This window comes from Strongylocentrotus purpuratus, unplaced genomic scaffold (assembly GCF_000002235.5).
Source record: "Strongylocentrotus purpuratus isolate Spur 01 unplaced genomic scaffold, Spur_5.0 spur5_scaffold_16, whole genome shotgun sequence".
Lineage (NCBI taxonomy): Eukaryota > Metazoa > Echinodermata > Echinoidea > Camarodonta > Strongylocentrotidae > Strongylocentrotus > Strongylocentrotus purpuratus.
In genome coordinates this window covers 16,858,195-16,930,283 of record NW_022145601.1, presented here as the reverse complement: position 1 = coordinate 16,930,283, position 72,089 = coordinate 16,858,195, and the positions used below count along the sequence as shown (strand labels likewise).

The window sequence follows — 72,089 nt, the reverse complement described above, 5'->3', positions numbered from 1 at the left end:
TACCAAATCTTTCGGGAAAATTAGATTCCGGAGAAACAAAAAAGTTCCAACAAATAATGTAATGAGACAATTTTGATTTACGAATAATTAACCTTCGGAAATACAAATCTTTTGGAGAATGAACGTCTGGAGAAACGAAAGTTCGAAAAACTATCGGAATACGAAAATCGCCAATTCTGATCATACTACACAGCACCAAGGAAAATGTCACCGTAGGAACACAGCCCAGAGATGTCAAAATATTTGTCTTGAAGGTAATGCTTTACGAAGCTACAAGAGAAAGGTGTAAGAATCGGATATTTGCAGAGGGATGTATCATATTTATACAACCACTTGGCCTTGCCATTTGACAGATGGGTAAATATAGGAGCTTGTCAAACTATAGGTCCGTCGATTCTCTTCTTGGGATATCACGTCAATTCTATCTCCCAGTCAAGTAGAAATTGGCAACCTATCAACGTATCCTACCTCAGTCACATCAGTGAAACCGACACGAGACTAGCCTTTTGACAAGGCCTCGTGACTCTGGCTATTTTCCACCCCAATCAGCGGCTGAGATGAGTCTAGAGACCCGGGGTGAACGCGCGATCGAGTGGCTTTTTTGCACGAGGCCTTTTGGATTTTGACTTTTACTTGACCAATCAGAATGGCCATCTCCCAATTGATTTCGTTCGGGATTCGTTCATTATCAAAACATGTAAGAAAGGGTACAAGACGTAAACTAGTTTTTGCTTATGAGATGAACATAGAAATGATAAATACAAAACATCACATCCAAATCTATTTTACATGCAGAATTACAATAAAATAAGAAGCATTTGATAACTTGAGCTAACAATTGTAAGTGAGATGATTGGACTTTCCCTGTATATAAAATGAACCAGTCCAACTTGTTTCGTTCAATGTCATGGGTATTCGTACTACGTAGAGTTTACTGTTGACGTGATGGATAATATATGCCGACGTCACGCGATGATAAGTTCGGTGATTGGACGCTACCATTTCGGTAGAAAATTCCAGTCGGAAACAAGGGTTAACATGAGAAATCCAAACCTGGGCCACTCGCTCTAGCGTTCACTTGGGTTTTCGCGATTAGTCTCTTTTAGTCGCTCGGCGTCTTTCAGACATGAGGCCTTGTCTAAAGGCTGGGCCACTTGCTCTGGCGTACACTCGGGTTTTCGCGATTAGTCTCTTTTTAGTCACTCGGCGTATATCAGACATGAGGCCTTGTCTAAAGGCTGGACCACTTGCTCTGGCGTTTACTCGGGTTTTCGCGATTAGTCTCTTTTTAGTCACTCGGCGTATATCAGACATGAGGCCTTGTCTAAAGGCTGGACCACTCGCTCTGGCGTTCACTCGGGTTTTCGCGATTAGTCTCTTTTTAGTCACTTGGCGTCTATTAGACACGAGGCCTTGTCAAAGGCTAACACGAGACCGACTGTAGACCGTACAACAATTACCTTTCTTTGATTGGCCAAGTAATGGTCGGCTTGGAGTCGGTGAGAAGTCGATTTGGCGGTGTGACTGAGGAGTAAGAAACTAAGGTTTAAACATGGATATAATATTCATGGATTAAACATTGTGATGGATTCGCAAACATCAGTCGGCAAGAAAAATGTCATCTGGATGGCGCAAGGGGGTTAGGGGGGGGGGGGGGGAAGCGGGCACCGAATTTCATTTTCCATCAAACACCGAACATCAACCCACAAACAAAAACAAGGGCAAAACGAAACATACAAAAACAATTACAAATTGGACAGGTCTTCATTAAAAAAATAAGAAATAATAAAGACTGGTCATGGGAATAATCTGATTTATTGTTCAACCCATATGGATACGACGCCACTGCCCCCTTCTTTTCAGTCAATCCGCAGCTCGTGATAATTCGTGTCTATCTATTCATTTTTATTCATACAGAAAATGGTAAGCCTCATTAGCAAATGCGCTGCGGTCTTCAACCTGTCATCGGCGTAGTAAACCATCGTCAGACATGTGAACTTTAAACCAATAACTTTTATGACAAGTATCCGGCTTTCATATACTCAGATTTCCGCCTAAATTCCTTTTCCTTGTCCGCAAGCGAATTGTAATGGCAAGGTCAAACAGCTCAGCGGATACATGTATATTTCCTTTCATTTCCTTTGATATAAAGAGCATCAGAAATTTCAAATGTATTAATTCATAAGTTTCATTAAATTCATGAATAAGAAGTTCTAGTAGTCGTAGTAGTAGTAGTAGCATAAGCAGTAGTAGGAGTAGTATTTCATATAGTAGAAGTAGTGGTGGTGGTAGTAGTAGTAGTTGTAGTAATTGTAGTAGTTGTAGTAGAAGTAGAAGTAGTAGTAGTGATAGTATTAGTATTAGTAGTATTAGTAGTAGTAGTAGTAGTTGTAGTAGTAGTAGTAGTAGTAGTAGTAGTAGTAGTAGTAGTAGTTGTAGTAGTAGTAGTAGTATTAGTAGTAGTTGTAGTAGTAGTAGTAGTAGTAGTAGTAGTTGTTGTAGTAGTAGTAGTAGTAGTAGTAATAGTAGTAATAGTAGTAATAGTAGTAGTAGTAGTAGTATAAGTAGTAGTAGTGGTAGTAGTAGTAGTAGTAGTAGAAGTAGTAGTAGTAGTAGTAGTATTAGTTGTAGTAGTAGTAGTAATAGTAGTAATAGTAGTAATAATAGTAGTAGTAGTAGTAGTAGTAGTAGTAGTAGTAGTAGTAGTAATAGTAGTAATAGTAGTAGTAGTAGTAGTAGTAGTAGTAGTATAAACAGTAGTAGTAGTAGTAGTAGTAGTAGTAGTAGTAGTAGTAGTAGTAGTAGTAGTAGTAGTTTAAGCAGTAGTAGTAGTAGCAGTAGTAGTATCAGTAGTAGTAGTAGTAGTAGCAGAAACCAGCAGTAGTTGTAGTAGTAGTAGCAGCAAAAAAAACAGCCGTCTACCATGTCGGGGTAAATTCTTACTCTTCCCCCACAAATCACTGTTCTCTACAATAATATTTTAGTGTATACAGTAGGCTTGTAGTGTACTTTCTCGCTCCTCGTAGTTATATTAATCCCTAAGCTTGAGATTTAAAAAACTTAAAATTTAATAACAATATATTATATACAGACATAAAACCATGGAATATGATTGCTTATAGTGGACATTTCGGATGAGTCCATTGACTGGTTGTTATCGGACTGCCAAATATGGAAATGTAGAAAATAAAGTACCGGGCCTGGTTGCAATTTCTCTTCTTACCGGCAATACTCTAAAATCCGGTTCCTTGTAGAAAAGGGAAAATTCTCGAACTTATAGGAGGGTATAACCTAATTTGTAAGAGAGTGTAGGCACAAATCCGTAGTACAAAGAAAAGCGCGAACACTTTTCCGTTACGTGAGTGGTGGGCGGGGCGTTTTTTATTTTTTATTTGTCAAGTTCTTATAAATGAAGATGTGATATGAACTCGTTTCATTCACTCGAGGAAAGTTAAGCCACAACGTTTCAAGATTTAGAGCGTTCTAAACAGCTGTAATAAAAACCATTGCTTCACGACTAAAGTTACCTAAATCGACATAATTCAACAAAATGACTTGTAAGTATAATCATATCACTTTCAACTATAGCTTATTGAAATTGCCTATAGAGGTGAGTTTTCGAAAAATTTGCGACAGTGTTGAATAGATTTGCGTTCTTCTTTTTGAATTTCAATTATTGACACGATAATATTTTACGGTGTAAAAAGCATGGTAAATGTGATCCGTCATTGGATTAAAATACAAATTTTATATTGACTATATGACTATGTCACTATATTTTGTTGTTAACAAACGGGGTCTCATGGAAGATCACCATTATTGTTGAAAATGCGCTTCCTTGTATAAATGACAGAAAGAAAAAGAGAAAAGAAGAAAAGAAAATATCCAGAGGCTATATTTATCGAAGATATGTACCGCATATGTTTTCTTATTCACAATTATAGTAAAGTGTCGAACTAGATTAAGATTTTTGTAACTTCTCCTAACCATTGCAAATTTATTGAAAAAGTTAGATGGACAATATTGAAAAGATATACGACAGATTTATCAGCGTTTCATAACTATTTTTTTCCTAATCAATCAAATTATTGAAAAGGTTGCAAATTAATACCCAATTTATCATTCATGTTAAATGTATTATGTCCCATTTGCAGACCCAAAAATGAAAAGGTTAAATTTCAACGGCATTTGAAAGATAATACTAATTTAGAACTTCCCTAAAAAAGGGGGTTTGAAAATGTCTTTAAGTGGGAAAATAACGACTATTAGTTGTCAAATCGACTTAAGAGCTATAGAGCCAGTAAGTAAAAGTCTGATTTTCACACTATTTTACCGAATGGTGGTACGTTTTATGCTGGGCAAAGATTCAATCATTTTAATTTTGGCCATTACAAGAAGTGGTTATTGATGAAGACAGATGCTCATGCACCCTTTACAGCTCATTTTATGTATGTAATTACCAAAGAAGAAGAAAAGCCAGTCAGTCACTCAATAGGTCTGAGAGTAAAGTCTAACAAGTAACCATGTTTCCTTGCATAATTTGACATTGCTAACGTTTAAATTTAACAGATAGGACATACATGACATATTCATAATTCCTGCAAAGTTCTACAGAATTTGATGTTGGCTGCAAAAGGGACATAAATGTAGTATCTTTAATAGACGATAATAAATGTATTTTATCTGTTTAGCCACGGAGATTCCAATATCTGAAACAGAACAGCAGCACCTCGGCATGGACGATGTGAGAATGGGGTCAGAGCTAGCGATGTTTCCACCGCCAAAGGGCCACTCGGTACAGCCTAAATACCTGCCACAACATCATGGCGTACCATCTAAAGCCCCGCCCGCTTACTTGCAAGCAACCAATCACATCCAAGCTCAGCCACAACCACAAACTATAGTGGCTCGTGTAAGTAGAATAATCAAAATGAATGAGATCCTTTCAAAATATGAAAATATTATCGACTTGTTAAATGAATTTAAGAAGAATGAGAGGGAGATGGAACATAAACAAAGCCGTAGACGTCTGATGAAGAACGAAGACAACGTTATAAGAAAGGTAATGAAAAGAAAATCACAAATCAAAGGAAGACATCTAGAGATTATTCGAATAAGGGGTCGCTCAAAAGGAAGTGGCCTTCCCACATTTTAGCTGTACTGCTGTATGGTCATAATTGCTCTTTAAATATTTGTGACCTCAATGGTAGCAATAAGATCCATTTGACTCTTGATACTTTTTTTTGTTTATCAATATCAGACTGCTCCTCGATCCACGAATGCATTTTCGGGAGCGCCCAGACAGCAAGTACCGGACTATTCCCGCCTGGCTTGGATAGTCACTTTATGCTGTTGTATACCCTTTGGTCTTGTCGCTGTCTTCATGGCATCAAGGGTAAGCATTCAAATTCAAAGTTAAAGGGCCGATTTCACAAAGGAGTATTGTCGACAAACCTAGGTTTATGTGCGTCATCATGACGCGTTTCGACGCGTTTCAAAAAGCGTCATGGTTTGAAACGCGTCCCATGATGCACATAAACCTAGGTTTGTCGACAAACCTCCTTTTTGAATTCTGGCTATACAGTGTATTGAACTGAGACAGAACGAGAAAGAAATAAGTTATAAGTTAATAAAAATATTAAACCTCAACCAGACAAACGCAGAAATACAAATCACACCACTCTCGACGAGGAGTAACGTGATGATGTTGCTAACCAAAACAGGGCGATTACAATATATGTTTGTATGACATTTTCTTCATTCAATCCTAACTCAATCTTTTGACATTACAGAGTTAAAAGATAAAACAAAAAGACGTACGTGCTAATTTATATCCAGCAAAATTAAAAATCTTCATAAGACATCGAAATCGTAATAATACAAAATAAAATACTGTTTATGTGATAATTGGTGAAAATTAGCAGGTTTTAAATTATGACAGTTGAGAATTGCTCATGTTCATTTTTTGAAAGGTTTCGCAATCATGTTGATAATAACCCGATGAAGGAATACAATTCCAACATCAGAATCGGGGCCGAAATATGACATTCTGATTGTTGGAAATTTGGCGATGCAATTTTTTCTCTCCAAGAATGTCTCCAAAATAACGTCACGAATTTCTGCCAGACATCGACTTGTGTTACGGGACGAAATTAAACGAAGCAATTCGTCAGTTTTAATTCAGGATTACTTCATACCTTAGAAAGCTATGAAAGTACATTTTTTATGTTTTCCCCTCACATCGCCCACCCCCTCCCCTCTGTAATGGTACCAAATTATTTCTCCAATTTCGATTAATTCTTAATCCTCCCGGCAGTAATTTTTCAATTTAAAGTGATGTCTGTCAAATTTTTTCTATTTTTTCCCTATCTTCACAGGCCAAGGACAAACAAATGTATGGCGATGACGATGGCGCCCGTTCTACCTCCCAGTGTGCGTTGGGCTGGGCAGTAGCTGGAATAGTGTGCGGTATCGTCTTATCCATATTGTTGGGCATATATTATTTTTCAGGTCTAGGGGTATAACAGTAATTTATCATTGAAGCTGTGAGAAAGATGAACTTGTGATGGTTTGGACCAGGCATTCGAACCGTGGACCTGCATGTCGGACAATAATGGTGTTAAATGAATAGAATCTACGGACATGTTTGTCTTGTAGCGATAGAATGAGGCCATTGCCAGGGATGTAGCTATACGGGAGCACGGAGGCACGTGCCCATCCTGTCGATTTTAAAATGGCGAAAAAAGAAAAATAACTAGAGTCTAGGGGTATAACAGTAATTTGTCATTGAAGTTGTGAGAAAGATGAACTTGTGATGGTTTGGCCTGGGGATTCGAACCGTGAACCTGCATGTCGGACAATAATGGTGTTAAATGAATAGAATCTACGGACATGTTTGTCTTGGAGCGATAGAATGCGGTCATAACCTGGGATGTAGCTATACGGGAGCACGGAGGCACGTGCCCATCCTGTCGATTTTAAAATGGCGGGGAAAAAATAACTAGAGAGAGAACTGGAGAGAGGAAACATGACGTGACAAGAAGATGAGAGGAGTCAATTCAACACCTCCGCGTCTAATGGCGGTCGTCTTGTTGATTTGCATTGTTCCAGTAACCTCGTGAGTCCGAAGGCCCCCATCCATCATGCCAATGCCCCCCCCCCACACACACACATAATTATCTTTACCTGAGCTACCGTGCTACGCCTCTTTTAATAACGACAAAGGTGTAATGACAAAGGTGTAATGTTTGGTTTTAAACTACAATAAATGTATTGTATGCAATATGTTTCGAGAAAAAGAAACTAGCAGAATAATACTTTCAACTTATTTATATATTTACCTGAACAATGAAACTTGAGCTGGTCTAACAATGATAACAACAATTGTATATCGACATTAATATGTTTCAATCGTCAATACAGGGATACACATTTGAATATAGTAAACCAGATTTTCCAAAAAGAAAACATCAATCTTTGTATTTCGTATCCTTACTCTTTTACTGGAGGAGCAAAATGGAGTACCTCCATAAATTGTTCATTTCGATTCCGGCAAAGGTGCGTGAACACTCCGGTTACTTTCGCGTATATCATTCCTTACATAATACTGTTTATACCCTAGATATCACATATTTTATAATGCTGGAAAGTATTTAGATCAAACAAAATATTGAATTATCTCTTCGATTTGACAATGGTTGTAGTTTATTTATGATGTATGTTTATATCAATATGACAATTTTTGTACACTGTATATGTTTTTTTACAATAAAGAGAATTTTTAAAATCAGGTCACGGTGGATATGAAAGTGTCTTGTTTAAAATCATCGCAGTCAATGATTTAAGTTGAGTTCAATCAAATCAATTTCTTTGAAATTTGATACCTTATAAAGTGACTCGGTAATATTGTTGAAGGTTGATAAAAAAAAATGTGTAATTTTTGTTTGAAATGTTACTTATTATATTCCTCCTTCTGTACTTACCCTCTAATACGAAAACAATCCTGAGAAAAATTTCAAACCACAAAGATATTTATGGTTTTCTTTGAAGGCGTCACTGTGCAACACCCTCTCAACAGTGAGTGAAATCTCCCAACCTTTTTTTAATTTTCCCAACCGTTATTCCTTGAGAAAAGCAAGACATGAGACAGGCCTTAACAAATATTTCAACATTTAATTGTCTGGAATGGTATTAGAGCTAATTTTACGTTCACCTCAAATGTAATTAAATTGTAATAATATAGTTGGGAGAATCAAGAAATTTATCAAATCATTTTTTCCAATTTTTGTCGTTAATAATGGTCCGTTTTCGCTCAAACTTTCAGATTATCTTTCATTGTACATCTAGCATTGAAGTCATTACCTTAGCACCATTTCTCTCATCTGAACAATGTTACCAAGTCCCTTTAAACACGAAGCACCAACAGAGGATGTATATAGTTACGAACAATGTGTCAACTTTAGAAATTGTATTATAAGAACAGAATAGGAGAAATGGGAGACTAGGAAAAAGGAAAAAAGAAAATAAGAGATCTAGATAAGAATGCCCTGCAATTATTATTATCCCAGCAATTGCCTATTACCAATTAACAACCGGTGTGAGGGTGGCAAATGTGGATTAATGTCTTGCTAAAGGAAGTTATTGCTGGGCTGGGATCCGAACCCTCAACTCTTGGATTGAGAGTCAAGTGAATAAACCACTATACCACGCCCATGGGGTCTCAGTCATCATAGAAAAACTGTAAGCATGCGTGACCAAAGGTTTTCCACACACCCTCTAAACGAGGATTTCTTCTGATGCCAAAATGCACCCTAAATGAGGAATTGTTTTTTCCCGAATTTACACCCTTAACCTCGCGCGGCCGTCGTCCACAGAGAATTGAAGAAAAAAAACCGTTCTGGATTTCAGTACCTCAGCGATCATCCCGCTGTTACTATGGTAGCTTCTCGATTTTGCACACGAACCGCAGATTCTCCGTCCGCGATGAGCTTGCGAAACTCCCTTATGTTTGTCAAACCTGGCAACAACTAATGTATCTACTAATGAAATACTATTATTCTTATCAGGTGAATGAAATAGTTTGTATCGAGGCACTTCACAAAGACGTATGCATTGAATGTGGTAACATTACGAAAATTGCCTATTGGCATTGCATTGCAATACTTCCGTACTATACGTACGCGTTCACCGAAAAGCGAAACCGCGTATTGTGACAAGGACGGCCGTTACCCTGAGTGATCCTGCGTCGTAGAAGGTCTGTCCGTCGCTGAGCGAAAATTCGCTATAATAACCAAAGATGTTGAAGCGCCGCACGTCTATCATCTTTGCTACAACTAGCTAAATGACGGGCGCAGGCGGCGGCCGGTAGTCTCGCGAATGGGCAATTATTACCCCCATCCCCCTTCCCCTAGGTCTAGCCCTGAGGGCTAGAAAAATACCCCTAAACGCATACACCGGCGCTTACAGCAGGATTTTGAAAAAGTACCCTTTTTCTTGAAAATGGCCCAAAATGGACGTTTTTGAACCCCTTAATGCGGCACCGCACGGACCGCGTCCAATCTTTTTAAAAAGCACCCCTTTATACCCGTTTTCTTGGTCACGCATGCTTACAGTATTCATATTTGACTGAGACCCCTGGGATACTACGTCAACCACGACACCTCGATAACTTCGTTCACGATCTCAAAGATACAATAATAAACAACATATACATTAAATGCTCAGTTCTCCCAAAGAATATACCAGTTCGTAGATACAAACTGAGCATGCACGGATTGATCTGCGCATGCGCAGATAAAGGTCAATTGAACAAAAATTTAAAACCCACTGAGACTAATACTGGATACATGCTCACGACAGTTATGTAGTCATTATTCATGCAAGCACCTGTGATGCATCCTATTGAATACAGGTGGAAGTAATCTTTTCAAGAGGGCAAAGAAAGAATCCCCTCCATGACTTTAGCTGCGATAATTCCAAAAGGCATACAGTTGGATTTATTTATGTTTAAAAGATATGTGGAAATTTGGGGTCAATAATAATAATGTACTTTATATAGCAACTTTTCCATTTTCATGTTCAAATATGCTTTACAATTTATTGTTAACAGAAGAGGTAAGTTTTGATATAATTTTGAAGGTATTGACATACTGTTGGTTACGAGGAGTTATCGGTAGGTTATTCCACAGTTTGGGAGCAGCAGTTGTAAAATTACAGGCTCTGTCGCAAAGTGTAGGCAACATCTTGGGAGATGGATGGTTCAGCTTGATGCGTTGAGAGGAGCGAAGGGATTAGCGGAATGGTTGCCTGATAGTTATATTTTCAGATAGGTAATGAAGAGCCAGAACGTGGATGTATTTGAAGGTGACAAGGAGTATTTCGTATTGAATCTGGGTCCTGATCGGTAGCAAGTTCAATAATATTGACGAAGGATAGGTTACATGTGACAGACTTTGGGTGAGCCTGTGGCAAGTCTGGCGGTAGCATTTTGAATTCGCTGTAGTTTCTAAGTGTAGGTCGCAGGGGCACCATAGAGGAGACCGTTACAGTTATCCCAGCGGCTGGTGATGACGGAATGGATAAGAGTAAGTAATGACCTCTGGTCTAGATACTTGCGAAATTGACGGAAGTTTTGAAGAAGTGAGAAGTCTGCCTTGCATGTCATTAGGACATGTTGATTCATGGGTATGTACGAATTAAACTCGCAACCCACGTTCATGACATGAGATGCAGGGAAGATATCAATATTGCCGATCCTGATGTGGGGGTGTTAATCTTCTGAACCTGCTGACGTGTGCCAATGAGGAGGAACTCTGTCTTATCATCGTTAATCAGCAATCTATTGCTTATCATCCAAGATCGAATGTCACTGAGACAAATCTCCATCACTGCAACAGCTTCTTCCTCACTTGCACCATCAATATGCTTAACTGAGAATTATAAACTTGCGTGTCATCGGCGTAGCAGTGGGCGTGTGGTCGATGTTTCTCAGAAACATCGAACAGGTCAGATGTGTAGATAGAGAACATGAGGGGCCCCAGACAAGATCCTTGCGGAACTCCGCAGTTCAGATTTAACTTCTTAGACTGGGAGACACAGACTGTTACAAACACACATCAGGTAATATTATAATATAAGATCGGAACCTAGTATTTTGGTTTGCGAATCCTATCCGCGAATTTTGACCAGATTCATTTTAGTTTTCAGACAGATCATTTTCCAGAATGTTATATGGTAGGGGCGTCTGCGTAATGGCTATATATGACCCGCTAGGCCTAACGTCCTTGGGAGCCCAGCCATGCCAAGCAACCCACGGACTTGTCCAAACAAAATAGATGAATACTTTAAAAAATATCTCCTGGCTTCCGAGTTTGTGATCAAGTAAACTATAGGTTGCAATAATGTGTTGCTGATGGACATCATATCGAGAACAGCGTCGGTGTAGGGGTCTTTAGGAATGATAAGGTTGACGACAAAAGGTATCCACACCATGCTGAACGAGCCTGTCAAGAGTAAAATAGTCCAGAAACCTTTGAATGTGTGGAATCGCCTGCGTTTTCGGACCTGACGACGAACAAGATCGCGCCCGACTACCATTTGAGGATACGTTGATGGTTGACCACGACCCTTGAGGAAGTCGTCATCGATTTGATTGACGTCACGTGGAATCTCGACATTGCCTACCGCGTTGACCTTCTGGTGCGCGATGGCGAGAAGTCGAATGTAGATGGTTGTCGTGAAAGCCATAGTTGCACAAACAGGAACAACAAGGAACAACCTGTGAATGGTGGACGCCCATTTTAATTGTGCGCTGATATTTCGACCTAAGCAACGGTTGATTAAAAATTGAATAAATGGTGATTCCGGAATCGGAAGGTAGATCCCACAGACCAGCATGGTCGTCACAAGGGCTGATGTGAGAGTCATGAAAAATCGTCTACTGGTGACAATGGTGTAATAGCGTAGTGGTCTAGTGACGAGGAGATAGAGATTGAAACTGATTCCAGAGAGACAGATCATTATAGACCATATCGAGACCTGGTAGACGTACGGAAAGAGTAAACTAGTGATAGAACAATAACTGTTATCAGGTGAAAACCAGAAATAGTCCCACAAGCTCCAAGTTATACCCAAAATCAAGTCCGAAGTTGCCAGAACTTGGTAGAGGACTTTCATGTTGTCCTGGAGTTCCTTTTGTTGACGGATTACAAACAGTACAACGGCATTCAAAATCACGGCGAAAACACAAATTACGATATACACATTGATGTTAATACGATCCGAATCAAAATTTGGAGCTTTAGATGCTACTAAGTCCACGCTTTCTGTCGCCGCCATTTGTTAAAAATACAAGCCAATATTTACGGAAAAGTATAAACGTCTTTTCTATCAGCAATGACACAAAGCCGAAAACGAGTTATTATCCACACGAGTTCTGATGTCTCCTCGCAATTATCCTACCGTTTATTGGCTTCAACAAACTGACCTGTCACTCATGCAATGTCCTGTCGAAGGCTGTGTATTTTTTTAATTATGCCTGATTCGTCCAATAAAAATCGAATCTCGTTCGCTGTTATAAGGCAAAATGAGCTCTCACGCCGTACTTGATTTCAAATATTAAACATTTTTGTTTGTGCTTTTTTGTATCTGGATCTACGAATCCTGTTTCATTTTAGGAAATCATTCTACGAAATGTGTTATCCTGTTGCATGTTTGAAGTAACAAATCTTCGGATTGACTCATCAAATGTTCGGAATAAACTTTAATTCAATATCTAAAGCAATTATACCGTTGGTATTAGGAATATGTGACTTAAAAATTATTAACCTTCGTAATACGTAGTAGGTCCATGGTAATACTAAATCTTTTGGGAAAAATTAGATTCCGGAGAAACAAAAAATTCCAACAAATAATGTAATAAGACAATTTTGATTTACGAATTATTAACCTTCGGAAATACAAATCTTTTGGAGAATGAACGTCCGGAGAAACGAAAGTTCGAAAAACTATCGAAGTACGAAAATCGCAAATTCAGATCATACTACACAGCATCAAGGAAAATGTCACCGTAAGAACACAGCCTAGAGATGTCAGAATATTTGTCTTGAAGGCAATGCTTTACGAAGCTACAAGAGAAAGGTGTCAGAATCAGATATTTGCAGAGGGATGTATCATATTTAAACAGCCACTTTCATGAATGCACTCGGCCTTGTCATTAGACAGATGGGTAAATATGGAAGCTTGTTCAAACTAATTGCTAGCGACATATATTATGCATGCGGATATCAATAGGTCCGTCGATTCTCTTGAGATATCACGTCAATTATATCTCCCAGTCAAGTCAAAATTGGCAACCTATCAACTTATCCTACCTCAGTCACATCAGTGAGACCGAAAGTAGACTAGCCTTTTGACAAGGCCTCGTGACTCTGGCTATTTTCTACCCTAATCAGCGGCTGAGATGAGCCTAGAGATCCAGGTGAACGCGCGATCGAGTGGCTTTGCTTTTACTGCTCTGCATGAATTATTCATGAATTTTGATTTAATGACCAATCAGAATGGCCATTTCCCAGTTGATTTCGTTCGTGATTAGTTTATCAAAACATGTAAGAAAAAGTAAAAAAATAAAATAAACTAGTTTTGCTTATAAGATGAACATATAAATGATTAATACAAAATATCACATCCAAATCTATTTTACATGCAAAGTTACAATACAATAGGAAGCATTTGATGACTTGAGCTAACAATTGTAAGTGAGATAATTGGACTTAACCTGTATATAAAATGAACCAGTTCAACTCGTTTCGTTCAATGTTATAGGTATTCGTACTACGTAGAGTTTACTGTGAACGTGATGGATAATATATGCTAACGTCACGCGATGATACATTCGGTGATTGGACGCTACCATTTGGCCCGGGGTAGAGAATTCAAGTCGGAAACAAGGGTTAACATGATAAATCCAAACCAGATTACTAAAGGCCACTTGGCTGGGCCACTCCCTTTACATAAAAACCTAATGGTAAATGAATGGTGTTTGAATGGTAACGTCAATGGTAAATGGTATTTCAATGGTGTGCCAATGGTAGATTCTGTATGGTGAATGGTGCTTCAATGGTAGATTCTGTATGGTGAATGGTGCTTCAATGGTAGAGTCTGTATGGTGAATGGTGTTTCAATGGTGGAATTGTATGGTCAATGGTGTTCCAATGGGGCGACTGACGGTGAATGGTGTTTCAATGGTGGAGTTTGTATGATGAATGGTGTTTCAATGGTAGAGTCTGTATGGTGAATGGTGTTTCAATGGTGGAATTGTATGGTCAATGGTGTTCCAATGGGGCCACTGACGGTGAATGGTGTTTCAATGGTGGAGTTTGTATGATGAATGGTGTTTCAATGGTAGAGTCTGTATGGTGAATGGTGTTTCGATGGTGGAATTGTATGGTCAATGGTGTTCCAATGGGGCGACTGACGGTGAATGGTGTTTCAGTGGTGGAGTTTGTACGATGAATGGTGTTTTAATGGTATAGTCTGTATGGTGAATGGTGTTTCACTGGTAGTGACTTTGAGAAAACTAGGTGTCCCTTATACTTTGAACTACAATGCTCTGTGATTTCGCTTTATTTTTCGCTAATTTGCCTTCATGATCAACGTTTCAAAGCTGACAAACCGCAAGGAATAATACCCTAGTCCTCAGGAACAATGACGGATCTTTAGTTTTTTTCTTCAATTTGGAATCTGATATGTGTATTTTTAATAATAATAATAATAATAATAATCTTTTTAGTCCACTCAAAATTTTATTAAACCGAAAATGGAAATTCTTTTTGCCAAATTGATCGTGAGCCCGGCAGCCACTGAGCAGCGCCAGATCGACGTTGCTCTATCCCCTTATTGTTGAACGCCAAACAAGGTAGCAGCATCTCCCATCTTTTAACGTCTTTTGGTATGACGCGGACGGGGTTCGAACCCACGACCTCCCGGTTGTTAGGCGGACGCTCTACTGACTGAGCCAACACACCGTGAGTAACTGCAGCTTTTATGCCTGTGGTCCCACTCATATAACTCTGTGATGTACATCATTATACATTTGCTTACATGAAGAGTTGAACAGCCTGTTATTGTTAATTAAAACAGCTTTAATATAAATCATTCTATTTTATTACAAAAATTGAAATATTACGGTATTAGGGGCTCACCTTTATAACTCTTATCAAGTTATTTATCTGATCGTAAACAATTAACAATTATTAATGAAACTGAATCCCAAGTTAAAACAATAGGTTGTGGAATTCCTAAGGATCTATTCTCGGCCCTCTTTTGTTTTACGGTAGATTTATATTAATGATATGCCATGTTCAACCCATAATTTGCGTTATATTTTATTTGCAGACGATACCAGTGTATTTTGTAAAGGTTGTGATCCTACAATTTTATTTCATTTCGTAAATACTCAATTAATAAATTTAAGTAGGCCTACCGGTATGTAAATGAAATCCAATGAGTTAATATTAAATACTAATAAAATTAATTACATTATGTTTGGAACTAATACCAAAATTCCAATGGATTTAAATTTGTTCTATTCAAATAAAAAGATAACTCGGGTGTCAAGTACAACATTTTCACTTTCAACAAGCCAATTTAGTGCTTTTTATGACCCTTACACAAAATGTTCAATGGTATATCAATGTTATACCATTCGGAAGTACCATTTAAATACCATTCGGATACCATTGAGATTATGCTTGCAAAGTACCATTGGGCACCATTCATCTACCAGTGAAATATCATTCAACCTAATAATAATTTTTGGACGTTCATTTGCATAATCACCAATGGTAGATATTTACACCATTGAAATTTGAATATGAAATATGCACATTTTTACCATTAATCTGCCATTCACCATCGGCATACCATTCACCACCCACCATTGGCACACCACTCACCGAACACCATTGGCCTACCATTGGAGAATGGTGAATGGTATATATGCCAATGGTGAATGGTAGATTAATGGTACAAAATTTGCATATTTCATATTCAAATTTCTATGGTGTAAATGATTCCATTCATCTACCATTGATTGGTGATTATGCAAATGAGCGTCCAAAAAAATTATTATTAGGTTGAATGGTATTTCACTGGTAGATGAATGGTGCCAAATGGTACATTGCGAGCACAATCTCAATGGTATCTGAGTGGTATTTAAATGGTGTTTGTGAATGGTATCCGTATGGTATTTTCAGTGGTATTTCCGAATAGAACATTTTTTTGTAAGGGTCGCTCTGGCGTTCACTCGGATTTTCGCGATTAGTCTCTTTTTAGTCGCTCGGCGTCTATCAGACATGAGGCCTTGTATAAAGGCTAACACGAGACTGACTGCAGACCGTACAACAATAACCTTTCTTTGATTGGCCAAGTAATGGTCGTCTTGGAGTCGATGAGGAGTCGGTTAAGCGGTGTGACTGAGGAGTAAGAAACAAAGGTTTAAAAATGGATATAATATTCATGATTTAAACAATATGATGAGCCTGCAACTACGTCACTAGAAGGATCTAGACTTTGTTCGAAATCCTCGAAATCCGCTTCCTATAGCATGCTCACACTCGCGGTTTATTTTTTACCATACTGATTGTGATCTAGTGAGAGAGAGAGAGAGAGAGAGAGGGGGGGGGGGAGAGGGAGAGAGAGAGAGAGAGAGAGAGGGAGGAGAGAGAGAGAGAGAGAGAGAGGCGGGTGCTTGTGTTTGTGTGTGTGGGATATTTAAAAATACCCACGATGTATACATGTGATGCAATTAAGCCACAGAAATGCACAGAGAATGGCTTACATAATTATATGCCAATGTCACATGATTTCATTCAGTTCAGCAAAACTATAGTAACGGTCGTGTATTCATAGCGTCGATTCGGTTGCAAGGGATATAAATTCGCAAGCAAAAATGGCCAGTAAGTACATATTCAAAAATGTTTAGGTAGTTTAACACGATCGTTAAACTTTCAAAAATTAACCTTAAGAAGGCAATATAATCACGATAATTTACCTCGTATGTCATCTGGCATGCCTGTTGAAATGTGCAAACATCGCAATGTTATAAACCGTAATGAACATAATTAAAGATAAACTTGAGTTCTGGTAATGCGATTGCATTGTGAAAGAAATGATGTGGAATGGATCAGAAAAGTTGATCATATAGCATGTAAGTAATGGTGTGTAATGCAAGGTTCTGGAGTCATCAAAATCATCATAAATTTGGCAGAGTCTTGGTAAAGTAACAATCACTTACACAGAAAGATGTATATGGGACAACACACATGGTGTCGGGGCTAGTACTACCCTGATTTCCTTATCTTTCTATGCTCATTACTCAGCCAGTATACATTTTCTTCCAAAATTGTTTATCACATGACATTTATTTGTAATCTTGAACATTCAGTGTAAGTTTCGTTAGATTCTGTGAGAATTCATTTTCTTTTTTTACCAGTACTCAAGTTTATATGTCGTAGCTTGTTTTATGTTCCCCACTTTCATTATCGTTTTGTCCCGTGTTTCCTGTATGTCGGTGTGTATATTCCTTCGTTCTCGTGTTTCTTACCATTTTTGATTATCTACATCTAGTCTTTTATTTTCCTCATTTTCATTCAATCCTTTTCTTTTCTATCGTCTCATTTCCTCTTTAACTTTCCCTTTAACTTTGTCATTGATTTTACAACAAAACGATTATATGCTTTTTAGTAATATTATTGATAACTTACCGGGAAATATTGTACTTGATGATACTATCATTAAAAAAAATATCTTCTGCGAAGTTTCTGGGAATAATAGTAAACGATAAACTTTCAAGTAAGCTGCTTATTGATAATGTTTGTAAAATAATCTCTAGAATTATTGGCAAATTGACCAAGGTAAGATTGTATTTTCCACCTCGTGTATTGCTTAATTTGTGCTCAACTTTAGTACTACCTTACTTGCATTATGAAATACTTGCGTGGGGCACCTGTGGAAATACTTAACTCGCTAGAATTTTACTATTACGAAAGAAAGCAACAAATGAATGCGAATCATATCTTACACCAATTTCCGCGCTCATACTCATGAACTCGTTCACGCAAATAACGTTTTGAAGATACACGAGTTATTTTCTTATAATCTTGGTATATTTATGTACACACTTCAGAAAAATGAATTGTCTCAAGTACTCTCGAATACGTTTAACAAAAATACTGAATTCCATAGTTATCCCACGAGATTAGCAAGCTCTTATCACCAACCAAAAACAAAAACGGTATTTTCCAGCAGGATCTTTACTTTCACTGGCCCAAAATATTGGAATGCCCTTCGATCTCGGCACACTGAAAGAAAAACCCTTATCAATTGGATTAAAAAATGCCCTCAAGCGCTTTTTGTTGCAGACGTAGCATCAGAATAACTCGTTCCCCAGTTTTTCGTATTTGGCCAGAAATTGTGACTCGTGTATGATTTGTTTCCATATCTACTCGAAAATGATTCCTCCATGGCCACCCCTCTCTCTCTCTCTCTCTCTCTCTCTGTCTCTTTCTCTGTCTCTGTGTGCCTCTCTCTTTCCTCTCTCTTTCTTTCCTTTCTCTGTGTGTCTATTTGTCTCCCTCTACCCCTCTCTCTCTCTCTCTCTCTCTGTCTTCTTTTGCTTCTCTTGCCGTTTTCCCTCTTTCCCTGCTTGTCATTCTCTCACCCTCTTTTTCTTCATCTACCATCCTGTCTTCTCATCCTGCCTCTGTTCAGATTTTTTTTTTTCGTTTTTTGTGTCCGGCGTGTTTTTTAATTTTTGTCTGTAATCATTGCTATGTATAATTTGCCTAATTATGATTAATCATCAGGAATTACTTGTTGGTATTTTATGCACATTATGTCACCGAGGTTTGTTTATATTTATTGGGATGCAGAAGAAAATAAATCAAATTGAATGAAAATGCACCTTGCATGTACCAGGGACAGGTCAGTCTTTTCAATGATAAAGAGTACGATTTCCATTTTGCAACAAGGGTGACACATATCCTTTCATATTTCTGCAGCCACGGATGAGAGCAAGAAGCTAATTGAATGTCATTCTGAACAGGGGGTTACGTCAGCAGCTGGCTATCCGGTATATTCTGGCTACCCTCCACAACAGACCAACGTCATGCCTGAAGCCCCGCCTACCTATCAACAATCCGTTGATACCCCACAAACGATCGTGGTAGTAAGCTTGAATATGTTTGTATTTCACACATTCAAGGGGAGCTTTAGAAGAATTTCTGAGGCAAAATACTCCCTTAAAAGGGTTCGAATAAATATCATATCATGCGCATGCGTATTCAATTTTCTAAGAATGCATGCAAAATGACTGACTTTGAAAATTAAAGCTATTCAATGGAAAACAAATCAAAACTTGCGGTTAATTGGACCTATGCGATGTTGATTATCATCATCGTCATCGTTTTGCTTATCTTTCATTTTTCTGCAAATAAATTTGTCAGCGAATTCGTCCAACACCCAACCTATTAACTATTTGAGCTCTCCCGATAAGCATGCGATGATATTGTGAAATGAACTGTCTGGAAGTAAAAATAAAAGATTGATAATGCAGTACATAGAGTTTATGCTTTTTTAGGTATTGGAAAGATCAAAAATGTCTTGTGGAAAATCACATGCACTGCACATCGAAATAGGTATATGGGACAACCAACAAAGGTAGCATCTCTAATAATTGGTCCATACTTTGAAGTAATTTCTCGTAATTCTTTTTAAATACGAGAGCATTTGAAGAGCACTGCTTTAAGAGAACAATTTACGAGGATATTCATTCTTCCAAACTTCATAAGATGAAAGAAAAAGCTCACAAATTATGCTGTTGTAATCTTTACCAGAACTCAACCCTCTCTACTTTTCTTTCCTAATCAGCCTACTGCTCCTCCACAAACCTCGGGGATGATTAGACAGGCCCCATCACAGCCCGTTAGAGATTACACAATCTTCGCTGTGATCGTCACCCTGTGTTTTTGTTTACCCTTCGGCCTTGTGGGAATCGTCAAAGCATGTGAGGTATGTGTGCTTGATAATAATGATGATGATGACGATATAAATTACTAATGATAATGATGATTATAATGATGCTGATGATGTTGACGATGATAATAATAATTATGGTAATGATAGAAATATATAACAATGATTATAATTATAATAATAGTAATAATAATAATAATAATAATAATAATAATAATAATAATAATAATAATAATAATAACACTAATAATAATAATAATAATAATAATAATAATAATAATAATCTGATCTTATTGCTAAAATTAACAATTAGTCTTGTTCTCGATCATTATCACAGGCCAGAAGGCAACAAAACTCTGGAGATGAAGAGGGCGCTAGACAAGCTGCTAATAGTGCTTACAACTGGTCCTTGGCCGGTTTGATTTTTGGGGTTGTGGTTATCCTAGCTGTCATCATCTACTATGCCGTCCTCCTAATATCCCTATAAATACATCGACTTTTCATAAAGAAGCATAACTAACCATAATATATATCTGAAGATGAACTTAAATGAAGTTTAATCAACTTGTATTGTTTTCGTCCGCGGATAGGTTACTTTTAAAGGAATACGACAAGGGCCTGATATACACTGTTCATCTTTTAGAGTTAGTTCAAATAAATCTATTCGCCCACGCAAATATATACATTTTGAGTAAATCATCCTTGCCCATTGTACAGGATTCTTTGACTTACGGAAAAGCCATGAACGCCGGTAAACGTTGATAAAGAATAGTCAGATTAATACAATGTTATCAAAATGTTGATGCAGTTTTAGATAACTAATTCTTATAAGCAAATATTAATCGACTACGAGGGTAATGGTGCAAACTATCATCGCCTCGGTGATCTCGGGGCTACCATCTTCCATCGCCTTGGCTCGGGAAGATAGTAGCCCCGAGATCACCTTGGCGATGATAGTTTGTATCCATTGCCCGAGTAAAGGAGGTTAATATTTGTTTTATATCCCACATCGGCAATAAGGTCTATTTAAAGTGAATTTTACGTAATTAAAACAACTGATTTTGCAGACAGTTTAGCTTCAGCTAGATTTTACAAAGCACAACATGCGTACATGTAATACAGTCGATGCGCGCTCATTTGACATTGACATTGACTTTGACATTTCGCGTAACCTACTTTGCTATGCTTATTCAATGCGCAAGTCGCGCAAGTGGGGCAGCAGCAAAAAATTACTTTACAAAAAGACCTATCTCAGGTAGATAGTACTTATCTATACCTTTTTCGTGCTCTGTACAATCGCAATGCAAACAACTATACATGAGGGATATAATTCTTAATATAAGGAAATTACAAATATCCCACTAATCTGTATATGGAGCACCAAATATGGAAATATACAAATCACTGTAATTATTTCCCATAGTGAATAAATGACATAAACTGAATTGTGAAATGAAAAATGGATGCAAAACAAAAAATTGGATGCAAATCTCGAGACGCAGTGGTTGATATCGAAGAGCTCTGTTAACATGATAAAGTGTTTGACTTACGTTAACTACATGGGACCTATTTCATATAACTCTGTAAATAACAACTAGGCCTACTACAATTCTATTTTCGAATATGGCCCTAAGTCACTGACCATATCATGAAACAGGGCCCAGAGCTAAAGTTAGTACGTTTATTCAAAACTTGGTACCAATAATCGACTGTTAAAAAAAAGTATTTATCGTTGAAGTATGATTAAAGTATTAAACGTATAACTATGATCATATCGTCAGAAGAATCCTCGTGATAGTATTAATATGTTTTAAATATGAAGTATAAATATGTATTATTCACATGACATGAACTATTACTATGAATTCTCTATCATGTCTATATAAAGGTAAGAACAAAAATGACAACCTGTATTTTGTGGATATCATTACTTTGGGAATGTCGTAACAGGTGCTGGCCAAGTTTTCTGCTATTGACTCACAATACAAAATGATAGGTGAAATTCCTATAAAAGCTCCGACTCGGAGTTTCATTATTTCGACTGAAGGGAGAGAGATAGAGTGAAGGAGAAAGAGAGAGAGAGAGAAAGAGAGAGAGAGTGTGTGTGTGTGTGTGTGTGTGCGTGGGGGTATTCCATAGTTCGGGAGCAGCAGTTGTGAAGGCTCTATCACTAGGGGGCTTTCGTTTGTCACGTTGACATAGTCGACGTCTAATATGTGACGTCATTTCCGCGATCTGCGCATGCGTCGGGTCGTCTGGCGTCGTCAGGCCACATTTGCGAACCCGTTCATCGATGATTTGAGGTTCGTCAGAAAACTAGTGACCCGTCGTCAGAATGACGTCATCTTGCTACATCGCAGCGTAAATCAGAAAGTAAAAACAGAAAGAGAAATTGATAGAATGATTAAAAAACAAAGAATAACATAAGGAAAGACAGAAAAAAAAGTGTGATAGAATGATAAAAACAAAGAATAACATAAGAGAAGATGATAGAAGGAAAAAACAAAGAATAACATAAGGAAAGACAGAAAGAAAAGGTGAAAGAAGGAAAAAACAAAGAATAACATTAGAGAAGATGAAAGAAGGAAGAAACGAAAAATAACATAAGGAAAGACAGAAAGAGAAGATGAAAGAAGGAAAAACAAAGAATAACATAAGGAAAGACAGAAAGAGAAGGTGAAAGAAGGAAAAAACAAAGAATAACATAAGGAAAGACAGAAAGAGAAGGTGAAAGAAGGAAAAAAACAAAGAATAACATAAGGAAAGACAGAAAGAGAAGGTGAAAGAAGGGAAAAAACAAAGAATAACATAAGGAAAGACTGAAGAGAAAGTGAAAGAAGGAAAAAACAAAGAATAACATAAGGAAAGACAGAAAGAGAAGGTGAAAGAAGGAAAAAACAAAGAATAACGTAAGGAAAGACAGAAAGAGAAGGTGAAAGAAGGAAAAAATAAAGAATAACATATGGAAAGACTGAAGGGAAAGTGAAAGAAGGAAAAAACAAAGAATAACATAAGGAAAGACAGAAAGAGAAGGTGAAAGAAGGAAAAATCAAAGAATAACGTAAGGAAATACAAAAAGAGAAAGTGATAGAATGATAAAAACAAAGAATAACTTAAGAGAAGATGATAGAAGGAAGAAACAAAGAATAATATGAGGAAAGATAGAAAGAAAAATGATAGAATGATAACAACAACAATAACATTAGGAAAGACAGAAAGAGAAAATGATAAAGAATAGACAATGGAAAGATAGAAGAGAAGATGGAAGAAGGAAAAACAAAGAATATCATAAGAAAAATAGAGAGAGTATAATAGAATAATAAACGAAGAACAAAATAAGAAGTGAAAGAAGGAGAAAATGAATAAGCGCGTGCGGGGCCATTACGTCATCGTGTAGAGAACGTGTGTCAACTTAAAACGAAAAGGGTTATAAGGTAGTGAACAGGACGGGTGTCTGACGTCAATTTGCATCGTTAGAGGACGTGAACGCCGTCCTCGTCCACACAAACGAAAAGCCCCTACTATCTCGCTCTATAGATATACGTTCAGATAGGTAAGGAGGAGCCAGAACGTGGATGCATTTGTAGCGGCTCTTACATTCGCCCTACTTTCACCGTACATTCATGACTCCTGTATTTTTCCATCACGGTACTTATTTATATTCATTATTCGGACCACGTGTGTTTTTCCTTCCAATCGAGCACCGTGGTTCCGCGCATTCCTTCACCCGCGTATTTTCATCACCACGAGGTTTTCTTCACTCCCGCTCTCACCTCGGTCGAGTCAACACGTTTCTGTGATCCTCTCTCTACACTCGAGATTTCTTCCGTGCCTATCACCTCTTGCATGGCACGTCAACTTTCACTGCCGTCTCCAGCGGGTTGGCAGTCTTCCAGTGGAACAGTTTAAATCAAGACCCGACATGGCCCCTTGGTTCTCCGCTGGGAGCTGCCAGTATCTTTGCTCCGGTAGATTCTTCACCTCCACACGAGCACGACTCACATAGCTCGTCTGAACTCTGAACAGTTCATCATCGAGTTCGATTCACCGCAGCTCTGATGAACTTCACATCAATTCTTCACCCCCACACGAGCACGACTCACATAGCTCGTCTGAACAGTTCATCATCGAGTTCGATTCACCGCCGCTCTGATGAACTTCACATCAATTCTTCACCCCACACGAGCACGATCGACTCACATAGCTCGTCTGAACAGTTCATCATCGAGTTCAATTCACCGCAGCTCTGATGAACCACACTTCAATCAAAGTTCGGCTCATCCGACTCATCGAGCGACTCACTGCTTCGCAGCGGCACCGACTTTGTTTTCGTCATTTCTTCCTTGGCCTCCGACATCAAGCGACTCACTGCTTTCGTCATCGAGCGCCACACATCTCTTATCTTCTCTGCTCGCCTCGCCTGAGAGCTTCTCCATCTACATTCATCATCATCACGAGCGTCGGCGACGACATCGCGTTCTTCACGGTTCTTCAACCACGTCAACGAAGTCGCGTTTCCGCCATCAAGCCTCCGCACATTTCATCGCGTGAGCCCCTTCCTTCGTTCTCAACTCTCTTCATCTTCATTGGACTTTCGACTTCATTTCTGCTATTGTCGTAAGCTCTATTTATGTACATCGCATTTATTCACGTTCATTATGTACATCGCATTTATTCATGTTCATTATCATCATTGATCATTATGTTAGCTCCGTGCAATATTCACATTTACCATTTATGCATTTTCATTCTGATTCTTCGGCTTGTGCTTGGCTACACTTTGCAAGTGTACGGCCAGCCTCATCAGTACCCAATAAACTAACGAAAAGGGAATACTTTCTTTCATGTATTTTATTGTCAGTGCAACCTTGCTTCCTCGTAGCTAAATAAAAATCAGAGTTATGTTGTGTGACGAGTGAACACGCTTTCAAATATCCATTCACAATACCACACACTCATATCTCTACACATTTGAAGGTGAGAATGAGTATTTTGTATTGAATCTAGGTTCTGATGGGTAGCCAGTTCAATACTATTAACGAAGGATAGGTTTCATGTGACAGAACTTGGGTGAGCCTGTGGCAAGTCTAGCGATAGCGTTTCGAATTTGCTGTAGTTTTCTCAATGTAGGTTGCAGTGACAACATAGAGTAGACCATTACAGTAATCCGAGCGACTGGTGATGCAGACATAGTAATGATAATAGTGTAAGCTTATAGAGCGCACATACCGTCCAGGGACGCTCGTGGCGCTACCCCAGCAACAGCTCTCTTTAAAACAAGTAAAGTAAATGTTTATTTTAATAATAGATTAATACCATCAGAAACTCAAAAACAATTTTTCAACATTTGCATCACCTATTTCGATCCTCAGCTCCGCCCGGTGGGGCCCGGTGCCCTCCAGCTGCTCCATTTACTGACAATTCTAGGGACTAGCCCAGTCAGCACACGATTCACAGGAGCTCTAGCATCCGAGGTCAACAGGCCCGACATGGGCAGCCAATGAGACTAAAGGGTGATAACTACATGTAATTAAGTTAAGATATATATATATATATAATAAAATATTAATTATGGATTAAGTGAAATAAACTTATACAACTTCAGGAAAAACTGGATGGAATAGGTAAGTCTTAAAGGCACTCTGTCCTCCTTGTATAGCTACTTGCTCCCTCTATATAGAAAACTTCCCAAATCGGTGCCTGTTGGTCCCCCATGATCCTCTTTTTCTTATGTTAAATGAGAGCTGAGTTAATGAGATAGCCACCTGTCACAGTGACCTCGCTGGCTCGCTTGGTGGTCTAATCCCTTCTTGCTGAAGTAGTATAGCCTGCCTTTAAGACGAACTTTAAAGGCGGAGTATGATGCAGTACAACGAAGTGATGGAGGAGCTTATTCCATAATTTGGTTGATGCATGCGAAAAAGCATTGTCTCCCCACGAATGATGGGTACGGGGAATTCGCAGCAAATTATCAATTCCAGATCTTAAGGTACGAGTTGGATTGTAGGGGTGTAGTGAGTCTTTAATATATTGTGGCAAAGTTCCATGGAGGGCCCGATAAACAAGTAACAATGATCATTTTGAATAGGACCCTTTTTCTGGACAGGTAGCCAGTGAAGAAAGCGTAATATAGGCGTAATAGAGGAATTCCTGGTAGGAAAGTAAGGAGTCTTGCATTCGAATTTTGGAGGGATTGCAGTCTGTCTTGCTTCTGTTTGGTTGGTCGAAATAGGATAGAATTACAAAAATCTAAGCGAGATGAGATTAATGCATTGATTAATTGTTCACATGCTTGTTGAGTCAAAAAATTTCGGATGAACCCTAGGTTCCGCTGTTGATATCTCACTCACAGACTCTGATATACTAGATACATGTTTAATAAATGACATATTATTGCCAAATATCACACCAAGGTTACGAACCTTTGAGGCTGGCATTATAACTTTGCCACCTACATGCAAACCTAAATGATCATGATTAGCTTTCAGTCAAAAATTCTTAGAGCCCAACAATGATAAACTCAATTATATTTTCATTTATTATAAGACCGTTGGAATCCATCCAGCCTTTCATGTCATGAATACAGGCTTCTAAAGTTCTCCTAGCATCGGCAATTGCATCTAAGGAAGGATGTACTGAAACGAACAGCTGAATGTCATCGGCGTAACAATGATACTTTATATTGTGCTTTCGAATTATTGTACTGATTGGCTGAATGTAGACAGAAAACACTAACGGGGCATTTACAGACCCTTGTGGTACACCATATGAGAGATAAGTTTTGTCAGATTGAGAATTATTTACAGAGACATAATGGATTCTTTTGTAAATGTATGATGAAAACCACCGCAACGCAGCGCCTGCAACCCCAAGAGAGTGTATTCTCTTAACAATAATTATGTTGTCAATAGTGTCGAAAGTAGCATAAGCATAGTAGCATAAGAAGAGTAATATTAACTTTGTCCATTTCAGACAAGATACTGTCCACAAGATTAGTTAATGGATAAGAGTGAGTAATGACCTCTGGTCGAAATACTTTCAAATTCGACGGAGGTTGTGAAGATGAGACAAGTCTCCCTTGCATGTCATCAGGACATCACGATTCATGATCATGTTCGAATTAAACATGCAACCCAGGTTCTTGACATGAGATGCAGAGAAGATATCAATATTGCCGAACCTGATGTGGGGGTGTTGATCTTCTGCACTTGCTGACATGTGCCAGTGAGGAGGAGCTCTGTCTTATCATCGTTAATCAGCAATCTATTGCTTATCATCCAAGATCGAATGTCACTGAGACAAATCTCCATCACTGCAACATCTTCTTCCTCACTTGCACCATCAATATGCTTAACTGAGAAGTATAAACTTGCGTGTCATCGGCGTAGCAGTGAGAGATATTTCTCAGGGACATCGAACAGGTCAGATGAGCAGACATATGAGGGGCCCCAGACAGGATCCTTGCGAAATTCCACAGTTCAGATTGAACTTCTCAGACTGGTAGTCATAGACAGTTACAAACACACATCAGGGTATTGTTAAAATATAAGATTGGGACATAGTATATTGGTTTGCGAATCATACAGTCATAGCCGCGAAATTTGACCAGATTCATTTTTAATTTTCAGACAAATCATTTTTCGGAATGTTATATGGTAGAGGCGTTTGCGTAATGGCTATTCATGATTCGCTAGGCATAACATCCTCGGGAGCCCAGCCATGCCAATCAACCCACGGACTTGCCCAAACAAAATAGATGAATTCTTTAAAATATATCTCCTGGTTTCCGAGTTTGTGATCAAGTAAACTATAGGTTGCACCAATGTGTTGCTGATGGCCATCATATCGAGAAAAGCTACGGTGAAGGGGTCTGTGGGAATGAAAATATAGCTGACGACAAAAGGTATCCACACCATGCTGAACGAACTTGTCAAGAGTAGAATAGTCCAGAAGCCTTTGAATGTGTGGAATCGCCTGTTGCGTTGTCGGACCTGCCGGCGAACGAGATCGCGCCCAACTACCATCTAAGGATACGTTGATGGTTGACCACGATCCTTGAGGAAGTCGTCATCGATTTGATTGACGGCATTGCCTACCGCGTTGAACTTCTGGCGCGCAATTGCGAGAAGTCGAATGCAGATTTGTGTCGTGAAAGTGAGAATTGCACAAACAGGGACAACAAGGTACAACGTGTGAAGGATGGACGCCCATTCTAATTGTGCACTGGTATCTCGACGTAAGCAACGGTTTATTAAAAGTTGATTGAATGGTGATTCTGGAATCGGTAGGTAGATTCCACAGACCAGCATGGTCGTCACAAGGGCTGATGTGAGAGTAATGACAAATCTTCTTCTGGTGACAATGGTGTAATAGCGCAGTGGTCTTGTGACAAGGAGAAAGAGATTGAAACTGATTCCAGAGAGAGAGAGATCATTATAAACCATATCGAGACGTGATTGACGTACGGAAATATCAAACTAATGATAGAACAATGACTGTTATCAGGTGAGAACCAGAAATAGTCCCACAAGCTCCTAGTTATACCCAGAATTAAGTCCGAAGTTGCCAGAACTTGTTGTCCTGGAGTTCCTTTTGTTGACGGATTATAAATAGTACGATGGTATTCAAAATCACGGCGAAAACACAAATTACAATATAGACATTGATATTAATACGATCCGAATCAAAATTTGGAGCTTTAGATGCTAGAAAATCCATGCTTTCTGTCGCCACCATTTGTTCCTGAGATCCTGAGATAATAGATGGATTAATGAGGGTAGGAGGGAGGCTGAGATATGCATCAATCACTGCAGACGCTAAACATCAGATAATTTTACCCAATTATCATCATGTATCAATGCTCCTCCTGCAACACATCCACAGACAAATTGGGCACCAAGGACGTAACCACATGTTGGCTGAACTGCGCCAGAAGTATAGGATTTTGGGAGCAGGTGCAATGACAAGGAAACTGACTCGAAAATGCCTAATCTGCAGAAGGAACCGAGCTAAAGTTGGCCAGCAGATGATGACAGACCTGCCGTCAGTTCGAGTCGAAGGAGGAGATCCACCATTTACGAATGTTGGAATGGACTATTTTGGCCCCTTCGAAGTTAAGTGTGGTAGGAGTACTCAAAAACGATATGGGGTGGTATTTACTTGCATGTCTAGTTGAGCTATACATATTGAAATATCCACCAGCTTGGATACTAGCTCATGCATAAATGCAATCCGCAGATTCATCAGCAGAAGAGGACCTGTGAAGCAGATAACGTCTGACAACGGGACCAATCTAGTGGGTGCCTGTAATGAGCTAAAACAGGCGCTAAAGGACATGGATGTGACTGAACTACAGAATTTCCACTCTAATCATGACATCAAGTGGAGTTTCAACACCCCAGCAGCTTCTCACCAATTAGGTGGCGTCTGGGAGCGCCAGATAAGGACTATAAGAAAAATTCTACAGGCCTTACTTACTGAGCAGCACATGAGGTCATGCCAGAATGATAATCAGTTGTGTACCCTCATGTGTGAAGTTGAGGCAGTAATCAATAGCAGAACACTGACGCAGTCATCAGATGACCCACATGACTTGGGGGTCATCACACCCAACGATCTACTCCTGATGAAGTCACCCAGAGGGCCTCCCGGTGAGTTCATCCCCAAATATGTCTACGCCCGCCGCAGATGGAGACAGGTCCAGTATATTGCTGACACATTCTGGAAGAGATGGGTGCGGGAATATTTACCCGCCCTCCAAGAGCGTCAGAAATGACTACAACCGAGACGCAATCTCCAGGTCGATGATGTCGTCCTCGTAGCAGACCACGCTCTTTCACGCAGTTTCTGGCAGATGGGTCGCATAGAAGAGGTCTACCCCCGACAAGACAGGGCTGGTGCGACGAGCGAAGGTCAAAACGGCTACCACAACATTGATGAGACCAACTACGAAATTGTGTATTTTATTGGAGCAACAATTGCCATCGAAGCCGGAAAAGTGATTTAATGGATCTCAGTTTGAGAATGTATGTGCATGTAGAGCACATTTGTAAATATGTTATGTGTTTCAACGAGTCTGAAATCTCAGCCAAGCACTCATATGGAGTTCCAGAGTTTGTGAGCGATTTATTGATAAATCAAGGAGAATTATTTTGTGTAACGCTGTCATCAAGCCAGAAAGTGCCTGTGTAATGGATTCACCCATTTTATTTCAGTTTGTGATATAGTAGGTGCACGCCATGCGCTGCCTACAATTAATAAGTTCTTTAAATGTGGAGAAGTTCATTGAGCCAAGAGAAGGATCTTGTTAACGCGGGGATTTCATTTATCTTCGTTTCATCAAATCTGACATCATCAGTATTATGCCTGAATTATGACACGAATGCAACAAGTCGACGAGGTGATGCCTTTACAAGTAATAATTTAACTTTAAAAACAATAACAGTGAAGGAAATCTGATGATGACTTTAAGAGAAATAGTTGGAGAAGCAAGATATGAATAGACTGAATTAAATATCCTATGGACTCGGTTTACAGAGAGAAAGTTATTTATTTCTATGGACTTTAAAATGCACAGAAGAGAGTCAAGGAGTAGAGTTAAAACATGTTTATGACCCATTTCCCGCTAAGATGATCATTTTATTACATGTATTGTCTTTTGATATTGAGTATTTGTTTGAGATGCATGTGTTCTGAAAAGGAAAAATGTTTCAATCTGTTTGATAAAGGTTCATATGATTAAGAAACGGATGGTATTTGAATTTGTTCAAAAATGCTACAAAGGATGATTTAAGGCAGAGTTAAGAAGTTTGTATTTTGTATGCAAATTCAGGTTTTGTTTAAATGAGCAAAGTTGCTATGGTTAACCAAATCAGGAGATTGATAAAGTAGAATTTCCAAGCAAACATTTATTTGAAGATGAAGGATGATTTTACATTTATTTGAAAAGTTATAATGGTTTATGTTAATTTGATTTAACGTGTATGCCAACAGTCATATATTATGACTTTATGAATGAAGCTGAAAGTATGATATAACTCTGTTACAGAGTATGCATTTAATCACTTTGATTTGGGAATGTCTTTTTTAGATCAAGGTTTATTTTGTATAAACCAAAGGTATATTCACAGCAGTATTAAACTTTGTTACTGTATGGAAATTGCTGATTTCGAGAGTTTTAAGTATACAATTTCATGTATAGTGTCCGGAGTATCTCCGCCATGTCACGCGGAAGACCGGGGTTCGATTCCCCGCCAAGGAGCCAGGATATAATTTCATTAGAAGAATGTGATGTTGATGTTTTAGTCATGTTTACATTTAAAAACAGAAAAAAAGAAGAAAAAAAACAACAACAAGAGAGTAAATGTGGTTCAGAGCATAAAAATTTTAATTTTTTTTAAACTTTCAATCATAAGGTAAAAAAAGGTTATACCGAAGATCGATATGCAAATTAGAGTATACGTCAAAAGTTACGAGCATATAGTTGTAGATCAGACTGAGTTGATACTACCTACTTTGGTAGATATTTGGAAAGAAATGTTTGACGTTGAATATTTTGTTTGATTGTTTATTTGTTTGTTGATAGATGTATACATATGTTTCAGAATCAGAAGTATGGTTAAAGTTAAACAAGTTTATGTACAGATGATACTACTTAAAGAAAGACAAATTCACAAAGAATTGGAAGTTTAAGTTTATTATGATTTATTTATACATTTCTGTTGAATAAAACAGGATTAACAAGGTATTAAGCATTGAAAGGTAACAGTGAACATCAGTTGATATGTGTAATAATCCAAAAAAGGGTATTTTTTGTTTGATGGTAGCACATTTAAGGTTTATCTTAGTATAAGAGGTTTGTTATAATTTTAACTGATATTTGGAGTTACATGTTAATTACAGTTAAGTCTTGACCACTGCTTTGTTAATTTTTTTTTTAATGATATTTTATTTCCTTCCTCATAAATTCACATTACAAGAAATTATCACAATAAGTCATATAAAACAAGATCTTCGATACAAAACACTTCATGAATTACATTAATCAAAGAACAATAAACATAGGAAAATCTCAAATTATACATGATTGTATATACATTTTTCTTTCATATAACAATTTATAATCGAAACAACAATAGAGGAAGGTATAAAGTTATTTTTTATTTTTGTTTTACTGATATTTTATTTCCTTCCTCATGAATTCACATTACAAGAAATTATCACAATATTAAAGTCATATAATTTTATTTTTTTGAAAAGCTTTTTTGCCTTTATTCAGATCCTCATAATTATACAAAATGATGAATAGGAACACAATTGTTCTTACAGTATAAACATACATGTAGTACATTGTCTCATACATTATAAACACAGACATATTTAAAAAATATTTTCCATAAGTATCCAAACTTATATAGTACACATTCAAACAAGTGTACAGAATGTGCTCCAATTCCTTTAAAAAGGTAATGTAGCGGCGCGAAACTTGTATGGCGCCATCTGTGGCGGCGCCAAACTTGAATAGCGCCATCGGTGGCGTTAAGAAAATATGTGCAACAGAAAGCCTAGTCAAAGGCATCAGACTTGATGTTTGTTACCACAGAATTCATGACTTTGCTCCGGATGAACAAATAGTTGGTAAGCTACGATACATGATTCCTGTAGATAACTGATTTACTGTCAAATATAGGAAAATAGTTGTTTCATACGATTGTTTATTCCTGTGAATTATGTGCAAATAGTGAGTTGATTTTGGATGATTAACGCAACGTTATGTACAGAAGGCTATGTGTTGCTATGTGTTGCTATGGGGCTATGAAACGCATTGTATGAATAGGGTTACATTACAATGTGTGTGCTATTAAAGGCCCTTTTACACTTTCACGGATCGCATCACGGATCATCCCGGATCTTAATCCGGGGTGTTCCGGCGTGCGACTCCACGATTTCTTCTCGATGCCGGTGTGGATACGTTCCGAACTGGGTGTATACACGGGCAAGTACGGTGTCTCCACGGACAGACAAGGTAGCAACGCGGACCACGCCGGAAACGCATACGGAGCTAACACGGATTTCAAGGAAGAGCACGGAGGCTACTGGGTACTTTTACGGTCCTTACACGGAGGTGTACGTTGTCTATTGGGATATCTCCGGAATGTTGACGGGTGACTTGAGCTTGTAGGCGCTCATTTGATATACGGAATTTCAAACCCGGATGAAACCGGTGTTAATACGGACCTCCCGGTGACCACACGGACTGTCCCGGATGTATTCGGCGGCTACACGGAGGTACACGGTGCCTACAGGGAAGAGGATGGATTGTTTCATCCGCGAACTCCGGGATGAAAAATTAAGCAAGCTTAATTTTTCCCCGGATATGCCGGTACGCCAAGGATCACGCCGGATGCCTCCCCGGTGTATACACGGTAATGCCGGAGATAACACGGATGATCCCGGAGCGACGATCCGGGATGATCCGTGATGCAATCCGTGAAAGTGTAAAAGGGCCTTAAGCAGAGGGGGTTGTACCAAGGAGTGTATAGAGTGCATATGATCAGACAGTTATGGTTAATGATTCAGTATGCTACAAGAAGCATTTATATGGTTTATAATATATACATTGTACGATTGATAAGATAGAATGCCAAGGGTATAATGGCAGTCAATATGTTAATTCATGTAAATTAGGTCGGATAAGGGACCGTGTTGTTGTGTTGAACTATTCATGTTTCATTGGAGAAAGTGCAAGATGCACAGTTGGGTAATCATTTAGTTTAGTTCATATTTACCAGTTATGGGTTACAGTATAAATGATAAGCTGTGATAAGTTTTGCATGTACCAGTATGGGTATATAGTAATGGATCAGTTTAATTTGTTTACTACATTCATGTATTGTAGTGCTGGAAAGGGGGCCCAGGTCCTTTGTAATTTAAACGTTATCATTTAAGAGCGTTTATGATGTTGTTTGTGGGAAGAATTCATTAATAAGCAATCAAGATGTAATAGCCTTGATGTATGTGATTCAGAAGGTTCAGTTTCAGAATAGTACTAATATACATGATGCTAGTAGAAGAAACAGAATTCATTACTCTGATATAAAAAGGTTAATGCATCCATTTGAGTTTATTACAGACATGCTCCAAGCAGATTACAATAGATGACATATATTGTTGTTCATTGCTTTAAACATACAAATAGTCTTTGTTCTAACTAAAGCATGTTATTTATGACGAAGATTTGTTATCTTTTCTCTTAGTGAACCGCTACAAGACTACGCTACAGATCCAAAGTTGTCATTGTTACGACACTAGTTGGATTGAACATTGAATAAAGATCCGAAGAAAGGAAACTGATCTAGTGTGAGTCATTTGTCGTCAGGCGCGTTAACAGTTAATTATCGTTGCAGAATTATACCTGCAACTGGGGGGAGGTGATGTAGTGTTCGAGACTAAGCATGTAATTTGCTTTATTGTCATTTTTTGAAAGACACCGTAGAAGAGCCATTTGGTTTTATAATATCAAACGAACAACAACAAAACAGGTAGTTATTGAGACGCCATCGTTTTACCTGTGCTGCACGAGATGTGTAATGCCGTGATTTTACTGTGATTCAGCCTTATGGAACTGAAATTGGCTTGAATTTAAGGCATGAATGGAAGCACTGAGTACCAATAAAGATACAACAAAAAGAATAAGAATGGATGCGTGTACTTTGTCTCCTAGAACAATTGAACTGTGTAGTCGACTCTACAGTCAGGAACCAAAAGCGAAATTCCGGGTACAAAATAGCTGTTGAAATGTTATAAAAATAATGACAATAAAAGTGGTGAAAAAGTATAGTTTAAAAATTGTGAAACATGGCAAGTTTCATATCAAACTGAAGCTGAAAATCTCGAGAGTAATTACCGTTGCGTGCTGCCATGTCGACTGAAGTTATCAACCACAAAAGCAGCTGCATGTACACCCTTACAAATCTCACGGAAAATCTCGTGAATTTCAGCAAACGTGAATGTACGAGATCACCAAAGAGACGCTGAATAAAAATCAGCGTACAGCCTCATTATCGCGCACGCTGCGGTCTGACTGTATAGTTGTACGAATATTGGCCTGCTTGGCCCCCCATACTCTTCTACTCTAGCTCACTCAGTCAAAGTATCGGCCGCGCCGACAGCAGCAGCAGCACTGTGTGTGTACTGTATGTGTGTTGACTGAAGGCAGCTTGCGACTGAACTGTCAGTCCAATGATTTTCTTGTGAAAACTTTCCTTTAGAAAATGATAATCGAAATTCAGTAAACATGGCCGTAATAATCACAAAATAAGCTTTGATTTCATACCTCTATTCACGAAAACTATATAAAAATCGCGGCAATAATGATGGAAATAGGTCTCTAAGTTTGGACGTCGAGGGGAAGCGAAGCCCCGTGTATCTCCCTGGCTTGTTCAGCTACTACAAAGCATATCCTATAGCAAGATGATTTACTCGGGGGTAAGCCCGACCCGTTGCATCGTAAATTTGCTACGCCTATTAGGCGAGTTGATAGTCATCTGTCGTGTGCCTCTTTCATACGGATGTAATGTTGAATATGCATGAGGTATCTCTGTCGTCACGCATATCATGCATTATGCATATCGCGTTTTCGCCCTGGACGTCGACACGGCGGAGGACCTCGGGCGGAGTATAGCCAATCGCGCAGAGTAGACTCTCCCGCGGACGATGGCACCGGGCACCGGTACCCCGAGGGGAGGGTTCAGGAGGAGAGAGCTGCACCAACTTCGGTCGGCGATCTCATTAAAAAACAATAGAATACAAAGGCTCGCGGAGACGTCATGCCCCCCCCCCCCCCCCCGCGGAGTCTTAGCGTATTACTTACTGTGATGATGTGATGATGTGATGATGATGTGATGACGAATGAATGATGAATGCTTGAACATAATATGAAAATTAAAAGAAAATCAAAGAAAAATACACACTGAATATAATATATACACTGCATACACCACTGGCGTTAATCGTCAAGTTCCTCCGACCCCCCCCCCCCTTTCTCTCTCTCTCTCTCTCCCCCTCTCTCTCCCTCTTTCTTTCTCTCTCTCTCTCTCTCTCTCTCTCTTTCTATCTATTTATCTTTCTTGCTCTTCCATTTAATCAATCCATGGGAGCAGTTCGCATACTGAAGTAATACTTAATAGTTCTTGATGACTCATTAATGTGTTACGGAAAATGTGTTGTTATTCATTATGTTATCTTTCTGTACACGCATGATGATATTTCTCTTTGTTATTTTCATAGCCCTATTTACTTCAATCAATGACGGATCCTTGATTAATTTTCGGGGGTGGGGGGGGGGCATAATTTTGTGTAAAAAGGGTTATTAATTATAAGGACGGGGACATCTGCCCCCAGACTCGACTAAAAGCTGAAGTTTCTTCCTGGATCCACGTCTAAGAATTTAAAAATGTATATACAAAATATTTAATGCACGAAATGATTTAATTTTGTTTTCTTTGATGGAAAAGCAAACAATTATGTTATTTCAATACTCAGGATTTATTAAATCCACACTTCAATGCTAACTTGATGAGCAGGACGATACATATTAATTATTTTGAAGCCTATTCTGAAGCTCAGATTGTAATGATGTTAAGACAGAGTCTTTCATGCGGTATGGAAAGGTAGACTACATTAATGTTTGCTTTCACCCTTAGTTATACAATTATGAATAACTAACTAGTACTGGGCTAATCGCTTTCTAATACTGTACCCATGGAACCTTAGTATCTGCTGTATGACCACATCGCCTAGTTAGTTGAGAGTAGTCAGTTGTACAGAATATACACATCACGGACTCTACAGATTTTGTCAGGTAAGTTCTTTATCATTTTGAATTCCTTTTTGGTTTGATTCAATTCAGTTGCTTGTTTCTTAATCAATCACTTAAAGGTATCGTTTAACATTGTTAAATCTGAGATACACGGCCCTACGTGTTATTAGTGTCTGTGATATGGTGTAATATTGAAGCCCTAAAAAAATCGCGCTTCAAAATGATCAAGAAGTGCCTCAAAAAAGTAAAAATCTTTGAGTGACCGGTTTTACCATACTCGTTTTCCCTAATAGACTGTAGTGTTATGAAAACCGTCAGGCGAACGGTTTTCAAAATTTGTAATTCCAATCATAAATATCTTGATAATAAGACGGGCGTTCGGCTTGTAAAAGTCATGAGGTTCCTGACTGACCTAAAAATGTATAATTATCATTGCATCATGAGCTAAATCCAGAATTTTGTTTCAGAATCTGAGACAAAGTTACCGGATCCCTTTTAAATACAGATCTCGAATGGTATAAGTTCAAGTTCAAGTTTTATTTATGTTTCTTTCATAACACACTTTACAAATATGACATGAATTAATATAACAAGCTAACAGAATATGGCGTTCCAATAGAAAGATGAGGTGACCTTGGTTGAAAGCAAGGCTTGTAGATTTAAGGTCCCTCATGAGTAGCTTATGAGTATGTCCTAAAAGAACAAACTCGTCAGATAAGAATAATGCATACATTTAAATGCTGACAAACTAAACTAACTAAACAACTGAGAAAATATAAACATTAATAAGTATAATAAAATCTACTGACTACTAAATAATGGCTATAAACAAGAGAAACAAGAAAATACTACGAGCAACAGAACTGAAACACAGACAAAAACGAAACAAGACAGACGACAGATGAATAGATGTGAGAAACGGGAGTAGAATTATGCTGACCTTTATAGTAAATAATTTTCTTAAATATAGATCACAACTATAAATCTAGACGATATCGACTCAAATAAATGAGATACATGACGCAGGAACAAATATTTAAAAGATAAAACTCGTAATTCATATCTCGATGGGGTCTAAAGTATAAATCATTGCTTGTTATCGTAGTAGATAGGCGAATGCAAGGAAATCGCCTATCTACTACGATAACAAGCAATGATTTATAACCTTGCAACAATGGCTCCGCCGGGCTTTATTTCAATTTTAATCTTTTAATTTGTTTGGGAGTGGGGTTGGGGGTTCATTTCTAGGAACATAAAGGAGTGTAACAATAACAAAAAATACATAAAAATTCATAATTTGCTGAAATAGGTTTTCTTATACATGTTTTTAAAACAGTCGATGGATTGTGCATTTTTTTAGGTTAGAGGGTAAATTATTCTATACTTTGCCGCCTTCGTAACGTAAACTATTCTTGAAAATGTCAATATTAGGCTTGGGAAGGACAACACTCATTGAGTTAGCCAATCTCGTATTCATTGGATGCCGTTCAAAAACCATGTCAATAGCATTGCACAAACGTAATGGAGCGTAGCCATAGATACATTTATACATTATACAAGCAAGGAAATAGTTACGTCTTTCTTCTATAACCTGCCATTTCAGTCTTTTAACAATATCAAGACCACTTTCATTAAAATCAAAATTCCGTTCACCTATCCTTGCTGCTCTTTTTTGTAATCTAAAAATAATGTTCTTGTTATAAACAGAACAATTCCCCCATATCGAGCATGCATAATCTGATATAGGTTGGATTATACATTTATACATTTTATTCAACACATTCGTATCGGTGAAATTACTGACCTTTTTCAAAGAAAATATTTTATAAGCTAACGATTGAGCTTCTTTACATGGATTTTCAGGTTAGGTTTTCGTCCAATTCAATTCCTAAGTACCTAATGTTCTTTTCTTGTTTGATTTTATTTCCATCCAAAGAAATGTGTAAATCCTGAATAGTTTGCGATTTGCGTTTCAATAACATACTGTAAAGTTTTTTTCAGTATTAACTTTTAGTTTATTTCTTTTATACCACTTACTAATTTCCTCTAGATCAGCCTGCAGCTTATCCCTAATAACTTCGATATTCTTTTCAGAAATATATATAACAACGTCATCAGCATACATATGGCATGAACATGATCTTAGACATTCACTTATATCATTAATAAAAACAAGAAAAAGTAATGGACCCAGTTCACTGCCCTGGGTTATTCCAATAGACAGACTCTTAAAATTAGACAATTTCTCATGACAATAAACAGTTTGTTTTCTACCAGACAAGTAGTTTGAAAACCATATCAACTCATTATTCTGAACACCATATCTTTCCAATTTTTGCAGTAATAACTTATTATCGATACAGTCAAAACATTTCGATATATGGAGGAAACAAGTACCAACCATTTCACGTTCATTAAAAGAATCATACCAATCATCTAATATATTATGTAAACATGTTGTTGTCGAGTGGTTCGGTAAGAAAGCATATTGATCAATATTTATAAAGTTGTGTTTTTGAAGATATAAAAGTAATTGACTCTGAATTTCTTTTTCCAGTAATTTTGCTAAGTGACATACCACCGAGATGGGTCTGTAATCAGTCATATCACCCGAATCCCCTTTACCCTTTTAAATGGGAGTGGTTCGAGCAATCTTCCAGTCTTCCGGTATAAATCCGCTTAACAGACTTTCATTAAACAATACACTCAGAGAGGTACTTATATAAGGCGATGCTATTCTTAGTAGTTTGGTATCAAAATTTAAAATATCAAGACTTGAGTCACTCGATAGCTGGGAAAGGATCTTTCTAACCTTTTCAACTGTTACTGATTGGAATCCGAAAGTGTATGTGCTATCAGGATGATTCCATATAAAAAACATCATTTTGAAATGAATCCGAAATTTGCTTTCCTATATTTACAAAATATTCATTATAATCATCACCATTCAAATTATTAGGGATATCTGTATTGGTAGATTTCCGTCCTATAAACTTATTTCTTTCTTTCCATAATTTCTTACTATCACCTTTATACTTCTCTGTAACAGTACTAAAATATTTTCGTTTTTTATTTTTAATAACTTTAGTAACATTATTCCGCGTCCGACGATACTCAGACAAAATATGAGGTAGTTTGAGCTTGTCATATTTCTTTTTTAAATAATCTCTCTTATACATAAGTTTTACAACATCAGAAGTAATCCATGGATTGTGACGATCCTTAACTCTACATTCTTTCATTGGAGCATGACTATTGCAAACTTCATCGAAAGAGGTTTTCCATTTAGTCCACATTTCAACGAACTACTTTATGTTTTACTTTCACTCCTTTTTGTGAATTGATACATGTATAAATCAAATAGTGATCACTTAGGGCTATTTTAGCAACATCACTAATTAAGTGCTTGTCCGGTAGAGAACTAAGAATGTGATCTAAGCATTTCGATGAGGTACTTGTTACTCTCGTAGGTTTTAAAATCATTCGTCGTAAAGAGAACAAGTTTTCCAGTAGGTTAATAGGATTATCGCACAAGTATTCATAGATTTTATGGTCATAGTTAAGATCCCCTAATACAACAATATCATAATTATCCATACTAGCTTTTTCAAAGATATCAATTATAATGTGTTATTTTCAAAAAACAAAATGATAAACTGTCATAAATACTAAATTTCCCCAAACATTATAAAACATTATACAATTATTTGCTGAAGAAGGACTGTCATTGTAAGCAGATTGCTTGATAATACGACAGCCCCAGAAAAAACTCATGAAATAGATTAACACATTAATTAAGCAGAAACGGATAGGTAATTGAAAATACAAATTCTGATGATATTGAAAATGAAGATGAGGATGATGATGATGAAGATGATGATGATAATGGTGATGATGATGATGATGACGATGATGATAATGATTCGAATGAAATAAGAGATGGCATTATGATAAAGACTGAAGAGTTGACACATAAATTTTACCTTGAATATTCTGATCATAACATCGTTTTAACTTTGGCCTTAAATGAGTAGAGGGAGCAACATGATTTAATAGATTCCGGGAGAGAGTTCCATAGGTCAGGACCATGGTGTCTTATGGATCTATGGGCAATAAGTAATTTCGGGTTCACTAGATGAAAATTGGAGGAATTACGGGTAGGGTAAGGGTGAATGGCTTTATTCATAGTGTAAAAGTTCTGAAATGAAAGCGGGAGCATATTATTTAAATACTTAAACATGATCAGTAAAGTTTGTAGCGAATTTATATCAAATACTGTTCGGGTTTTCAGTTTGTAAAATAATGGACTTGTGTGAGACAAATACGCTGAACCTGTACATTATACGAAGGGCTTTATTTTGCAATAAATACATAGAGTTGATTTTTGGTTTTGGCGCTGGTGGCCCATACAAAAAATTGCAATATGTAATATACGGTAATATCAATGAATTATAAAGCATAACAAGCGTATAACATGGGATTAATTTCTTCATTTTATATCATAAACCAACATTCCTAGAAATAGAAGTAGTGATATGACGTACATGTTTATTCCAATTTAGATTTTCATCGATAATGACACCCAAAATGTTGTTGTTCTCTTTCTTTCGAGAGGGACATTATCTATATTTATGTTGTAAGGTATAAAGTCAATGACATGAGAATTTGCCTGCTTAAAATACATAACATTTGTTTCATTTATATGAAGGGATAACTTATTGCAATGAAACCATAGAGATAATTTAGGTAACTCATTATTAAGTGTATTTACTAAAGTGTTTAAATTAGGATGTGAACAGCAGATGTTGGTGTCATCAACAAATAGGACAAATGATAATAAAGGTGTTGTATTGGTTTAAATCATTAATATATAATAGAAAAAGCAAAGGGCCTAAAATTGATCCTTAAGGAACTCCACATTTGGTAGGGAGGAAACTGGACAAAACATCATTATACATTACATATTGTTTTCTGTTAGATAAATAGCTCTCAAACCATGACAGTGCAACTCCACGAATTCCATAACAGTAAAGTTTTTTCAGTAAAATTTGGTGGTCCAGTGTGTCAAAGGCTTTTGATTAATTCATAAATACTCCTATAACATGTACTTTATTGGCCATAGCATTCGTTATTTTACTAAAGCTTGGTCAGATGAATGTCCTTTTCTAAAGCCATATTGATTTAGATTTAGGAAATGAAAAGTATATGATACTGTGTAAACGATGTTTTTATATTATACCAATATGTTAAGAATTTAATTTGTGATATATCATTTTCTCTCATTTGTTTTGTATTGTAAACTGGACCCCTCGGTAGAACAGCTGTGCTGTACTGGCACAGCTGAGCAGGGCGATTCACCCAATGTTATTTTCTCATGTTATCATGTATATTGTTATTTATATGTTTTTATATTGGTCAATAAAATAAAATAAAATAAAATCTAAAAGCTTATAAAGCCTATTGTAAATAATCTTTTCTAGGATTTTGGATATGCTTGGAAGAATAGAAATAGGCCTGTAATTACTATTTTCGTGAGGATTGTCTTTTTTTAAAAACAGGATTTACCTTAGCAATTTTCAAGGACTCGGGACATTTCCCGGTATTAATTGATAGATTAAAAATATGAGTTAAAGGACAAGCGATAAAGTGTATGACGTGTTTAAGATAGAAAGCACTAATTCTATCGTGACCCTGTGATTTACTTAATTTTAGTTTTTTTGTTATTTCGGTTATTTCATTAGGATCTGTGGGATTGAAAAAAACAGTGATGAATTTGAAAGTTCAGGAATAGAAGAAATGTAGTCAAATTTTCGTTCGGTGTATTAAGTTTATTTGCTAAATTAGGTCCTATGTTTACAAAATAGGAATTAAAGGTATCGGCTACATCTTCAGACTTTATAACTCTATCATGTATTGTAAAATTATCATTAGGCAATTTTTTAGTTTTCTTTCCAATCAAATCTTTAATAATCCCCCAAGTAGATTTCATATTTGATTTCGCTCTATCAAGTTTGTCGGAATAGTAAATTTTACGAGAATTTCGAATGGTGTTAGTTAATTTATTTCGGTATGTTTTATATTTGTTTTTGTTATGAATAGTTGAGTTCATTAGATAAACCTTATACAGTTTATTACTTGTGTGTATCGAATGTAGAGTTGCTTTAGTTATCCATTGCATTTTACAACGCTTATTTTTCTTGTTCGCAGACACTAGAGGAAATTTTTGTCATAATATATCTGCAATTTTGTATTAAAAATTTCGTATGCTTCATCTGCATTTTATTCATGAAAGACGTCCAACCATTCTTCCGTTGAATGATCACTTTTGAAAGATTGAATATTTTGGGATGTTTCTTTTCTGTACATGTGTGATTTAGCTGACTCTTTCATTGTAATTGCATTATTACATATAAAAAAAATTGGCAAATGATCAGATATATCAGAATATATTAATCCACTGGTAATGCTTTTATCAAAGATATTAGAAAAAATATTGTTTATAAGGGTTGAAGATTGACCGTCAATTCTGGTTGGTTTATTTATATGTGGATAACAACTATTAGAATAAGTAATATGAAGAAGTGTATCATGGTAGCTACTATGAGATAAAAGATCAATGTTTAAGTCTCCCATTAAATATAAGTGTTTACCTTCCCCTGTAAGAGCGTGAAGGCATTTATCTAGATCTTCACAAAATAAATTTGTATGCCGGCCTATGAGGGGGTCTATAGATTAATCCGACGATTATATTCTTTTTGTTTGGATTAATGATTAACAAAGAAAATGCAATAAATTATCAATAATTCATGATTGCATTTTGCCCCGACCCCTAACATTAAAAAAATCCTCTATGTTGGCATGCCTTCACCATAATGCATGGCCCTGCAGAGGAATTTTTCCTGTTGGGGACCGGGGGAAAATGCAATGAATTATTGATAATTTATTGCATTTTCTTTGTTTTTTGTATTTTTTGGGGGGCAGCGACATACCCTAGCCCCCGCTGCATATAGTCATGATTCAGTGGCTAAACAATGGTCTCGTTACTGTGAGGCCCCAGAATCAAAACCGTGTCGATGTGCTATATTAGTGCCCTTTTATGAGGCATTAATCCTCATTACTGTCAGTTATGACTTAAGGACGTAGGTCCCCTAGTTGATTAGCATAGTAGTACACACATGCTTTAACAGTCACGCAAAACAAACACTCGCAAATTATTATTCAATTAAATCTGAGAATGTATACTATTATTTAGATCTATTAGGAATAAATCATTGTCAAAATCATTCCATAAATTGGGGTAAAAATAATTATTCCACCTTTATGACCAACAGTGTAATATATTATATATTCAATTCAATACCAATATGATGCAAAAGACAAATTGTGAGATCATAATTTAGGGTTAGGGTTAAAGGTTAGGTATAGTGTAGGGTTCAGAATTGAAGTTGAGAATTCGGTAAGTGTAGAAAATAGTCGCGGAGCAGTTGTCGCAGGATTGTCCTTCAACAGGATAAGCACCGGGTTTAGTATTCAAACTGTATAGTTTAGGTCTCAAGAATTCTCTTGTAATCAAGTTTCATCACACACAAAAAGGTTCCTGTATAGTGTAATGAAGACAAAAAAGGTTGTTCAATATTATGAGAGTGAAGGATATATTTATAATTTATCTGGTATGTATAGACAATTTGTTATTAAATGGCAGTCAATTCAATTTTCATTTGTATACACAAAAATAAGAGAACCAACTTGTGACCAAGTGAGTCAAACACAATGTAACTTTTTGTTTGTTTCTTTGTTAATTTGACTTTATCCAATAAATATCCAGTAAAGTAATCTATGGAGGGCTAATTTATATATATATATATATTAAAGTTTAATCACAATGCATTACTAACATAGCCTTTTTCTACTACAGTAACCGTGTAATAGAAATATTAATGATAACGGAATTTAAAGAATAGAGTAGATTGGTCTTAAAATCATTTTACGGAAGAATATATTAATTTGATATACACTGCGTTAAATTAAGAGACCATGGGGGAAAAGAAACCAAGTGCTTTCCATAATGTGGGTATTATAAATTATATTTTAGAACCACACTGTAATATCGTATTGTGAAACAGTCATGTGACATTCCAATTTTTGTTCATATATTATTGCCAACTTTCTAGAGAATTACGCAGAGAATACAAACATGGCCGCTGCACCGAACTTTGAAGCGGTAAGTGCTTGGGCAAATTTTGCAAAGACCAATTAACTTGTTTATATTGCTTTACGCCGTTTACGGTGTATGATAATGACAGTGAATGAATGTGAGAATACCGAATATATTTTGTGTAATGTCATCCGCTACCGTTCATTTTATTCAATAACCAACTCTTAGTCACTCTGATATGTTGGTTATAATTATGTTGAATCTGTTCTATACTCTATGCCCTGTCTTAATTATGCGCTAAATAAGATTAATTATGTAACTGCGGTTTTGTTACAATGAATGCATGTACAGAATTATGTATTATTGCTGAAAGACCGTTGAGTTCTGGGCATGATGGAACATAAATTCTACATATTCAAACCGAACCTCTACTGAATGTTTAATACTACAGAATAATCATGTTTGTCAGACGTATTCGGTAGGAAAAGCAGTTGAGTAATGAGCAAAAATAATGAGAAGAAAATGGAGCTTGTATAGTCCCGACCGCGTACCGAGAATAGGGGATGCAAGGTTTAAATCAAATGTGTTCTTTTGAAAGTTTTGGTCAGAAAATTTACATTTTGCCAAACCAAAACCACCGATTATCATAATTGATTTGAGCCACTTTCTTTCGAAATATATTTCATTTAATACCGGAACTCAACATCTGCTAAAAATATAGATCATATTATATGGGGCTTCACAAACATATGGGCGAAAATATTCGGTGGAAGAAATCAACTGTTTTTTAGTTAGATGTGAAATGTTTGCAAGCTTCATTGCTACTGCGATGTATTTTACCCCAAGGGAATGTGGAACAGCTCAGAGATTATTCTTGTACCGGCACCACTATTAAACTTTCACTTCACTGTAGCTGAACTGAAGGAGATCCAATGATCATTACATGTACTCTCTTGCACAGATCGAGATGCAGCCGGGTCAGAAGGCGGAATGGATTACAAAACCCCATCCAAGCGAGGTCGTGGGATGTCCTCCCGGTCTCGAGTACCTTACCCAGCTCGATCAGGTACTCATTCACCAAATCGTCGATATATCCGAAGGTAACAACAAGACTGCAACCACAGACTCTAATTTGACACTTTACCACAATTATTCTTATAGCCTTGAGCAGAGCCCAACTCTGTCAGTCTCTGGTTGTGTCAACATAACGCAACATAGTCTCACATGGCAGACACTGTTAAACGCAACGCCTTGCAAAGTTGTTTGCCTGCAAACTACATGTAGATAACAATTCCAAATATATTTCATTTTAATTTTATATTTATTGATCCGCGGTAATACATAGAAATTCTGTTTCCATTGGCTTTGTTACAAGCTACAATAATTTTACAAATACAATGCACATAGAACATAAAAAGAATCACACTAACGTTTTACAATTTTTTATATTTGCCTACATGCATATAATTATTTACCTACATATAAGCAATGCATTTTATGAATGCATTACCATTATTCCTTAATGTTTTTAATATAGATATTGGTTTATGAATATTGAAATAGTAATAATCTTATTGTGGTAGGAGCATTGTGATCTAGTTTTAAAGGCTCTCGTCTCTCATGCGCGAGGTCCTGAGTTCAAATACGTGTTCAGTGGACAAGGTGTTTACCCGCAACTGTCCCTCTTAATCCAAGTGTTTTAAATGAGCTGGCCTACTTAGCTATGCTAGGGTAATAAACGTGAAAGGCATGCGGGAAATGCAGTATTAATACTGATGTAGACCGATGGGGCTATACTGGTGATACTACATTTTACATACACATATTTAAATATGTTATTGAAAACTAGGATGAAAATTTTGTCGCTCTCACTTCATTATGCAAATCTACAAATGATATCGACACCCGTATTTCGGCAATGGCATGACGCTTTGCGTCAGTTTACGCCGAATTCATTTTTAGCTTGGTAGATACCTTCTTTCTCTCTCTCTCTCTCCCTCTCCCTCTTCCTTTCTCCCCCTCTCTCTCTCATCTCTCTCCCCCCCTCTCCTGTCAATCTTTCTTCTCACCTCTCTCCTCTCTCTCCCTCTTCTCTCTGTCTCCCCCCTCTCTCTCCCTTTCTCTCTTTCTCCTCACTCTCTCTCTCTCTCTCTCTCTCTATCTCTCTCTTTCTCTTTCTCCTTTTCTTTTTTTCTCTCTCTCTTTCTCTATTCCTCTCTCTCTCTCTCTTTCTCTCTATCTCTTATCTGTCTCCTCTCCCACTCTATCTCTCTTCAACTTTCGCCTAGTACTTTCTCCCTTTCCTTTCCTCCCCCGTTTTCTGTCTGTCTTTTCCTCCCATTTATAAATATACTGGCTTGATCTTTATCCGTTATCCAACCTCACCTCTCCATCCCTGTTTCTCGATGTCCTTTTACTTTCAGGCAGAAAAACCATTGAGATAGCGAACAAGTATGCCATCAAGAATTCTATGGGCCAACAAATATTCTTTGCCTTCGAAGGTGAGTTTGATCATTATTCTACTCATATAGTATGCTTCCTTGTATAATTTATAACACTGAAATCATAAAGCTATCAAACACCATGTTTCAAACATGTAAGAACTCTCATAATTATAATTGTAAGCTTAATCCATGCTAAGGAGGGACTTTATCGGAAACAAAACAGAATCTATCCATTTTGTAATAGATGTGTAAACTTTATTATTTATATGATATATGTAGCACCGCGTACATTATGTTATGTTCATTTGATGTTTTTAGATTCATTTTAATCCATTTTTAATTAGATCTACTGGGTTTCTTTGATAATAGATGTTTTGTTTAAATGAAGAAAATAATTAGAAACATATGTTTTTTAATCTAAGAAAACCGGAAAAAGGAATATATACTAATTGAAAACATGAATACTGTAATCTTTGAAGGCTTTCCATGGTGGGATAGATTTGAGCGAGGTTTGCAGTTACAAAAATAATCAAAAGACTCGCAATGCTAAAATCATACCATTCACATAATTTGCACTATAGTGATCATGAACCCCGGTCATGAAACTTTCCAATCAATTTTGTTTCCTTCTACTTATGGGACGTATGCAGTTATTATTCCAATACACAAATACACAATTACAATACCCAAATTAACATGCATTTTTCATTATCATGTTCAAGCAAAGATTGAAAAATGGCCGATCTAATCGTAATATAAGCACTCAGTTCCATTCTCTTTGAAACTGCAATTTGAATGTCTTACACTGAGTGCTTGTACACTCATCTTGATTTCTCTCCGTAGAATCAAGCTTATGTCATCGTTTCTGGTGCCAGGCGTGTAGGGGATTCGATATCCATGTCGTTGATAATGAACAAAGGGTTAGTAACAATTAGTATAGAAATATCGACTGCTACCCCCGGCCCCCTCCCAGCCAGTCCTCGAGTATTAAAGCAGTCAATATCCCTTTTATATGCCGAATTCAAACAAAATCTACCAAGAATTCTTACCTTATCCTTTTATCGAGTAAAGATTCGTTAAAACATCACGGAAGATCTGAGAAGCTGTCTGTTTATAACCGACCAAAATGACTGAAATTGTCGATCAGTTGGGAATCGCAGACAAAAAACACTGTATGGTGTCCGCGCTCGCTCAAAGAACATTTTAACACGTAAACCAATGGGTATCGCGGCAAGATTTTATTATTTTCCCTGTAATCACGACTGCAATTTCGACCAATCAGATGGCTGGATTTCTTAAGTGAGGTTTATAATAGTGGATATGTCACCGGACTGTGAATCACATGGTTCGTGGTTCTAGTCCCACTGCGACACTAATGCCCTTTGGCAATACATTAATCAACATTTGCCACTCTCCACCCATGTTTTCAATGGGTACCCGGTAGGATGCGAACTGTAATGTGGCTGGATTGGCACGTGTGTGCTCGTAAAATGGCCCCTGTCCGGAATACTACCCAGGGAGCGGAGAGTTTACACTATCATGTGCGCATTAGCAGCTGAATCCGATGACCGGGGGTAATACTAATTACAATGTAAAGCACTTAAAAAACCTAGTATTACGCGCTATACAATTAATGTGACTATATATTTATAGATTTGGTACTAAGGGAGAATAATTGGACTATACTCGACCTAATCTGACCTGACCTCAAGTGACTTGAATCGAATCGGCCTGATCTTAATTAACATGGTCTGAACTGATTTAGCCTAACATAATACGCTGAATGTTGTTTTACCCAAGCCTAATCTTGAATGTTTTAAGAATTGTCTTAGATACGCTGGTGGTAAAATCTGGAATAGTTTACCTTCTGCTTTTCAAAATGCTAAATCTATCGATGTTTTTAAACGTATGTACAAGGACAATTTGTTAAACTTGTGTGATACAATGCCGATTCATTTACTGCTCTTGACATGGGTTTATTTCTCTCTCTCTCTCTCTCTCTCCTCTCTTTCTTTCTTTCTTTCTCTCTTTGCTCCTTCACTTTCTACCAATTTTCTTGTATCTTTTCTCCGTTTCTAATTTTTTGGGTGATATTTTAATGCCTTTTATTCAAGTGATTGTATGTTTTTTCCGCTGTTAGTTTCAATTATTACATTGTCGGTTTTGCTTTTTGTTTTGTGCTTTTTACTACTTTTAATGCGTATTATTCTTATATGTTAGTTTTATACTGTTCTGACCTTTGCTTGTGAGCTTTTGTGATATTCATAATTTATATTTCCGTGTACTACATTTTTATCCTGTTCAGGACCATGATGTAAAAAAGATTTTGTATCTATAATGTATATCTGATTCTTGTTATCCTGAATAAATATATTTTAATAAATAAAAAATAAAATTCGATCAACACAATCGCCAAAACTTTCAAGAAGTTAACAAAAATCAACCAATTCAGTATAGCTTTGTGCGTCACACATGTAAACATAATCTCTATAGGTAGTACAACAGGGCATTGATATTACAACTTGAGCTGAATTCTTGAAAGTCTGTGCGATCGTGTTGATCTGACTCGACCTAGCTGACCCAGGGTGACCTATCATGACCAAACTCAAACTCATTTGCGATCCAACATACCAACCCATCCATCCATCTACCCTCTCTCTTTTATACTCATCACTTGTTATAGGAGGTGATAAAGATTGTTCGACCCTTCCAGTGCTGTGCTGGATGCAGCTGGTGTGCGAACACTGACTGTTGTTCTTTCATCATTCAAGTAGAAGCACCGCCCGGTAACATCATCGGCTATGGGAAGCAGACGTGAGTTTCCTCAGTGCCTACACAAGAATACGGTCGTAAAGACTTTCGATAAATAAAATCAACCTATGGCAAATTCAATAGTTTTCTGCATTACCTTTTGAAATGTGCAAACATTACAAGTATATATAGCTTGATCCGAACATGACTTGAATCGGCAATACAAAATGGTATTGGAATAGCTCTTAAGTTGGTTATCCGAAGTTGTTAGGGTCGCTTTAAATGTTATTTTATTAACGTATGTATTCTTCCTTCCTTCTTTTCTTCCATTAATCATTTTCATTGGATTTGTCTTCTTTTCTTTCTTCTTTGCCTGTCATCCACACGATATCTCCCTGCCGCCCTCACCCGTCTCTCATACAGCGTTTTCTTCAGTTTCGTTCCGCACGCCTTTTCATTTCCCCAAACCAATTTCTATTTTCTTTCCCTACTTTAACTTCACGTCACTCTATTTTACCTTATATGGACCTTTCCTATTCAAACCCCTTCTAATTATCTTGTCTTCCGATAAAAAATATATATTAATCTTATTGTAAATATAATAAGCCGAGTAAGATTCATGCTCTATCTGTGAGACTAATTTGTACATGATAATTTTTTTTTTTTTTTTTTTTTTTTAAACTTCTAGAAAGAGTTGGTGGTACCCTCATCTGGACGTCCTCGATGCCGATAAGAAACCGATACTGAAGATCAGAGGACCGTGTTGTTCGTGTCAGTCAGTATGCTGCAGTAGTGATCTCGACTTCAAAGTAAATGACCTATAGCTACAGGGGGCACCACCAGCCCCCCCCCCCCCCCCCCCCCCCCCCCCCCCCCCCCCCCCCCCCCCATCGAATGACAAAAAAGGAACCAATGAGAGAAAAGGGAGAAAGAGAGAAGGGAGGGTGGGGGAAATAACAAATAAGATGATGTTTAAAGAAGGTAGAGAAAGGGAGGGAGTTAGAGGGAGGGAGAGACAGACAAACAGAGAGAGATAGAGAGAGAGAGCGAGAAAGAAAGAGAGAGAGAGTGTTGAGGAGAAGGGGAGTAGGAGAGGGAAAGAGATTAAAGAAGAGGACAAGGGGAAAGGAGGAGGAGAAGGGGTCAGTTTGAACAGGAGGAAGAGGTACGGAACGAGAAGGAGGAGGTGAGAAGAAGGAGGAGAAGGAGGAGGGGAGAAGAAGGAGGCGAAGGAGGAGGGGAAAAGAATGAGGAGGAGAAGGGGTGAGTTTGAACAGGAGGAAGAGGTATACGGAACGAGAAGGAGGAGGTGTGAAGAAGGAGGAGAAGGAGGAGGGGAGAAGAAGGAGGAGAAGGAGGAGGGGAGAAGAAGGAGGAGAAGGAGGAGGGGAAAGAAGGAGGAGAAGAAGGAGGAGAAGGAGGAGGGGAGAGGAAGGAGAAGGAGGAGGGGAGAAGAAGGAGGAGAAGGAGGAGGGTGTGGTCGGGGGTAGTAGTGGTGGTGGAGAGAGGGGGGGGGGCGCAAGGGAGGGGAGGGAGGAAGTGGAAGAGGAAAGATGGGGAGAAGTAAAAAGAGGAGAGTGGCTGTGACTGCAATTTTATCACATCCAAATGTATAATTTGAGTAAATGAAATCTTTTTTTCTCTATTACCATGGTTACCTACTAGGTGATGTCGAATGACTTGACAGATGAATTAGGTGTGATTCAGAAACAATGGTCTGGTTGTGTAAAGGAATACTTCATCAACGCTGATCTCTTTGGTATGACTTGTAAGTACCTGTATATTATCTTTTACCCTCAACTTAAATGCACCTTCCACTAAAATAAACTTGGTCGGTTGGTTTGTTTTACCTGACTGCTAAGAAAGCATGTGCTTGTAAGTGGGCAACCAGGGGACGAAGGCTTTAAGTCCTCTCCGAGGTACTTGGTAATCAGGATTGATGCCTTACCAAAGGGCACTGGTGCATCGACTTGGTTTCGAACCCGGGACCTCCTAGTTACGAGACCACTGCTCTACCACTGCTGAGCCATCGCGCCTCACTTAAAACAAATTAACTTACGTACTTTTTTTTAGAGGAAGGACACAAACAGATCTTAAATATCTTAACCATGTCAGAGCAATTTCGTGACTGTGGTATATATTCGTTAACGCTTTTGAGAGGTCCTGAGTTCAATCCTTGCCCGGTGCTGGGAGAAGGTGTATTGCCAATTATGTCCCTTTCATCCAGATGCATCAGATGAGCGCCTTGCAATGGCAATGGTACGGTAATAATAATACACCCTTTCACGGTTAAAGCCGCCATTTTAATTTGCGAGTAAACATTGCGTCATCAATGTTTTCAGATGCGCATGTATTGTTGCGTCACACTGCCTGCGCTCCGCCATCACATCATTTTGACATGGGCGCCATTTTTGTTAACGAGTAAACTAGTTGTTTACTCGTAATTTAAAATGGCGCCCATGTCGGGGCATGCGCACTCTTGTAACCGTGAAAGGATGTATTGCAGTGCGCGCAGGAAGAGCGGTATCATCCTGCTACAGTTGGTAAATAAGACCATCAATATGGACAACAATAGCGACAAAATCTAGCACTTTATCCTTCAGACTACATGATTTGAAGAATTAGACGGAAATTTGGACTCTGCTCTCTCGGAAGATATGAGCTGTATTATTTTAGGTCATTTCAATTGTGATTGTATGCCACACCAACTTGATCTGAATGCTGAAAAGTTAATGTTTTATACAAATATGTACGGGCTAAGTCAGCTAATTGATACTGCCACAAGAGTTACAAATACCTCTTCTACTTTAATTGATTTGATATTTGTATCAGACAAGGAACTTTACAATGAATAGGGAATATTTGAAACTAGCATAAGTGATCATTATTTGGTGTATACGGTTCGCGATTTTAGTGCAAAGATCCATAACAAATCTGAATACGCAGAATTTGGCTCGTTTAAAAATCTTATATTTTTTCTAAATTTTACAGTGAATTGAGAAGTATTCCTTGGCAGGTCATAAAATATATAGATAATGTTGACGTTGCGTGGGATATGTGGTTGACTCTATTCAATAATATAATCAACAAGCACATACCAGTATGTAAAAAGCGGATAAGAAAAAAGGCATGTCCATGGATATCTGACGAGATTGTTAAGCTTATGACAGAACGTGATAAAGTTCTCAAAGCTGCTAAAGCTAACAAAAGTGATGATCTTTGGGACACCTACAAATATCTAAAGAATGGGCCTACAGTTATTCATCTCATGAGGAAAAGAAAAAGAGAATATAATGCAGACCAGATCTCGCCAAATCATAACAATAGTAAGCAAATGTGGAGATGCTTGAGAAACCTTGTGCCTAAGTCATTACCTATTTCTCCCAATAGCATAAATGTTGATGGTGCTAATGTGTCAGACAATGCAAATATTGCTGAAGCTTTTAATGACTTTTTCATTTCTAATGCTACTAAGATTACAAAGGACTTGCGAAGGAATACGTCTCAACTGAGAGTAGACGAGGACAATAATATTGGTCCAACTCATTCGCAATTTAATTTGAATATGATTACTGAGGATTTTGTATTGAAACAGATTGATAATCTGAGCATAGATAAAGCAACCGGTGAAGATCACATCAGCTGTAAACTTTTAAAGATGACGAAGAATGTTACCGCAGAGTCTTTTTGTGATATCATTAACAAATCCCTGTCTACAGGAGTTGTTCCACGTGAATGGAAAAAGGATGGGGTAGTACCAATATTCAAATCTGGAGATATTTCTTCTTTGAATAATTACCGCCCTATTTCAATATTACCTATCGTGAGTAAAATTATAGAAAGGGCGGTCCACCAACAACTCAGTGAATTCTTGGACGAGAATCAATTACTACACCCTAATCAGTCTGGTTTTAGACCTAAACATTCAACAGCTACTGCCCTTGCAAAACTTGTAAATCAATGGTCGTTGAATATTGATAACAAAGAAATTTCTGGAGTTGCCTTCATATATCTTCGTAAGGCTTTTGATACTGTCGACCATGAGCTACTTCTACATAAACTAGCTTGTATAGGTTGTAGTAATAGGACTATTTATTGGTTCAAATCATATTTAGGGGATCGACAACAAGTGACCCAATTCAAAGGAGCCATTCCGCATCCATCAACCATCAAATTAGGTGTGCCACAAGGTTCAATTCTTGGTCCCCTTTTATTTTCAATATATGTTAATAGTCTACCTGAATGTACTCCTGAAGGTATCATAGATATGTATGCTGACGATACGACACTTACCGTCAGTGCAAATGATGCAACTGTTGTGGAAGAAAAATTAACTGTTGCATAAAACAGAGTCATGGCATGGATTAAGGAAAATCGTCTTGTTCTTAACACTGAAAAAACTTGTGTCATGTTAATAGGCTCTCATGCTAATCTCAAGAAAATTGAATCTTTCACCATTTCATTAAATGGCAATTTGATCAAAAGAGTTAAATTCACCAAATGCTTTGGACTTTTGATAGATGAAGAATTGAATTGGTCTAAACAAATCGAAAACGTAAGTAAACTTACCCCAAAAAACATTAGCATGATAAAGAGAGCAAAGAGTTTTTTGCCTCAAAAATCCTTAAAGTTACGTTATAACAGTCTAGTGTTGCCACGATTAGATTACTGCTCTGTTGTATGGTCGAACAGATTTCATTCTCATACAACTAAGCTGCAAAAAATTCAAAAGAGGGCCGCAAGAATAATATTGAACAAGACATATGACACACCGTCGGCTAATTTGTTTACAAGTAAATGGATGACACTACACACAGAGAAAAGTAGGTGTAAATTGACTCCATATAGGGAGTAACTGTTTGTCGCATAAGTGACACCACTCAGGGAGTAAATTTACTCCCCAATGTAGGGAGTAAAGTACTTTTTTTCATTAAAAGGTGTAAATTTGCACCCCAAGGTTATGATTGTACTCCCTTAAAGGAGTGAAATTTGCACCCAATGGTGCTCATTTAACACATTTTGGTTCCATTTTCCTGAAAAATGGGTTCAAATTTACACCAGTGGGATTAAATTTTATACCCTTTATGATCGATTCCACACCATGTGGGGAGTAAATCTACACCCTTTTTATACACAGCATCGACCAATTGATCATCCCTCGAGCAATCAATTATCCATGCTTCGTAATCACCTAACAGTCACTGATTCTCACCCTTTTGTCTACGTTTCACTGCTCTAAAGAAATCAGACCAGAATGTCGAGTTACATGTTGAAAGGCTTTAATGCTCACCTAAACAACAATTAGTGTGAACTCAACACAAGTGCAGACTGTAAGAACTAACTTATGGCTGGAGTTATCGGTTCAAATGTAATGGAATTACCTAAACACACAATCTTGCCCTATCGAATTTCTTCCCTTTACTTACACGTATAAGAAGACAATTATGTACTAGTTAGTAAAACAACACTTCTGCTAATTTCATTAAATTATCAAATATAACCCTCGGTACTACCCCTTATTCTTGATCGGATAACTTTCACACAAATAATATGCCCAAATGAAACATGATAATTCCCCTAACATGACTAAAATATGTGAATTATGCTTTTTAAAAATCATATGGCAGTACCTATATTGACACGATGCGCCAATACTGTAGCGCATGCGCATATGCACTGACCAATCAGAGCTCGTCTGACTCAAATAGGGTGTAAAATTACATCCCTCAAATGTACACCCTTGCGTATTTCCGTGTTTTACTCCCTAAAAGGTGTAAAAGCGGCGCCCTATTTTTCCAATTTCGTTTTACTCCCCAAGAACACCTTTTATTTCTCTGTGTGTAGACAAGCGGTTTGAGTTAAGTCGCGTTATGATGATATATAAATGCGTTCATAACTTGGCACCTTCTTACCTTCAGGTAGGCTTAATCAATCCTATTGATGTGCATGAGCATCATACAAGGCAAATAGACAGTGGATGTTTACGTGTGCCTAGATTTCACACTGATTTTTATAAGTGTAGCCCAATTGTTTCTTCCATATTTGAATGGAATAAGCTAGATAATTCGTTGAGAACGGCTTCCTCTTTCAATTCATTTAAGAGATTGTTTAAACAGAGTTGTAATTTGTGAATGGCTCAGCCGAACATAAACTACGTGCATGTTCTGTAATATTAATATGACTTATTCACATAATTGCAACTTAATCAATATTTTCCTATTGACATTACTGTTTACTAGGTTGATGATATATGTTTATTTTGCAAATGAGTATTATTTTGTTTAACTGTTTTGTATAAACGTTATAAACGATGTAAATATGTTTATGTTTATTCAGGGCCCCATGGAAGACCACTACTTGTTGGTGAATGGGCTACCCTGTCAAAAGATTAGAAAAAAATATAAAAAAATAAAAGTCTCATCCTCTCTTTCTGAATTATGCTGTTATTGCAGTTCCTAAAGACCTTGATGTAAAGGCAAAGGCCACTCTCATTGGTGTTTTGTTCCTGATTGTAAGTATTACATCCTCTAACAAATTTAATGATTCTTGCAATTCATTTTTTATATGGGTGGTTTGTTTCTTTATTTGTTTTAGTTTTTGTTGTTTTAGTCTTCCCTATTTTCTAGTAATTTGCAATACTTTCTTTGCATACTAATGATATGTCCAGTTATCTGACTTTAGTTCAAATACGAACATCAATGCGATTTTATTTTTAACACTGAATATTATAGTTTTGGAGTACGTCTGTTCTAGCTTTGTTCGCGGCGGTCGCTTTCCTACGTGCGATTTCATCAGGATCATGGTGATTATACTAGTCAACAAATCTTTTTAAAGACAGTAAATGCATGATGTGATGCAAAAAGAAATAAAACATCATTTCAAGCAAAAACATAATTTTACTCTTATTGATTCATTTGACTTATTAAAAAGATACAATTCTTATCCGTATTACTCTTTCAGGAATTCATGCATTTCGAGCTAGAAAACAGCAAGTAAATCACTTGGGTAATTAAGAGAAAGTCTGCTTCCAGCATATCACTCTACACTTATGAAATACTGCAGAAAATGACAAATGGAAGTGATTGGCGTAGATGCAGCCTTTTCGAGTGGTGCAAGAAAGGGGGGGGGGAAATTGTTTTTAAAGAAAGGAGAGAAGGGAGACAGGGCGAAAAGAGAAGAATATTTATAATGCGCCAAAGCCACGTGAATAATGTGCTCCAGGCGCAAAAAAAAGAAAGTAGGAACATAAAAATACTCTGAAGTGAGATAAGTTAGAAAATACAAGTAGATATACTGAAAAGCAATTTTGAAAAGACTGGGGTTTTGAGGATATTTTAAAAACAAAGAGCACTTGAAATATTACGAATGTGTTATGAGCAAAAATCCGACCCTCCCCCCCCCCCCCCCCCCCCTCCTCTCCACGATTTTTTTTATTTTTTTTTAGGAACAACAGGCAATTAGAATTAGCGTCTGGGAGGGTTATAAGGTGTCAAGTTGTCAACCAATTACTAGTAACAGTGTACTCCGGAACAGATCCATGTTTAAAGTCAAAAATAAGCAATAATAATTAAGGGGTTAGAATCGACTAGCACATGTGCTATTAGCTGGCCCCTTTTACCAACCAATATTTTCTCTTCTTGTATATGTATATGTAAATTATTGTATGAAATGTATTGCTGTTGGTAAATAAATCAAAATCAATCAATCAATCAATCAATCCATCAACTAAGGATATTAATCCTTTCATGCAGATGTAAACATTATTTCCAAACGTGGAAAGGTTAAATACATTTTAGCTATTAAACTATATCTTTGGAAAATGTGTATACATATCAATATATATATTCTGATAAGTTAGAACTTATGAACAAGAAAATTATGAAACAAATAGAAGATGAAATTGTTTTGCATGAGGCGGGAAAGGAAAATGGAAGAGAACACAGAGTTAGGAGCAGAGAGAATGGGGAAAATTCGAGAGAGAGAGAGAGAGAAAGAGAACGAAATAGAGTAGGAGAGAGAGAGATGAAAAATATGAGAAAGAGGGCAGTGCTGTACCAGCAAAGGGTAAAGCCACTTCATCCGTTTGATCGCCACAAAAAAAAAAGTAAATCAGCAGTGGGTGTATGATATGAGGATCTAACCAGATATAAACTCCGCCGTTTGATCGCCACAAAAGAAATAAGTAAATCAGCAGTGGGTGTATGATATGAGGATCTAACCAGATATAAACTCCGCCGTTTGATCGCCACAAAAGAAATAAGTAAATCGGCAGTGGGTGTATGATATGAGGATCTAACCAGATATAAACTCCGCCATCCTGTTTATCATTTTCTGGATATGGCACCGAGAGAGTAAAAGCAAAGAGAAAAGGTGGAGAGAAAGAGAGTCAGAGACATATACAGAGGTAGTATAGAACATGGAGAACGAATTCATGATGTATATACAATCATGAAACCTAACCTGTTTTTCGAAACCTTTGTATCTCCAAGATTTTAACTTAAGAGATAAGTAGCTCTCCCCCATTAATATTGCATCACCTTGAATATACGGACTATATTGATCATATTTTATTTTATTTCATTAATTTTTCCACTCAAATATCAAAAATTAAAATGACATATATATATATATAACATATACCGTATTAAAATGTATAATAAAAAAACAAATGAATTATGCAAGTAACAAACAATGATAAGTATCTACGAGAGAAAAAAAAAAGTTTACAGAGTATGAGTCAAAATATATTATATTCAATATAATATATTTTGTCTTATACTCTGTAAATCAAGCAATTTGCTTGATTTATCTGAGCGGGGGAAAGAGGGAATCTCAGAAAAGCTAGGCTTGTTGAGCGAGATTCCCAGTATAAATTCTCAGGATATATTGATCAATTGACAGCCTAGAGCTAAAGGCTCACAAATACACACGCACACACACGTGCACGCACCATTTACTTTACGAAGAATTAAAATGTGCTTCAAATGAAAAGAAAAGTTTAAGTTATTAGGGTGCAAAACTGTGGAATGAATAAAACTTACTATGCTTTTAAAAGGAGTTTAATATAGTCATTAAGAAATATTCCTAACTTAATATATACACTGTTGGTCATAAAGGTGGAATAATTTTTTTAACCCCAATTTATGGAATGATTTTGACAATGATTTATTCCTAATAGATTTAGATAATAGTAAACATTGTCAAATTGTATCGAATAATAATTTGCGAGTATTTGTTTTGCGTGACTGCCAAAGCATGTATATTGCTAGGCTATTGCATTCCCCAATCAAATATAATTTGTAGTGTAACTTTATGTAACTTTGATTGTTTCTTTTTATAAACATGTATGTATTTATCAATGTTTTGCTTTTAAAAGTGATTTTTTTTTTGTATTACTGTATCAGTTATTATTATATAGGGTTAACACCCTACAAGCTCTGCTTTTTAGTTGGCCCTCCTTCCCTTTCAATTTCATGTTTATTTTTTTAATGTATTGTATTGAGCAAATTGATCTATATGTCTATACATAATTATGTGAATATGTTAAAATGTACCATTATTGTAAATATGAACGATTGAAAGAGGAAAAAATGAATTGAATTGAATTGAATTGAATATGCTACTATGCTTATCAACTAGGGGACCTACTGGATTAATGCCCCACAAAAGGGCACTAATATAGCACATCGACACGGTTAGGATCCTAGTGCATTACAGTTACGAGGCCATTGCTTGCTACTGAATCATGACTGTACGCAGCGGGGGCTAGGGTAGGGGGCAGCCCCCACAAATACAAAAAAAAATCCTCTGTACTGTAGTCGCTGTAGGAGTGATCATTTCAAAACATACAAAGAGGGACCTCTCCATGTTTTTTAAGATCTGTAGATATTCGGGGTCATTAGGGACATATGCCAACCGTGAATTGGTCTATTTCACTGTTTTCGTTATTCATTGAATGATATATACATGCTTTTTCGCTGTTAACGAACCCATTCAATATTTTATCTAGCTATTCTATAAATGTCTGGTATATGCTTATCTTCTGTTCAAGTGCTCAATAATTTTATGTTGAACCACCTTTTCCAAACGATATTTTCATTTTGTTTATCTCTCCGTTAAAAGCATGAACTGTTGATTGATCGGACACATGCCCCTGAGTTTAATGTGCTGCCCCGGAAAAACGCTAGCAAATCAACAAACATAGAGACAATAACATGTTGTATAAATAGGGCTTAATAAGTGTCGAAAACGGTGCAACGAATCATCTTCTTTCTATAATAATTAAATCAATCGTCTAAGCTTTTCGCACTTCGCGTGGGAAGGGGGAAACTGAATTCAGACAAGGATTAAGAGTCGAGAACAGTACAACCAATCGTCTGCTTTCTCTAATAATTTAAGAAAACGTCAAGGCTTCCGCGCTTCACGCGAGAGGGGAAAACTGAATTCAGATAAATAGGGCTTATTAAGAGTCGAAAACGGTGCAACGAATCGTCTTCTTTCTATAATAATTAAATCAAACGTCTAAGCTTTTCGCGCTTCGCGCGGGAAGGGGGAAACTGAATTCAGACAAGGATTAAGAGTCGAGAACAGTACACCCAATCGTCTGCTTTCTCTAATAATTTAAGAAAACGTCAAGGCTTCCGCGCTTCACGCGAGAGGGGAAAACTGAATTCAGATAAATAGGGCATATTAAGAGTCGAAAACGGTGCAACGAATCGTCTTCTTTCTATAATAATTAAATCAAACGTCTAAGCTTTTCGCGCTTCGCGCGGGAAGGGGAAACTGAATTCATACGAAAATTAAGAGTCGAGAACAGTACACCCAATCGCCTGCTTTCTCTAATAATTTAAGGAAACGTCAAGGCTTCCGCGCTTCGCGCGAGAGGGGGAAACTGTGTGCGTGTGTGTGTTGTGTTTGTGCGTGCGCGATCGCGCGCGCTTGCGTAAGTTAGTGTGGGCGTGTGCTCGTGCTAGTATGTGATGGCTATCGCTGATCATCCCCTCCCCCCCCCCCCCCCCCCCACTCTTCGGTACGGATTTACGCCCCTGGTAATAATGCAAGTTGCATTATTATTATCACCATCACCAAAGAATGCTTAAGGCCCGGTCACACAGAGGGGACGCATGGGGGACGCACGGCCAGCGCATTGGAAATTTGCAATTTTGGCCAGTGCGCTGTCGTGCGCCCAACTTCTGTCGTAGCTACAGCGAGCTGACACCAAATGCATAGCGTGTTGCTAGCGCGCTGGGCGCATACAGGGCGCATACAGTACGCATACAGACCGTACCCAGAGCGCAAATGATAACAACTTCCACGAATGCACAGCGTGTTGCTAGTGCGCTGGACGAATGGTCAACGCATGCACCGCGTTCTACGACGCACGGCCAGCGCATTGGAAATCGGAAAAAGTCCGTGTGCCTAACTTTTGTCATGATTTTGGAAAAGCTAGCGAGCTGACACAAAATGCACAGCGTGTAGCTATAGCGCGCTGTGCGTATACAGGGCGTGTGCTCCGCGTATGTCTGGCGCTGGTCTAGCGCGCTCAACGCACGTCTGGCGTGCCTTTGGCGTGTACATTCATGCGTCGAGCTCCGCGCACACATTTGAGCATGCTCAAAAAAATACCGACGCACACAGCGAATGACGACGAATGCATAGCGTGCGTCCAGCGCGCTCGACGAACGAGTAACGAGTGATGACGCACGCCTAGCGAACGACAACGCACTGGTAAAATTGCAAATTTTCTATGCGCCGGCCGTGCGTACCCCATGTGTCCCCTCTGTGTGACCGGGCCTTTACAAGTCCATGACTGTTGTAACACTATCCGATTGTAATAAACTCTCATCTTTCATCTCAACCCTTTTGAACCCTTCTCCCACCACTCTCTCTCTCACTCTCTCTCTCTCTCTCACTCTTTTTCACACACACACACACACACACACGAACACACACGCAAACGCACACACACACACACCACACCACACACACACCCCTTCATCATTCAATTAGTCCAATAGTCAATTGTAAAAAAGATTTAATGAATATATGGATTTAATCACGGACGAAAGGGAGAAATATAGGCATATTGGTTGAGAATATACAGCCCCTCTGTAAGGTGATTAATATTAATAAGTCATATTTCATCAATTTATTAAAGATAAAGAACTTACTTAAATAGGAAGATGGCAGGCGTGATGATTTGTAGATGATTACGCAGAATTTCCGGGGCTTAAGTGCCTTTCGTTATAATGATTGATCACGATTATTATCAACTATTTACATGCCCCATTTTAACTGAAAAGTTAATTGTCATTAAGGTCAAGCATAGTTACAGTTAACAACTTAATTATTCAATCCCTTTTCAAATTAGAATTGCGTTTCCTTTTCTTTTTCGTTACTCCACAATAAAAGGTGAAATGGTTTATTTAGGGTCTTTGTTGAATAGTTTTGGATGTCAGCTTTCAGAAGTCACATTTTCAGGAAACATAAATCAGGACAAATCTATCGGTAAGGGTATGAATAATTTATTTGTTAATTTTACAAAATGACCATCGATAGATTTTCGAATCACGATTGCTTTGTGAATTAAAAGCACTGTTAAAATTTGGTACTCTAGTTTTAGTGAAGAAAGAAATGGGGAAAATTGTGCATATATCGCGCAAATATTAAGAAGTATCTTGCAAACAAGAAAGGGAAGACTTTTAGTCTGTAAAAATATTGTATAGGCTCTTGTTATATTTCTTACTGATTCTACAGCTTTCATTCTAAGAGAGAGATTTTGTCTTACTTTTTTGTTTCATGATAATGCAAAAATCTGTGTGAAATCTTATTTAGCTATAAGATGTTCGATTGTAGGGCCTTCCTTAAAATAATTGCACATTTGTTTTCCTTCTAATCTCACTTCTATATACCCCAGTATTTGGAAAATCTGTTGCTTGACTAAATTTTATTTTTGGTTAATTATTTTTGTCGTGGAGTAGATTTCTAATACGCGTAAAGAAAGCATATTATTTGTTTTGCAACATTTTCGTACATGCTCGTAGATGATTGCACATGTAATGATTTTCAAGATTCAGTGTGAATCGATATAGCCTGAAATAATTGGTATCCAGTCGACTCAAATTATGCCAACTGACTATAGTTGCGGCACCAAGGGGGAAAATATAATGATATTTTGTGTGCCCCCCCCCCCTCCCAATCGTCGTCACTTGTAGAAAATGAAAACTTATTTGTGTTTTACTTGTCCCTTCTGCAACAAATTTCCTCGACTTTCAACATCTTGCCTGTATTTTTATATCCTGGTTCATACACCTATCAGGCATCTACCACTGAATCTAGAAATACACTACTGACAAATGGAGAAATTGTAAATTGAGATATTCTGACTTAAACTGCAAATGAAGAAAATACAAGATGATTCCACAACATAATTTTCACAACCCTTATTATACTTAACTAGCTACACAAATAAATATATGAGTACAATGACACGGAACATTATTAGGCATAAACAAAAAAGATTTTGTATTGCCTATATAGGTGCCAAAACATGAGTCGGTCGGTCGGAAATCTTCTGTTTTTGAATCATTTTTTTCTTCCTCTTTTGGCTGATATTTCTCTGTTTTGAATGATCTAATACATATTTTCTTATTCATTAAACATTTTTTTCTTAAAAACGGTTTAAAAAAAAACTTTTTCAAAAAGCCGATCGTAGATTTCAAGATTTTGTGGTCGGTCGCAATGGGCAATAAAACATCTTTTATTTTTTTAGGCCTTAAGTGTGATATTCTGAAAGTTCATAAACCTGTACAAAAAATCAGACCCAGATATTACAACGTCGAGAGCGTGGTTTATAAACACCGCTTTCGTGTACTGCATATAATTATGATCATAATGATAATGATAACGATAATGATAAAGATAATGATAATAATAATAATGATAATAATAATAATAATAATAATGATAATAATAATAACGACAATAATTATAATAACATCAACAACATCAATAATAATAATAATGATAATAATAATAATAATAATGATAATAATAATAACGACAATAATTATAATAACATCAACAACATCAATAATAATAATAATGATAATAATAAAATAATGATATTAATAATAATAATAATAATAATTTTGTTCACTCAGGGGAGCCTCATCAGCATCAATGCTGTTCTTCCTGAGTGCACTGGAACTATTGTTATCCAGCACACTTGCCTGTTACCAATTAACACCTGGGTTGAGGGTAGCAAATGTGGATTAATGTCTTGCTGAAAGATATTAGCGCCGGGATGGGATCCGAACCGTCAACACTTGGACTGAGAGTCAGGTAAATGAATCAATATACAATATATATAAATATAAAATATAAAATAAATGCTCATCGTTAATTGAAAAAATGTTAGTTCACCATACGCGTATTTTTGTATACAGGATTTTAAAAGTAAATTGTTTTTGTCTGAAACTGTGTTCATATTTCTTTAAGTAATATTAAATTAATTTGTATTAAGCTCTTGAACGCTGAAATAAAATTCAATCAAGTCAAACAAACATCAGGGTATTGTTAAAATATAAGATCGGGAAATAGAATTTTGGTTTGCGAATCCTGCAGTCATGCATAGAGCAAATTTTGACCAGATTTATTTTAGTTTTCAGACAAATCATTTTCCAGAATGTCATATGGTAGGGGTGTTTGCGTAAATGACAATCTATCTTGGATAATTTATACGATTTGCTAGGCCTAACATCCTCGGGAGCCCAGTCATGTCAATCAACCCACGGACTTGCCCAAACAAAATGGATAAATACTTTAACAAATATATCCTGGCTTCCGAGTTTGTGATCAAGTAAACTATAGGTTGCACCAATGTGTTGCTGATGGCCATCATATCGAGAACAGCTATGGTGAAGGGGTCTGTGTGAATGATAGTGTTGACGACAAAAGGTATCCACACCATGCTGAACGAACCTGTCAAGAGTAGAATAGTCCAGAAGCCTTTGAATGTGTGGAATCGCCTGTTGCGTTGTCGGACCTGACGACGAACAAGCTCGCGCTCGACTACCATCTGAGGATACGTTGATGGTTCATCACGATCCTTGGGGAAGTCGCCAACGATTTCATTGACGGCACGTGGAATCTCGACATTGCCTACCGCGTTGAGCTTCTGGCGCGCGATTGCGAGAAGTCGAATGTAGATTGGTGTCGTGAAAGTCAGAGTTGCACAAACAGGAACAACAAGGTACAACGTGTAAAGGATGGACGCCCATTCTAATTGTACGCTGATATCTCGAAGTAAGCAACGGCTTATTAAAAGTTGAATAAATGGTGATTCTGGAATCGGTAGGTAGATTCCACAGACCAGCATGGTCGTCAAAAGGGCTGATGTGAGAGTCATGAAAAATCGTCTTCTGGTGACAATGGAGTAATAGCGCAGTGGTCTTGTGACAAGGAGATAGAGATTGATACTGATTCCAGAGAGACAGATCATTATAAACCATATCGAGACCTGATAGATGTACGGAAATAGCAAACTAATGGTAGAACAATAACTGTTATCAGGTGAGAACCAGAAATAGTCCCACAAGCTCCAGGTTATGCCCAAAATCAAGTCCGAAGTTGCCAGAACTTGGTAGAGGACTCTCATGTTGTCCTGGAGTTCCTTTTGTTGACGGATTACAAACAGTACGACGGCATTCAAAATCACGGCGAGAACACAAATTACGATATAAACATTGATGCTTATGCCATCCAAATTAAAATTTGGAGCTTTAGATGCTAAAAAGTCCATGGTTTCTGTCGCCGCCTTTTGTTAAAATTATAATGAAATATTTACGGAAAAGTATAAACGTCTCTCTACCAGCGATGACACAAAGCCGAAAACGAGTTGTTATCTGCCCGAGTTCTGATATTCACTTATAAATATATTAAAACCCGTCTATCGGCTTCAATTTAGTGAAATGTCACTCAGTACCTTGTCGAAGGCTGTGTTCTTTTATTAGAATAATGCCTGATTTCAATAAATGTCCAATCACATTCGCTGTTATAATGCAAAGTGAGCTCTAGCTAGCGACACAAGTGATAAATATATTATTAGTGCTCTTTCGTATTTGGATTTGCAAATCGCGTTTCATGTGGGTTTAGAGTGGCACATGTGTATTAATATCTTGCTGAAGGACATTCGTGCCGGGCAGGGATCCGAACCCTCAACCCCTTGGATTAAGAGTCAAGTGAATGCACCACTATACCACGACACCTCCACAATTTCCCCAAGCATCTCAAAGATACATCATATACAATAAATGCTCACTGCACCCATTGGATAAAATTGGAGTGTCATTAAAACATTTGTATATTTTTCATGTCATGTTTGTGAATGACATTCAAAATAATCGTCTTAATATTAAATGGTAAAATAGACATCGTGAGATATACTTTCAATCGTAGACAATCATCAAACAGGTATCAATCCTCGTCAGTCGGGGGCACTTTTGCTACTAGTCTGATGTCAAGTACGATTCACAGGCGCTCTTTCTTTCTTTTAGACTTAAAGGCCTGCTATATCCCGATATATACGTGATCAAACTGTTAACCTAAATCCGAATATTAAGTACACAAGTCAGGTTACTTTTGCATGGTTAACGAAAATCTTATCTAGGTCTATTGCTAGTGCAAATGTCTTCACAAATCGAATCGTATAGTGTTCGGTTGTCCTTAAACGCGAAAAGAAACCCAGATGTTATCGATATTAACAGGAATGAACATAAATAAATCCAAAATATGGGCTACAATTGATCCGATTTTTTTTTTTTAAAGAAGAAAAAAAAACAACATAAGACCTAGCTCTTTCACATATTAGGGGAAGTTGGCTAGAAGGAACACGCACCAAACATGCGTCCAGAAAGGTCCCCGAAGATTTGTCATCATAAGTTAAAGTTCATTCATTCGCTTGAACTCTACTGCTGCTACTAATTAGGAAAAAATATAAACGTCTTTTCTGTCAGCAATGACACAAAGCCGAAAACGTGTTATTACCTGCACGAGTTCTGATGTCCACTCGTAATCATAATAAAAAAACCCGTCTATCGGCTTCAATTTAGTGAAATGCCACTCAGTACCTTGTCGAAGGCTGTGCTCTTTTTTTAGAATTATGTTTGATTTCAATAAATTTCCAATCACATTCGCTGTTATAATGCAAAGTGAGCTCTATCTCGCGCCGCACCTGATAAATATTTTATTAGCGCTCTTTCGTATTTGGATTTGCAAATAGTGTTTCATATGGGTTATGAGTGGCAAATGTGTATAAATGTCTTGCTGAAGTACATTAGTACCGAGCTGGGATCCGAACCCTCAACCCCTTAGATTGAGTGTCAAGTGAATGCACCACTATACCACGACACCTCCACAATTTTCCCAAGCATCTCAAAGATACATCATATACAATAAATGTTCACTGCCCCCATTGGGATCTTTTATGCCACGTTTGTGAATGAGATTCAAAATTATCGTCTAAATATTTGAGTGGTAAAAGAGACATCGTGAGATATATAAGTAGCAGGCCTTTCAGTCATAGCCAATCATCAAATAGGTATCAATCTCCGCCAGTCGGGGGCACTGTTGCTAGTCTGATGTCAAGTACGATTTACAAGCGCTCTTTCCTTCTTTTAGACTTGAAGTCCCGCTATATCCCATTATTTATGATCATACTGTTGACCTGAATCTGAATATTAGGTACAAAATTCAGGTAACTTTTGCATGGTTCAAAAACGAAAAATTAAATCGTATTTATTGATAAATTGCAAATTTCTTCACAAATCGAATCGTATAGTGTGCGGTGAGCTTTAAACGCGAAAATAAAATAGATGACATCGATATTAACAGGAATGAAAACAGATACATTAAAAATATGGGCTACAATGGGTCGAAACTTTGATTTAAAAAACAAAGCCATTACTGAAGGGAATCCCGTAGACTTAGACTGAACCCTTTCACGCATATGGGGAAGTTGGCTGGATGGAAATTTCACCACACATGCGTTCATAAAAACGTTAAAAAAATTCGTCATTAAGAAATTAAAAATTCATGATTTTCTTCATATATTTGCTTGAACTATACTGATGACTGAATTTTTCGATCAATCTTTGATCAATCTTCCTGTATAAAGATATAAATAGTTATCACCCAATAAACAAAATCACTTGAAAATCACGTCAATATCAAGGTATCGACTTGAGGAGAGTTACGTTCTTCAAACACCGGACATTTACGTAAATGTGTTAATACGTTTATTGCATTAGGTAACTTAAAACACACGTACACTAAATCACGCAATTGTCACTGCAATATCACCATTATAATAACGTGATTATCCCTACCTTGGAGACCATGGTTTGTAAACCTAATACTTTCGTGTTTGTTTGGTTATGAAATTACATCTTCATACACGAAATTATCGCGTCACAGAAACACGTGAAGCGTTAGTGATAGTTTAAGTCAAAATATCTGCGTGAAATTCACGTGAATATTACGAGGCTGATTTGAGATGAATCATGTTCTTCATTCACGTGAAATTTACGTCGAAGAGGAAGGATGTTACTGTAACCCGCGTTCAACCCAATAATTACGCAAATGTTACACAATAAATGAACCAAAATAATGACGTTCTCATCCCGTTTCTGAACATCGTGTCTTGGATCTTCCATAATTACGTCCAGGCGCGCCGGAAGCAGTTTGGGATTAGAGGGGGTGGGTGGGGGGGGGGGGGGGGGAGGGGGGGGGGGAGGGGGGGGGAGGGGGGGGGGGTGGGTGCAAACATCCCAGAAGAGAAAGCTAGTTGCAACTGGTCCAGTTGATGAACCATTTAATGCCAACTGGCAACCCTGGAAATTGAAATGGGCTAAATGATCCAGTTGATCCAGGCCAGTTATAATTCAACTGGTCTAGCTGAGCCATTTGAACCATTTGGTAAAACTTCCAACCAGTTGAACAGCAACAATACTTCAATACTGGTACGTCTGTATTTCCAATGTAAGGGCATTGGTAATAAGTAGACTTACATAATTGAATTAATCGAAAAAAATTCGTATACTTGTACTTTATTGAAATTATTTTAGTTCACAGTTAATGTTTCCCTTATTCATGTTTAACTAAATGTAATTTATACGAAGTAGCGAAATGTCCTAATAACTGGTAATTTATATTTGTAGTATTTTCGAAATGAATTGCAAATAACTAAATCATCAGTAATTAAGAAATATGCTGTAAATTCAGATAAATTGTTTAGAAAACATAGATCTGCACGCACCCCATATTCAATATGCAAATGAATTGGTGTCAGCTGGGTCAACTCGAAATATGCCAACGCTCAGTCATCAACGGGTGCAACTGGAAATATGCACACTCCAGTTATCAACTGGTGCAATGAAAATATGCCAACAGTCAGTTATCAACTGGTGAACATAGAAATATGCCAACAGTCACGGGATTATCACCACGGAACTTAAATGGTAACTGTGAAACCATCAAGACACCCAAGAATAACTCATTTTCACACATGGAAAACACGGAATACGAAGCTTATATTAATAATCCGTTTGAGTCACGCGATCATCACCGCGGAACTGCTGGCAACTTTGACTACGATTTAAATAGGTGTTTTAAGACACCTTATCTTGACTAATTTTTCACACATAAAAGTCACGTATGCCCAGCTTAGATTAATAATCCGTTTGAGTCACGAGATCATCACCGCGGAACTTATGGCAACTTTGCCTTCCATTTAAATAGGTGTGTAAGACACCTAATAATGACAAATTTTTCACACCTAAAAGTCACGTACGCCCTGCTTAGATTAATATTCCGTTTGAGTCACGAGATCATCACCGCGGAACTGCTGGCAACTTTGACTACCATTTAAATAGGTGTTTTAAGACACCAAATAATTACTAATTTTTCACACCTAAATATCACGGATTCACAGCTTAGATTAGTAATCAGTTTTAACTACGTGGTCATCACCAAGAAATTTATGGTAACTTTGAAACCATTTAAATAGGTGTTTTAAGACACCTAATAATGACTAATTTTTCACACATAAAAGTCACGTATGACCAGCTTAGATCAATAATCCGTTTGAGTCACGAGATCATCACCGCGGGACTTATGGCAACTTTGACTACCATTTAAAAAGGTGTTTAAAACACTTAATAATTACTAATTTTCACACCTTCATAACACGTTTTCACAGCTTAGATTAGTAATCAGCTTGAGCCACGTGATCATAACGAAGAAATTTATGGTAACTTTGAAACCTTTTAAAGAGGTGTGTAAGACACCTCAGAATTACTAGTTGAATATAACCAGAGATTCACGGACAGAACAATAAGACGATTAGCCGGTGTAAGTATCGTGATTATTACCATCAACCTTGGATAACCTGTGAAACCAATCAATAAAGGTGCTTACAAGACCAAATAATTACGTATTTATCGCCACCATCGGTTAACTGACAAAAAACTCGTTGCTTGGTCAAGTGGTTATTTGGTCATAAACACTTGATTTACAGAGGTAATTGGAATCACGTTACTCCAGTCGCGTGATAAACTGGTGGTTTTTAGGTTAGATGAAAACGTGAACAGGAGTACCTTTTTTGTTTAAATGAAGGCACGTGTCGATAACGTTTAAATCTGGTTCAAACGGCACTATACTTTAAAATCACTTAAAATACACTCCCAAAAGAGGTTACTTTTTAGTGTTCTGTTTATTGGGCAACATCAAGAAACTCGCTCATGATGGCAATCTCCTACGTTGACAAAATAATCCTGTTGATTGTAAAATGTGAACTTCCCATATGCGTATTATTATTATACATGATTTTCAAAGTAAATTGTTTATATATGAAACTGTCTTCATATTTATTCATGAAATATTAAATGAATTTGTATTAAGCTCTTGAACGCTGAAATAAAATTCATTCAAATCAAAGAAACTTCAGGGTATTTTAAGAATATAAGATCAGGAAATAGAATTTTGGTTTACCAATCCAACAGTAATAACGCAAATTTTCTGAACAGAATCATTTGAGTTTTCAGACAAATCCTTTTTCAGAATGTCATATGGATATGGTAGGGGTGTTTGCGTAATGGCTATGTATGATTCGCTGGGCCTAACATCCTCGGGAGCCCAGCCATGTCAATCAACCCACGGACTTGCCCAAACAAAATGGATAAATACTTTAACAAATATATCCTGGCTTCCGAGTTTGTGATCAAGTAAACTATAGGTTGCACCAATGTGCTGCTGATGGAAATCATCTCTAGAACAGCTACGGTGAAGGGGTCTGTGTGAATGATGATGTTGACGACAAAAGGTATCCACACCATGCTAAACGAGCCTGTCAAGAGTAGAATAGTCCAGAAGCCTTTGAATGTGTGGAATCGCCTGTTGCGTTGTCGGACCTGACGACGAAAGAGATCGCGCTCGACTACCATCTGAGGATACGTTGATGGTTGACCACGATCCTTGAGGAAGTCGTCATCGATTTGATTGACGGCATGTGGAATCTCGACATTGCCTACCGCGTTGAACTTCTGGCGCGCGATGGCAAGAAGTCGTATGTAAATGGGTATCGTGAAAGACATAGTTGCACAAACAGGGACAACAAGGTACAACGTGTAAAGGATGGACGCCCATTCTAATTGTACGCTGATATCTCGACGTAAGCAACGGTTTATTAAAAGTTGAATAAATGGTGATTCTGGAATCGGTAGGTAGATCCCACAGACCAGCATGGTCGTCACAAGGGCTGATGTGAGAGTCATGAAAAATCGTCTTCTGGTGACAATGGAGTAATAGCGCAGTGGTCTTGTGACAAGGAGAT

General features: G+C 37.4%; 2 protein-coding genes across 2 annotated transcripts; both read left to right on the top strand.

Annotated features, from left to right (window-relative positions):
* The first annotated feature begins 3,053 nt into the window (after positions 1 to 3,053).
* DD186 (DD186 protein, upregulated upon bacterial challenge) lies at positions 3,054 to 7,850 on the top strand. Its single transcript, NM_214488.2, is given in 4 exon segments — positions 3,054 to 3,557; positions 4,692 to 4,912; positions 5,261 to 5,395; positions 6,378 to 7,850. Coding segments are annotated over 4 exon segments (510 nt in total). The 5' UTR covers positions 3,054 to 3,550; the 3' UTR covers positions 6,525 to 7,850.
* A 25,135-nt stretch (positions 7,851 to 32,985) lies between these two features.
* Positions 32,986 to 57,316, top strand: LOC105437008 (phospholipid scramblase 2-like). The gene is made up of 10 exons (XM_030987429.1): positions 32,986 to 33,154; positions 45,022 to 45,071; positions 45,967 to 46,105; positions 47,429 to 47,506; positions 48,293 to 48,369; positions 50,133 to 50,263; positions 50,889 to 51,009; positions 51,866 to 51,968; positions 56,653 to 56,711; positions 57,161 to 57,316. The coding sequence occupies exons 1-10, from the start codon at positions 32,986 to 32,988 to the stop codon at positions 57,194 to 57,196; spliced, it is 963 nt and encodes a 320-aa protein (XP_030843289.1). The 3' UTR covers positions 57,197 to 57,316.
* The last annotated feature ends 14,773 nt before the right edge of the window (positions 57,317 to 72,089 follow it).

What these genes read in the sequence shown, in the direction of transcription:
- LOC105437008 (XM_030987429.1), top strand. Translation starts at nt 32,986, where the DNA reads ATGCCGGTGTGGATACGTTCCGAACTGGGTGTATACACGGGCAAGTAC. An exon ending in TTTACGGTCCTTACACGGAG is followed by an intron (nt 33,155 to 45,021) that starts GTGTACGTTGTC and finishes CCAACTTTCTAG; the next exon opens with AGAATTACGCAGAGAATACA. An exon ending in TGATCTCTTTGGTATGACTT is followed by an intron (nt 51,969 to 56,652) that starts GTAAGTACCTGT and finishes CTGTTATTGCAG; the next exon opens with TTCCTAAAGACCTTGATGTA.